Source organism: Patella vulgata, chromosome 4 (assembly GCF_932274485.2).
Source record: "Patella vulgata chromosome 4, xgPatVulg1.2, whole genome shotgun sequence".
NCBI lineage: Eukaryota > Metazoa > Mollusca > Gastropoda > Patellidae > Patella > Patella vulgata.
Window position 1 is genome coordinate 14941444 of NC_065882.2, and position 72089 is coordinate 15013532.

At 37.7% G+C, this 72089-nt stretch overlaps 1 protein-coding gene across 5 annotated transcripts; it reads left to right on the forward strand.

The window, feature by feature from the left end:
- Positions 1-2832: 2832 nt before the first annotated feature.
- On the forward strand, positions 2833-40025 carry LOC126818595 (neprilysin-4). 5 transcript variants are annotated; one of them, XM_050546079.2, is made up of 23 exons: positions 2833-2861; positions 20329-20438; positions 21866-22035; positions 22399-22431; positions 23403-23564; positions 23854-23937; positions 25032-25234; positions 26666-26845; positions 27498-27584; positions 28612-28751; positions 29172-29265; positions 30502-30630; positions 31809-31907; positions 32519-32596; positions 34169-34272; positions 34402-34460; positions 34952-35003; positions 35406-35473; positions 35719-35849; positions 36349-36414; positions 37333-37431; positions 38104-38180; positions 38729-40025. In XM_050546079.2, exons 2-23 carry the CDS (start codon positions 20356-20358, stop codon positions 38826-38828), a joined length of 2298 nt encoding a protein of 765 aa, XP_050402036.1. In that variant the 5' UTR covers positions 2833-2861; positions 20329-20355; the 3' UTR covers positions 38829-40025. The 5 variants fall into 5 exon arrangements, with proteins under 5 accessions (XP_050402036.1, XP_050402034.1, XP_050402038.1 ...); XM_050546077.2 differs by lacking the exon at positions 2833-2861 and adding an exon at positions 8394-8617; XM_050546081.1 differs by lacking the exon at positions 2833-2861 and adding an exon at positions 8732-8750.
- Positions 40026-72089: the final 32064 nt, after the last annotated feature.

Sequence of the window (72089 nt, forward strand, 5' to 3'; positions counted from 1 at the left end):
AAACAAGATTTGGTAACTAAAATCATTGAGTATTTTTAAAAAGCACCTTTCCAGTAACAACCTTTTGGATAATTTTATATATTCAGAGTATAAGTTTTATTGCTCTCGGCAAATATAAATTTGAGTGATCTTGCCTAGATGAATGAAATTAACCGCATAGTTGGAGAATTCAGTATTTAATCAAGAATTTAGTGTCTGTAATTTTGTTACTGGATTGACACATTTTGTTACAGGATTGACATTTGATAATATAAATGCTTAAACTGACTTTCCGTAATGATTGAGATAGTTGATAGTTACTACAGTAACAAACCACACTATGTGAAGTATCCTACAGCAACAATTACACGATGAAATAAGCCATAAACATTTAGGCCTTCTTTTCAGTAAGTCGTGTAACTGGGATATGCATATAGATTACCTTACGTCGAAAATAAGCAAACTGATAAATTATCTGCGAAGTTTTAAATACCGTCTAAAACGAAAAACATTAGAAACTATATATAAGTCATTCATTCTTCCAATTTTCGATTATGCAGATTGTGTATGGAATAACTGTTCTAAAGACAAATCAACCCAACTTGAAAAACTCCAACTCGACGCCTTGCGTACTATAACCGGTCTTCCACGTGGTACCTCTCATAATATACTTTATACGGAAACCGGAATATGCCAGCTTCAACTAAGACGCTATCAACATAAAATGATACTTTTCTACAAAATTTTAAATGGACTAGTTCCTAAATATCTAACCGATATAATCCCACCTCTTGTATCCGCCGACCAACCCTACCGTCTTCGTAACTCAAACCAAATTAAGCAAATAAACTGTAGAACATTACTATACCAGAATTCTTTTTTTCCTTCCTCTGTTAAACAGTGGAATGATCTAAGTCATCAAATAAAAAATTCCAAAACTATTTCTGAATTCAAAACTAAATTAAAATCAGGCATGCGCTTAATCGAAACAAATGCTCACTACTATATAGGCGAAAGACATCTACAGATAATACATTGTAAACTACGAAACTCAAAGAGCGACTTAAACCTTCATAAGTGTTTGATGCACATATCGGAAAATCCCTCATGTTTTTGTGGTCAAGGTGTCGAAGACTGTGAACATTATTTCTTACACTGTCCACTATACAATTCTCAGCGAAAAATCACAATAAATAAATTAGGTTTTGATCATAGGAATATTCAAACAATACTTTTTGGAAACACCGCTATTTCTTTTGATGAAAATTCTTTAATCGTTGAAATCGTACATAATTTTATCAAACTAACTAAACGCTTTAAAACTGCCTAGATCATTACTGAAATTCCCCACCCCCTCCAGTTAGCAGATGAACTCATAAAATTCATAAAACTTGATGAACTAATTTTGGGCCTCGGCATCGTCATCGTCTTATTGAATATCTATCGTTATAATCTACCTGTATATGTACTGTTTATTTCCTTTCTAAGGGATCTTTACCTTCTTTACCTTCTTTTCCTTCACCTTCTGCACTCTGTAAAATATGTTAATCAAATACATCCAGTCGTCCACTCCTGAATGATCACTATTTATGGAAGCGATTTTACATAAGCAGCAATGCTTGTTATTGTATCCATATATTGTATGTTAAATATATCTGTGATTCACTAAGAAATAAAATATTGTTTAAACCAATTACACAGTTATTATTCCATCATGTACAATTATAGGGGGGGGGGGGGGGGTGATTTTGTTACAGTAGCAACACTTAATGGCTACTGATTGGAACTTGATTCCATTTTTTTCTCAGACTTCCTTATCTCCCTGTATGGTACTACCTTCCACAAGCTTTTCGACTTAAAATAGTTTTTTTTGACTACATGAGTTCCACAAGATATTGGACACAGAAAAAAATTATATTTATTTCACATATTTCTTCTCAGAGCCCCTTATCCCTACATTCCACAAGATTTTAGACATTTTTACCACAAGAATTCAACATAATACTTTACTTAGAAAACAAAATGTTTCGAAAATTTCTTCTCGGACACCCATTCCACAAGACATTAACAGGGGTTGGATGGCCGAATGGTTCGCGCGTGCGCGTTGTATCATAAAGTCTATCGTTGAGTCAACTGGCGTGGCTTCGATTCCCCGGTTGTACGTTACAAGGAGTAGGGTTGCCTGTCCATCCTCGTAGGATTTCCCCGAGTCCTCCGGTTTGCCCCCACTGCTAAAAACCCCTACGAGCAAGCGAATTATTGAAATAAAATTGAACCATATGTTAGTCCCGAAATGACCTAGTTTGTTTCGAGTGGACGTTAAACCCCATTCCTCTCTCTCTACGCTCGTAAAAACAATACTAATACTCGGGTTCTACTACACTACGTTGGTGCCGAAAGTAAGATATTAAACACCACTTCATGTGTTAATGGTGACTGTAAGTGTTTTAGTTTTATTGGATAATTAATATTGGAGAAGGATGTCCGAGTACAAGTCTTTTACCCCGTATTGCGCATGTAACCATATGATATTATCATAATATGTATCTCAAAATGACCGACGTATTCCATTTAATGTTTACCGTGTACGTGGAAACAATCCTTCTACATAACATCATATTTCTTTTCTTTTCTTTCTATGCCCACCTACAGAAAATGGTTCCACATAAGTAACTTTCAATGTCGGTATATCCGTTTCTTTCTCTTACTGGTGTCCTATATTTGTCATTGCACTTATATTTTGCTACGAAAGCAACAAGGTCACATTGACCAATTTGACCGTACATTTTGTTTTACCTATCGGTATTGCGCCGCTTTGTCAAATTTATCCCGACAAAGAGATATAGGATAGGACACGAAAGACAGTCGTGCGGAACGAACTAGTAAGTACATTTATTTAGCAAACTGAAGCTTGGTAACTGCAAATATAGGCCTCCGTTTCACGTTTTTAAAAATACATGATTTTAATCTACCTTATGACTCAGTTGTACACAAATTGCACATTTATTGAGCAACGAGCGCTTGAGATACTAAGTTTAAGATAATATCTTTAAAGTTTAAGATAATATCTTTAAAGTTTAAGATAATATCTTTAAAGTTTAAGATAATATCTTTAAAGTTTAAGATAATATCTTTAAAGTTTAAGATAATATCTTTAAAGTTTAAGATAATATCTTTAAAGTTTAAGTTCGTTTAAATAAATATCTTAAACGTTTAAGTTAATATCTTTAAAGTTTAAGTTAATATCTTAAAAGTTTAAGTTAACATCTTAAAAGTTTAAGTTCGTTGAAGTTAATATCTGAGTTTATGTTAATATCTTTAAAGTTTAAGTTAATATCTTAACAATTTTAAGATCTTAATAGTTTAAGTTCGTTTAAGTTAATATCAGAGTTTATGTTAATATCTTAAAAGTTTAAGTTAATATCTTACAAGTTTAAGTTCGTTTAGGTTAATATCAGAGAGAGAGAGAGAGAGGAATGGGGTTTAACGTCCACTCGACACAAACTAAGTTTAAGATAATATCTTTAAAGTTTAAGATAATATCTTTAAAGTTTAATATAATATCTTTAAAGTTTAAGATAATATCTTTAAAGTTTAAGATAATATCTTTAAAGTTTAAGATAATATCTTTAAAGTTTAAGATAATATCCTTAAAGTTTAAGTTCGTTTAAATTAATATCTTTCAAGTTTAAGTTCGTTTAAATTAATATCTTAAAAGTTTAAGTTAATATCTTTAAAGTTTAAGTTAATATCTTAAAAGTTTAAGATAATATCTTTAAAGTTTAAGTTCGTTTAAATTAATATCTTACAAGTTTAAGTTAATATCTTTAAAGTTTAAGTTAATATCTTAAAAGTTTAAGTTAACATCTTGAAAGTTTAAGTTCGTTGAAGTTAATATCAGAGTTTATGTTAATATCTTTAAAGTTTAAGTTAATATCTTAACAATTTTAAGATCTTAATAGTTTAAGTTCGTTTAAGTTAATATCAGAGTTTATGTTAATATCTTAAAAGTTTAAGTTAATATCTTACAAGTTTAAGTTCGTTTAGGTTAATATCAGAGAGAGAGAGAGGAATGGGGTTTAACGTCCACTAGACACAAACTAGGTCATTTCGGGACTAACACATGGTTCGATTTCATTTCAATAATTCGCTTGCGCGTAGGGGTCTTTAGCAGTCGGAGGAAACCGGAGGACCCGGAGAAAACCCAGGAGGTTGGACAGGCGACCCTACTCCTTGTCACGTACAACCGGGGAATCGAAACCCCACCAGTTGACTCAATGACAGACCGTATGATACAGCGCGCGCGTGCTAACCATTCGGCCATCCACCCCCCCCCCCCCTAGGTTAATATCAGAGTTTATGTTAATATCTTTAAAGTTTAAGTTAATATCTTAGTTAAGTTTAAGTTAATATCTTAGTTAAGTTTAAGTTAATATCTTAGTTAAGTTTAAGTTAAGATCTTAATAGTTTAAGTTAATAACTTAAGACTTAAAGATACATTATGGGAGATAAGATAAAGAGATGGCAGTTCTCGCTATAATAGTTAAAAACTAGATAGTGTAAAGGTAATTTGCGGAAAATTACAGTCAAGTTGATCCACTATGAGCCGAGAAAGAGGCGTGTGAAATGTTTGCATAGTCTCGGTCATCATTACTAACATCATTAATATAAACAGCATAGTCTCGATTATCCGCTTTTATTGATTTAATTATCAATAGCCGTTAGCGGCATATAGGAATCTAATCCAGCCAACATCGAAGGCTGGCCTTGACATCGAGAGTTTATTATGGTCTGGATAAGTTAATTAATGTCTAATTGATAATTTAGATAACATTTCAGGCCTAACGAAAGACTTGTAATAAGCAGATTTTGCTCTTGCATAATGCATGTTTAAGTTAAAATCTTAAATGTTTATTTTAGAGATGCCTTCCCATGTACAAACTGTATGATGTGATGATTTGTTGAGCTAAAAACTAATTAATCTATCAAAAATTTGCTTCAAATCCCTGTCAAAACATTGTATTCCGGAGGAAGTACCCCAAGTGGTAAAACTCTATTTTTGGAAGCCATGTTTGTCACGTTACTTGATTGAGGGAGGGCCCATCTTAGAATGTGTTTGTCGTTACTTACTGTCCAATTAACGTACATATTGAAGCCTAAGTAAATTCTTTGATTATCCTCTGCCAAATTATTTTTCCGCCGTTTGATTGCAGGGTATGTTGTACGTTTAAACCCCTCAGTGTTCCCAAAACCACTTAACCATTCGATTAAGAAAAAATAACCGTTTCCTAAGTCAATCTGGCAGACAAGCCAGTATTTTTCTAGTAAGATTGGGCGTCTCTGCTTTCCATACATACCAAATTTGCCATACTTTTATTGGAAATAACTACCCTATAAATATTTCGCGAGAATGTATCTTTAATATCTTAAAAGTTTAAGTTAATATCTTAAAAGATTAAGTTCAAGTTGAAATTTGAAAATGTTAATAGTTTAAAAGCTCAAATTAATATCTTAAACGGTTTTATTTTAAGACATTAACTTGAAATTTCAAGATATTAGCTTGACTTTTCCAGATTTCAACATCTTGACTTATTAAGATGTCAACTTGACTTTTCAAGATGTCAACTTGACTTTTCAAGATGCCAACTTGACTTTTCAAGAAAAATTAGTTTTATCTAACTCTTTACCTTCAAGCAAAGGGTGATCCTCACATGTAAAATGTTTATTACAAATCAAGTTAGTGTCTTGGAAATTCATGATCATATCTTGAAGATTCACGTTAGTGTCTTTAAAAGTTAGTAACAGCTTGTAAATAATTCAATGGGGACCCATTTTGGGATTATCGTTTGTTTTAATATTACAACAAACCGCACCGCTACCCCCACCCACCCCCTCATCGACTCCATTCTCCTTCTTCCTAATATCTCCCCCACCTACACTCGCTGCGCTCTCTCGTCTTCCCTCCGTTTCAGTTCATCGTCCCTCTGGTTTCATTTACCAAATAATTCCTTGTAATAATATAGAGTTAACTAGAGTTTAAAATTTTCTCGTGTACCCTCAACCACCGCCCCAACACTTTGTTCTACTTCTCCAATCGTCTTCAGTCCATTACAAACTGATGATGACGATGATAATGTTAATGATGATGCTGCTGATGAATTATGTTGCTGCCGCAATGTAAATTTTGGGATCACTAGTTGGAGATCCGGATTCCCAGAAATAATTTTTCACATGTATTCGATTGTGTGCGAGTCATCGATTGTTCACATACAGACTGTAAGACTTCACTTAGATTGGTTTCAAAAATTAGAAGTTTAAGTGGCTAAATCACCAAAAAAAAAATCTTTCAGTGAGCTACTCCCGTGGTCAAAGGGGCCCCGTTCTCGGATATAGAATGTTGAATCCACCCAATTTATATTATTGATATACACTTATAACGTCCTCGGATGTGAGTGTGTATGTACTCGGTTGTTGGTGTTCACCATACACAAAGTCCCCAGTTGTCGGGATTACAACATAATGTGCGTCCTCGGTTGGTCACATTATTAATAACTTTTCTATCACGATAACGCACACCAATTATAAACGGTTATATTGTCTTTTTACCCATGTGTAAAAAAAGGTGTGGGGGGGGGGGGACAAAAACGTAGTTATTACAGGTTAAAGACAACAATGAGTGTCACGTCCACAAGTCCCCCATTGTACACATGCAGTCTGTATGACCTCAGTCAGATTGGTTTAGAAAATTAAAAGTTTTAAGTGGCTGAATCAATAAAAAATGTTCTTTCGTCGGCTGCTCCTGTGTTCAAAGGGGGCCTGTTCTCGGATACAGAGTGTAGAACCCACTCAATTCACATTATTGATATACACCTGTAACGTCCTGGGATGTGAGTGTGTGTGTCTACTCGGTTGTTGGTGTTCACCACACACAAAGTTCCAAGTTGTCTGTATTGAAACATAATATGCGTCCCCGGTTGATCACATTAATAAATGACAGTTTTATCGTGATATTGTGCCATACATCAATTTTAAACAGTCATATATTATATTTTTTCCTATGGTCAAAGGATGGGGGGGGGGGAGACATTTCCCCAATTATTTGCAAACTCCTGTGTGTCTGCATGTCTTCCGTAAAAAGTCAAATGCATAAAATATATAAATTGAGGTATAATTTATATCTTTTGATAATCGTTTGGGGTAATAGAGTTCAGACATAACGGTGCTTTTTAGTTACATGTAATATTTATCAAGACCTCGATTAGGAGGATCAAATCAAAATCCTCGATTTACACCATATACATGTATGTGTGGGTGTGTTTTTAGGGTTATTCGTAAAAAGTATGAAGTTAATAATGCAACAGATGATTATATCACAGCAAATATATGCACAAAAAAACTAATACAAACTTAGAAAACAAACTAGTTAAAACGTGAAGTGGATCTATGAAGTAAAGGTCTATCAAGTTATAATATAATGAAGTAATTCATTCCATATAGAAAGAGACTTGAACAATAAAACAAAGTTGAGCAAAAGTTAATGGTTTTGTAATCATTTAAAAAAAAATATATAAAAAAATCTCTTTTACTCGTTTCTATCATTTTTACATTTTTTTCTTGTGATGACGTAAATAAAATTAAACCCCAGATAATAATATAAAATAATCCGCCATTTGTTTTTTTTTTCTGAAGTCTTTCTTTTATTACGTGATTATACGACCCATAAAAATGAAAAAGGGGGCGTGACACATATAAACTGATAGTTCATGGGAGATTTTTTTTCAGTAAAACTGTTTTTAGTCATAATCTCTCCTTGTCATAAATTATAAAGATTTGTTTTGTTAATAAGATAATAAAACTGACAATACACAACGTGTAACATGACCATATTAAAGCAATATGTCCATTAAATTAAACTCCTGACCTCTCCCCGCGAGCGGTCTGACAGCTCCCTAAGCAACCCGACTTTTCCCAAAGCGACCCGATCTCTCCCCAACCGGCCCGCTCTCTTTCCAACTAACCGGACCTCTCCCAAATCAAGTTGATCTTTCCCCAACTGGACTGACTTCCCCGATACCGGACTGGGTTTTTTACCCAGTCGACCCGATCTCTCCCGAACCGGCCAGTCTTCTCCCCAACCGGACTGACTTCTCTCGAGTCGTCCAGACCTCTCCCCAATCAGACTGGTTTCTCCCTAACCGACCCGATCTCTTCCCCCGACAGGTCTGATCTCTCACCAACATTGACAACAAGTCTCACCTCTGACCTCACTACAACAGGCCTAAAATAGACAACATCTATGCTGACTATGACACCGTGAGGTTAAGTTTTACAGAGCGCGTGACTTTAACATGAATGTGTATTAAAACATGTATATTAAATAAGAGCAGCGTTGAAGGGGGGTTTATTATGGCGCTGTAGCTATGTTAGTTAGTGACATGACGACATGTCAGTGACATATATCAATATATAACTAGACCTACTTATTTCCTATAAAACACTGCGATATCAGCCCGAGGTAGAAGCGAACGTTAACCTCAGCCAGTGAACCAACCGTATAAAACACGGGGTCTTGAATATACGAGTTAACTTGATTAAGTTGGATTAAAACATCAAGTCGTTCGGATTTACAAATCTAAAAGTAAGAAAGTTTTTTTTATTATTATTTTTATCTCTGTGCGTCTTCAAACACGTGGTCTTGCGTCTACGAGCAATAGTTTTATAAATGTAAACCCTTAAGCTGCATCATGCTGTTGGATTAATTAGATATGCAGGTTCAATTTTTTTTAATTTAATGTAATACATATATTACTTTGGGTCTATAGTAGGTGTGTTAATTCCACAATAAACCCCTGGTATAGAAGCTACACGCGACTGTTTCTTACTTGCTAACTAATTCTTGTTAGCCGTGTCATTCTCTTGGATTAAAGTGAACAGTCGTTAAGATTTTTAAAGTAAGCCCATTTAATTCTTGTTTTAAATATTATACTTATGTTGTCTGATATTAGGGGGGTTGGATGGCTGAATGGTTAGCACGTGCGCGCTGTATCATAAAGTCTGTCATTGAGTCAACTGGAGTGGTTTCGATTCCCCGGTTTTCTTTGACAAGAAGTAGGGTCGCCTGTACAACCTCGTGGGTTTCTCCGGGTCCTCCGGTTTCCTCCCACTGCTAAAGACCCCTACGCGCAAGCGAATTATGGAAATAAAATTGAACCATATGTTAGTCCCAAAATGACCTAGTTTGTGTCGAGTGGACGTTAAACCCCATTTCTCTCTCTCTCTTGTCTGATATTGATATCAAAGGTTTATACTTTGCGAGTTGTCTCGAACCCTTTTATAACTGAAATGACAAGAAATAAAATGGGGTTTATGGGGTCTAGAAAAGTAGGATAAAGTAGGATTTTATTTAAAAAACCCATTTCATTCATTCGATCATACTTTTATACACCGGCCGAGCTATATTGAAGACGGGAATGAGCTATGAGAAGACACCACTACCTGACCTAATGTCAAGGGTTCTTTTACGTGCTCGCCAACGGATCACGGGATTTTAGATTTTCGCCCACCTCCCCCCAACGACTAGATGCTATACCCTGCCAAGATTATTTTATTTTAGCATAGTCAGTAATTTTTTGAATGAGAGTGGGCAACATGGAATATACATAAAATCTCACAATCGTCATTTGACTGATTTTCAATTCCTTGCAAACTACAATATTGTGGAAGTTTTTACATTTTTATGGTCGTGTTGACCAAATGTTTCGGCCGTTTTGGTTTCATGCTATTTCGTCTGTAACGCATATAAACAAGCCACTACCACACGTGCCTTGTTTATATGTGTCATGGACGACCAATTGAATATTTGTTATGTAATACGGATAGTGTGACATATTTACATAAATTATGAAAAGATTTGGGGCAAAAGAGAACTCTGGCCGTTTTGGTTTACGTGCGTTTTGACCATATCCCATTCATACCGAATGTCGAAAAATAGAAACATAATTCAATTATTGGCGATTGCTGTTATAATATAGAAGTCTAATGTAAAAGGGATCTGATAACAGTCTGACCTAAAAAGCTCTCTGTTATGCAGGCTGATATTTATTTAAGTCGTAATTAACTTATTCTCTAATTATGATTAAAATAGGATGTTTTGTAGATATATCAATCAACAGATTATGATCTATACAAAGTTTATTTAGCTTATTTACAGATCGACTTTAAAATGCTATCAAATGTGTATAAGAGAGAGAGAGAGAGAGAGACCGAGAGAGACCGAGAGAGACAGATGGGTTTAACGTCCACTCGACACAAACTAGGTCATTTCGGGACTAACATATGGTTTAATTCTATTTCAATAATTCGCTTGTAGGGGTCTTTAGCAGTGGGACGAAACCGGAGGAACGGGAGAAAACCCATAAGGTTGGACAGGCGACCCTACTCCTTGTCACATACAACCGGGGATACGAAACCACGCCAGTTGACTCAATGACAGGCCTTATGTGTATAAAGCTTCGTTTTCTGATACTGCTCCCTCCAACATAAAACGATTATTCACTCTCTACAAACAGCAAAGACCAAATCTTGGTTCGTCTACCGAGACTATTTTATTATCTTTGCTTGCTTATAGGAGATTCAGAGGAAAACTAATTAGCTACCAAGAACAATACAGACAGTGTCAGATTTAGATGAAAAGAGGTCCTAGGCTATTCCATTTATGAGGCCCCTCCCAATTCCCCAACCTCATGACTAGTGGAAGATGTCCGTCCATGTTGAAAGCCCCCGCCTCCTTTAGTTCTTGAGAAATGAAATGGGATTTAACGGCCTACTGTTCTGCTTGTTCTTGAGAACCTGGGATTCAACCTGCCAAGCTTCTGGGTAAGACGCTGGCTCACTAGCCTGGAGGTCGGGTGTTCGATCCCTGTATTGGCCGAGGAAGTTCATCCATATTTTCCGGCGTGGTCCCCCCCTTGTCAGTTATGCAGGACGGAGGGCCTGACAAGGACAGCTGTCTAGTCGTTCGGATGGGACGGAAAATGGAGGTCTAGTGTACACATTGGCGTGCACGTAAAAGATCCCTTGACAGTTGAAATTTGATAAAAGGGTAGGCCGTAGTGCCGCTGTTCGGGCAAAATTTCCCCCATAGCACACTGTATGGCGTATGCCCGTCTTCATTCTTCATTAGCCCAGTTCGGAGAAGAACAATAGACGTTAAACCCCATTTCATTTCATTTCATTTAATTTCCAAGACACCTAAGACTAAATAAATAAAAATCAATTAAAATTTGAAATACTTTTTTGATCACGTAATACACACGCCAAGGCTTAATGTGTTTTTTTGTTGTAAAGTTTGCAAATAACCTTATCACATGTTAACAGAACAAGACACCACCACTGTTGGTGTTTTTATTTTAAAACAAGGTTACTAGGTCACAAAAAATAAACTTTGAAATTGTGGAGATGCATTTTGGTCTGGGTATTGGGTTTATTTTCGTATTAAAACGTGCTTTAGACGAGTTTATAAGAAGATTAAGGCATGATGCGGACAATGCTATTAAAATAATCCAGCATTAAAAAACAAGCACTTGAAAAACCCAAGACAGTTATATTTAATGATGGCCGACGGTTTTTATTGTGGTGACATAATACTGAAAGGCAGATTTTAATGATGGCTTGAGTTTTCTAGTGTTTATTCTTTAAATCTTGTAACCTCTTTCCTATTAAACTTTGTGGGTTTAATATCTCTATATCAAGGGATATGGCGTTTACACGAACTAGAATAACTTGTCTTCATTTTAATGATATTAAACTTACATTATACAAGAGTTAAATCTGCCTATTGCAGGTCTTTCTTTACGCCTGAAAGATTTTTTAAATTATTTATTAGACATTAATTCAAGGAGCTAAATCGCTAATATTTAGGACCTAGAAATTGACCGTAATGGATCTCCTCAACCGAATGGCAATTTCTAGCGTCTGGTTATTCCAGTCTATTGCGCATGCTCTCCAGAGAAGATATGACGTCACCGTTTGACAGGAGTTGTGGAATATGTCTAGCCTCGTTCTTTCTGGTCAATTGTTACAAATTACGCTGAAACGCACTATGGTGTTCGATTCGGGTACCAATGGTAAAATTACTATGTTTATTTTGACTTAAATATTGAATATCAGAAGCATACCTTTTCCCGGTAAGATCACAACATCAATGTTGATTTGAATTGACAAATAATTCGCGTTTTCAACGTGTAAGACTTTGGATGATATTGAGTTAGAGACTTAGCTACTTTAACTGACCCAGGCCATAATAAACTCTCGATGACATCGGATTTCTCCGATATTAAATAGATTAGAACAGATCAGTCATATTTTGATTTAATTTAAAAATGGAGGAGCGAGAATTAGCTTCGAACAACCAGTACGGAGGTTGAAATTATTGCATACGTCTTGTCAAACCTTCAAAGGCTAATATCTATCTCGCAAAAGAGTAATTTGAATGAAATGTTCAAATTATTTATTTTGCATCATCTACTTTCGAACTATTATAGCAAGAATGACCAGCTCTTTATCTAAATCAGACACAATGTATCTTTAACTGTTGAATATGCTAATTAATTTAGAAATTATAATACTCAAAGGCAGATTTTAATTGTGGGTTGAATTGTCTATGTTGTGGCCTCTTCCCTATTAAACCTTGTGCGTTTAATATATGTTTAAAGAGACAATAAGTCTATACAATTATCTGCGATAGCACCCTAGAAGGAATCGGACGTTAAGCTCGAAAACAACAACAAAACAAATTATAATACTCAAAGGCAGATTTTAATTGTGGGTTGAATTGTCTATGTTGTGGCCTCTTCCCTATTAAACTTTGTGCGTTTAATATATGTTTAAAGAGGCAATGGGTCTATACAATTATCTGCGATAGCACCCTAGAAGGAAGCGGACGTTAAGCTCGAAAACAACAACAAGACAAGAGCCCAAACAAGCTAGGATAATTCGTCTTATTAATCAGTTTTTGATCATAATAATTTTGAATATGTTTAAATGTTGTGACCTCTTCCCTTGATTGTTCATATAGGTCACACTAGCTAAAATGCTGAATAGCGAGACTAGGTCATTTCGGCACTAACGTATAGTTCAATTTTATTTCAATAATTCGCTTGCGCGTAGGGGTCTTTAGCAGTGGGAGGAAACCCTACGCCTTGTCACGTGTAACAGGGAAATCGAAACCACGCCAGTTGACTCAATGACTGACCTTATGATACATGCGCACGTGTTCTAACCATTCGGCCACCCACCCCCCTGCTATGTATAAAAAAGAAGAAGAAAAAAAAGAAAAACGATATTGTGGTAGTCAGCTAATACAATAATTTGAGTTTTCAAACCTTGTATATCAAACCTTGACATAACATGTGGTAATCCCATTCAAAGACTGGGTGTAACAGGTTTTATAAATTAATATCAATATTTAAAAAGTTTCAAGATTCGCACGTCGATCATGGGTATATAAATAGATAATCCGTAGTTTTGTATTTATCTGTCATATCCCGTGACATGTCGAACACCTGCTGGATTGGCTGTCATGCTGTGTCAAGTTGTACCGATGTCGGAAAAACCAGTTTAAAGATGCATTATGTAAGATTTAGATAAAGAGAGAGAGAGAGAGAGAGAGAGAGAGAGAGAAATGGGGTTTAACGTCCACTCGACACAAACTAGGTCATTTCGGGACTAACATATGGTTTAATTTTATTTCAATAATTCGCTTGCGCATAGGGGTCTTTAGAAGTGGGAGGAAACCGGAGGACCCGGAGAAAACCCACGAGGTTGGACAGGCGACCCTACTTCTTTTCACGTACAAACGGGGATTCGAAACCACGCCAGTCGACTCAATGACAGACTTTATGATACAGCGCGTGCACGCTAACCATTCAGCCACCCCCAAGATTTAGATAAAGAGCTGGCCGTTCTTGCTTCAGTAGTTTTAACAACAGATAATGATAAATTAATATTGAAAATTTCATTCAAATTGCTTCATTCTAAGCGAAGTTATGAGTGCTGGAAGATGTAGCATTCATTCTTTATTATCGTAACAAGTCTCGATTGTCAATTTTATCGTTAAATCTTTTAATAGCTCAAGGTGTGTTGAAATCCATTTAAATCTCGGCCATCTAATGACACAGGGAGTTGATTATAGGCTTGTCATGTGAATAAATGTCTAAATGATAATTTATATTATATTATAACATTTGAAGCCCAAATAAAAAAACCTGCAATATACAGATTTAGCTCTTACATAATGCATCTTTAAAGTTACACTGAGCGGTAATTCAGACAGGGACCCTTCCATCAAAATGATAATTTTTAGATATATTATCATCAATTACAACTATATTCGCTCAACTTCAAAATCTGTACCCCTCCCCCCCCCCATCTGTATCTTCTATTATTTTCGAATGCGCTAAATCACATAGCAACCGTCTTTACATTAAAATCTTGAATATATATTAAACTTTCTAGTTTGATGTCAAGTGGATGACATGGCCTGTCTTTCAGTTGTTAACGGTGCAAATGTATCTCCTAGCTCCTTGAAACTGTCTCGATTGTCCTATTTTAATTTTAATTATCAAATGATGAACGTGTTTCAATCCATTCAAAATCATATCGATCCGAGAGATTTGATTAAAGATACATTATGGGAGATAAAATAACGAGTTAGCAGTTCTCACTATAATAGTTAAAAATTAGATAATGTAAAGGCAATTTGCTGAAAATTTCAAATTGATCCACTATGAACCGAGAATTAAGCGATTGAAATTTCCACCTAGCCTCGATCATCATTACTAAAGACGATACGATAAAACGCATAGTCTCGATTATCCATTTAATAATTAAATCTTGAAGGAAAGTTATGCAGTAAATCGTAACATAATCCACTAAATATCGCAGGCAAGCGGCGATGCCATCGAGAGTTGATTATGGTCTGGATAAGTTAATTAATGTCTAATTAATAAATTAGATAACATTTCAGTCCTAAAGAAAGACCTGCAATAGGCAGATTTAGCTCTTGCATTATGTATTTTTAAAGGGTTGTCATGTGAATAAATTAAATGTCTAATTAATAATTTATATAACATCACCAGTTCAACCCACCAAACCTATTATTATCTGACAATATGAATATATTTATGACCCGAAAAAAGGGAATCATCAGAGATCACCAGATCTGTCACTGAGTGGTACGCGGCAAGGAACAGGGTCGCTCGCCTAACCACTGCTGGGGAACTCAACTCGCAAGCGAATTATTGAAATAATAACAAACATATATGTTAGTCTTGACAGGATTAACCGACGCACCCCCTCGATATAAATGTTTCATCAGTCGTATAAATTTGTTTTTAACAGTTTTCAAGAAGTTTAACGACCGCTGACGGAAAATAAATTACTCGAAGTAGGTCAGTGTATATCGGTAATTATGAAAGTCTACGGTTATTTAAAACATGAATGAAAAGAGATTGAACGTCCTACATTTCAACACCGAATGGGCTAATGAAGACGGGCATACGCCATGCGGTGTGATATGAGTAACTTTTGCCCAGACAGCGGCGCTATGACCTACTACTCTTATTTCGAATTCCAACTGTCAAGGGTTCATTTACGTGCACGGTACCTCGGTTTTTCACGCCACCCGCACGACTATACGTTGTCTATTTTAAGCGGAATATTATATAAAATTTATGCTTCGTTACATTGCAGTTCATTTAGTTATAAGATCTAATAAAATTAGTTGACCGATAAGCTTTTCTGTGGTCAAGTTCTCCCAAGGCTTTTGTTTGGGGTTATATGCGTTCAAGTACATCTAGAATATTTTCTAGGGCTTTTGTGCGTCCCCGTTATTGATTCCTCGGGTCTTAAACTAGTTTGTTTACTTCAAGTGTTTATTTTACCGGCGTTGGCTTATAGGCTAACTGTTTATACAATATTAATATAATGGACGTCTAAACAAATATGGGAGTCGTGGTGGCTCGCTAACCTGGAGGTCTTGTGTTTGACCGAGAACGTTCATCGGGTTTTCCGGCGGGGTTCCCCCGTGTCAGTGGTGCAGGACGGAGGGCCTGGCAAGAGATAAATGAAATGAAATGAAATGGGGTTTAACGTCCTACTGTTTGGCTCCGAACTGGGCTAATGGAGACGGGCATATGCCATACAGTGTGCTATGAGGGAAATTTTGTCCGGACAACGGCACTACGGCCTACTCTTATATCGAATTCCAACTGCCAATGGATCTTTTACGTGCACGTCAATGTGTACACGGGACCTCGGTTTTTCGTCCCATCCGAACGACTAGACAGCTTTCCTTGAGAACCACGCCGGAAAATGTGGATGAACTTTCTCGGCCAATGCAGGGATCGAACACCCGACCTCCAGGTTAGTGGCAAGATATAACATATAGTCGTTCGGTGTTACAATGTCCGAGTTTCGATTGTAGTTTACAGATTCACGATCCACCCAATACCTCGATCAGACTAATCTAGACAACAACTAATTTAATAATAAATGATATTAAACAAATGAGTATAATTACGAATATAACTACAAATAATAAAATAATATTGTGACAAATGAGTACCCAACCCTTAGCAAGAGTATTAAACCCCCTCAAAAACAAAAACTTGAAGAGACCCCAAACAGATCCGGAACCGATAAAATTTCATGCGAGTGTCATGCGCCAGAAACCAAGTCAAACCTGGTACCGAGCCAAACCGATACACCTGCTGCCTGTGCGAGACTGAATGAAATACACATTTGACCAACAATGCTTTGTTTGTAGAGTTTAAACACTGGTCATCTATCTGATTACAGATTCATCCACACGTTTTTCATGCCAGAATTATAAACCACTCGACAACTATATACATACGATAGTCAGGTTTATTAATTACTATGTAAATATATAAATAGCCTATATATATATTTCTCATATATAGGCTATATACAAGATATCAGTATTCACATGCTTGTTTTTACTACACTGTGAAAATGATATTGAGAAATGAACCATTTATCATATTGACGTCATAAAAAAATGATAATGAAACGGGATTTAATAAAAGTTCTAATGAAAATTTGCATGCGCCATGCAATGGGGTAGGGGGTAAAATTTGCCTGGGCAACGGAGTTTCTAGCCGCAATATTGTAGTTACAATCGGTATACAATATCGCCATGATTTGTATTGAAATAATTCTTTAATCATAAAAATTAAAGAAACATTAAAATAGTCACCTAACAGTTTCTCACGGTGGTAATGCGTGTTAAGTTTTCGAAGCGATATTTTGTATGTACACAAGACACTCACGTAAAATCTCGAGTAGCTGTAGGATTGTTCAAAATCATAGACTTATGCGGTAAGGTTTCATTTTCATCCCAATGACAATTTTCAAGGAGTTTCCGCCGACTATTAGTTGAATTTACACTGTCAAATGTTCTTCTACCTGTACATCAACTTGAACACGAGACCACGGCCTCAGTGTCATCCCAACGATTAGACATCGTTCCTTGCTAGGCCTTCCGTCCTGCACCACTGACAAGGGGAAATCACTCTGAATTATCCTGAGGAACTTTCTCGGACAACACCGGGATTGAAATAGGGACCGCGGCTCCCCGTCAGATACAAGGTCGTTCTGTGAGATAAGTAGACCAATTAAATTGGAGTGCACGTTTTTTTTCACTGTGTAAGATCCCTTGTACTCTAAGCTCCGCCAGGTACAAGGCAAACCTGTAGGATTATAATTGTCAATATCATCAAAGCTGACAGAATCTCTGCACGCTCTTCAAGGACTTACGTTACTTACTGCAGACTGAGGATATAGCATACAGGGGGCGTCTCGTCCGTGGTAAATCTACTTTTTCTCTATTTTAAATTTTAAAAACAATTTCTCTTGTATGAAACATATAATTAAAATAATTTTGGTATTAATTTTTATATTTCACTCGAATGAAACTATATTTATAAAACTAATTTAAATAATTTTGTTGGTAAATTTAAATTTTAAATATAATTTCACTCGTATGAAACATATATTTTAATAATATAATCTACTTTTTCTGCTATTTTAAATTTTAAAAACAATTTCACTTGTATGAAATATATAATTAAATAATTTTGGTAATAATTTTAAATTTCACTCGAATGAAAACTATATTTTTAAAACTAATTTAAATAATTTTGTTGGTACGAGTCGTAAATTTAACTTTAAAATATAATTTCACTCGTATGAAACGTATATTTTAATAATAATTTTGTTAGTAATTTTATGAACAATTTAACAAAAAACAAAAAACAATTCAAATGTTCTTTGATTCCAATTTTTAAAACTAATTAAAAAGACTTGTTTGTTTAATAATTGCGTACTGATGTTACATGAATGAAATGATATGAAACAGGGTTTAACGTCCTACTGTTCTGCTCCATCCGGGCAAAGACAAGAATACACCATACTGTGAGCTATGAGGAAAATTATGCCCGGCTAGGGATGTTACGGCCTACTTTTATTCCAAAAAGGCAATCGTGTACACGGGACCTAATGCTAGGTTCCCACCGTCGTGCGACGCGTTACGATAGGATTGTGCCTATTGAGTCCACGATCTGGTACGTGCAGATACGTTAGGGTACGTCTCCAATCCCCATACGACCAACATGATTGCTACGACTGACAACAATATATGATGAGAACTGGGAGGATTAAAACCACGATTTCAATCGTAGCGCGAATCGTGATAGTGGGATACTAGCATTCGGTTTGCGTTCCACCCGAACAAGTGACCGCTTTTCCTTGCAAGACCATCTGTCACATTCGTCAGGTTTGTGTAGAAAAGTCGGACGTCAAACCCCATTTGATTTTATTTCACTTTTTTAATCTATTTGTGCACGATGCCTGCATTCTGCCGGCCTATTCACGGTAGTTTCGGGTGATCTTTTACTACTTTGTTTTTATTACGGGGAGTCACGGTGGCTCAGTAAATAAGACGCTGGCTCGCTAGCTTGGAGGTCTCGGGTTCACTCCCTGTGTTGACTGAAGAAGTTCCTCGGGGTTTTTAGGAGTGGTTTTCCCTAGTCAGTGGTACAGATCGGAGGGTAAGACAAGGACAGCTGTCTAGTCGTTCAGATGGGACGACAAACTGAGGTCCCGTGTACATATTGACGTGCATGTAAAAGAAAACTTGACAGTTGGAATTCCGTATAAGAGTACGACGTAGCATCGCTGCCTGGGCAAAATATCTCTCACTAGCCCAGTCGGTGAAGAAAAACAGGATGTTAAACCCTACTGCATTTCATTTCATTTTCCAACTTCATATTTAAAAACCGTGATATATTTTCCTTTTGTTTGTCACTCAAACTTACTGCTCTCTTACGCGGAAAGTGATTGGTTATTAAAGATACATTATGGGAGATTAGATAAAGAGCCGGCAGTTCTCACTATAATGGTTAAAAACTAAATAATGTAAAGGGGATTTGTTGAAAATTTCAGTCAAATTGATCCACTCTGAACCGAGATTTTAGCGATTGCATTTTAGGCCTAGTCGGTACGATAAAAAAACACAGTCTCGATTATCCACGTCATGATTAAATCATGAATGAAAGTTTAGCAGCAAATCGGATCCTAATCCAATAAATATCGCAGGCTAGCGTTTACATCGAGAGTTGATTATGGTCTGTATAAGTTAATCCATGTCTAATTAATAATTTAGATAACATTTCAGGCCTAAAAATAGACCTGCAATAGGCAGATTTAGTTCTTGCATAATGTATGTTTAAGGCGTTCGTTACCCATTCAGTCCAGCAATGCCTGTTTTCATGTTTCGAAAGAATAGGTAAAAGCTACAACTTGGGTTTGTGTTCTTGAAGACCACTTAGTTAGATATCGCCTCATTTACCGCTCCCATTACACAAGTAACCATAGCCATAGTACCGAAATGACCATTAAAACGTTCTATTCCTTTCTTCTTACTCTACCTAAATAGTCGGTATGGATATGCCCCACCCCCTCTCCCCCTCGTATAAGCAACTTCTCCCATTACAAAAATAACAATAGCCATAATTCCGAAATGACCATCAAAAAGTTCCATTCCTGTCTTCTAACCTACATAAATTTTCGGTAAGGATATAACACCCCTTCTCCTCTCCCGTATCGGCCTGATCTCCTCACGAACCAACCTTATTCCTTCCGGACTGGCCCGATCTCAGCAACAGGCCTACAATAGAATACTTACATGCCAATGTGCACAGATATAAGAAGCGAATATTCCGATTAACTTATGACTCTGAATTTACTATAAATATTTTTTTATTTAAGAAACAAGAAAAGGATATTTAAAGTAAAATGGCTTCTAAATATTCGCCAGAAAATGGCGGAAGTGTTACAGGAAGTAAAAATATTTTGGTAGCCTCACCAGAGACGATAAGGTATGTAATGGCTAAATCTATTTGTTAAGGTTAGCTTAATTTTTGTCAAGGTCGCTGAGATGTAAATAGGACACTTGCTTGTTGGCGAGATTGTAGGTTAGGGTAAACATTGGGGCTAGGACCAGGGTTAGGGTTAGGGTTGCGATTACCGCCATCACATGTAACTCAATAACTTTTGACTCGAACATCCACCAGGTCTCACCAAGGCCAGCTTTAGGAGCTGCAAGGCTTCGTTTTTAACGAACCCCAGGTTAATAGCCAGGACCTGTTTTAGTGAAATGATTTATTAAAGAATACCAGAAATCACTATGTTTTATTATCAAAAACTTACTTTCCTATTTAAATAACTAAAAACACACGAAAGTTATTTTAACCTGACAAGACAAGAGTGGTTTGCCTCCCTTGCGGGCAATTATGTTCAGTTAGTTTAAAACCACTCCTTTAGTGAAATGATTTCTTAAAAAATAACCAGATATAACTATTATTTATTATTACAATACTCGGTCCAGTGCCTACATTATTAGAATCTTCTGACGGCTATTTTATTTGACTATACTGTACTGGATTACGACCCTTGCGAGTAATTTATTCAGTTGGTTTAAAGCCGATCCAGGGTTTCATTCCACTACAAGTGTGACTAAGCAAGCCCAACCCTGAATGAGAGAGAGAGAGAGAGAGAGAGAGAGAAATGGGGTTTAATGTCCACTCGACACAAACTAGGTCATTTCGGGACTAACATGGTTTAATTTTATTTACATAATTCGCTTGCGCGTAGGGGTCTTTAGCAGTGGGAGGAAACCGGAGGACCCGGAGAAAACCCTCTACTCCTTGTCACGTACAACCGGGGATTCGAAACCACGCCAGTCGACTCAATGACAGACTTTATGATACAGCGCGCGCAGGCTAACCATTCAGCCATCCAACCCCCCTCCAACCCTGAATGAAGTTGAAAGCACCTTTTCGTAACGCCATTAGCCATTTGCAACAAGGACCACGACAACCGAATCATAAACTGAACCACTCTAGATGGCCAGTTTCGCATTTCTCAGTTGGTCTTTATACATACATGAACCGAATGAAAAACAACGAACTCGGTACCCATTGTCCAGGATTCTTTAATTAGATTGCCAGTAACATACAAAGACATGTAATATTAATGAGCGTAGAAGTAGCCGACAAACCCAAAGCCAGCTGGTCAACATAATTATGTCAACAGGTCTGACATTGTAATTATTTTTTTAATTTATAAAGAGGAAACACTGTGATGTCGTCGTTGTACACCCCCCCCCCCCCTCAAAGAAAAAAAAGAAGACAGGAACTTATCGTTCTGATACCACCGCCCCTTCCCCCCTTGGCGCCAGCGCTCTCAAAACGTCGACTAGAAGGACAGCAACAGAATAGATATTTGTAGATATTTCTAATTGTAGATTTGAAGAAGGTGGTTGGTGCAGTAGACGATCGACTCTAGAGAAATGGTTGATGTGTATCATATTTCTAGCTTGTGCCGCCATCATTGGTCTTGTTATAGCGTTTGTAATTAATACAAAACCTCAATCAACATCAACAACCCCGTCCTCAGCATCGTCATCAGCAGATGGTAAGCATATTTTATCTTCTATTGTTGCGTTTGGCGGAAAAACAGAGTAAGTTTACAATTCGGGCACAATGGGCAGAAATAAACTTAGGAGAACATACGAAATTCGATTTCTGGGTAGAAACTGAGCGCTTACTGCAAAACCAGTCTGTGTTATACTATTTGATCCATGGATCTGCAAGTTGTCAAACATCCATACTGTACCATATGTGAAATATTAATGATATAGGTGCAATACTTTTAAATTCTTCCACTTTAAATAGTGTACCCGTTTTATGCTGGGCCGCCAAATATAAGAGCAAAAGAATGGTCAGCATCTATCTGTAGTATGAAAACAGCGAACCATTTATATTTGTGTATTCTTAGGTGTGTGTTTGACGCCGGACTGTATACGTGTAGGTAAGTATATCCTTCTTAATTCTACCTATAAATTAAAGTGATATTATAGGGACCACTTTTAAATACATGTACTGAAAGCATTTGACTGATTCCGGCTCGTGATTTTCCGACTTGGTTTCCCTCCGTCAGAGGTGCATGACGAAGAGCCTGGCAAGGACAGCTGTCTAGTCGTTCGGGTGGGACGAACAACCCAGGTCCCGTGTACACATTGGCGTGCACGTAAAATGTCCTTGGCAGTTGGAATTCGATATAAGGGTAGACCTGGGCAAAGTTTCCGTCATAGCACACTGTATCGTGTATGTCAGTCTTCATTAGCCCAGTCGGAGCAGAACAATAGGACGTTAAACCCCATTTCATTCATTCATTCTGATTCTGATTCCCTTGTAGACTACAATATTGTGGAAGTTGAAGCTCCAAATGGAATGAATATCAGTCCAAAATTAGTTCAATTAAGTTGGTATAAACAAGATAGCGAGTTCTTTAAGTTTTGCGTAACCTTTTTTAAGAATTTGATTAATGACAAGAAATAATTCGGACATGAATAGTTTCATTTCCACCTGCATATCAAGAAAAAGCCCTATTTTCACTTTAAGCATCTTATTGAAAGACGTGAATAAATTGACACCCGGATAGAGTGATGGTTGAACATCCAGGTCGCTAACCGATCGTTCTTTAGTTTCTTAAGAAACTTTCCAGAAGAGCCAGTAATATTTGAGAGGTAAGTCCAGCGTTGGATAGGAATGGGTTAAGAAATTCATATCCTCACCTCCGTGGTTAAAGATGCAGTTGTTCCTTAATTGCGAGACACAGTGTCTAATGGAACCTAATCTGGACTCAGTACCATTAACGCAGGCTGCTACGATGAGCCGTCTCCGTTATGGATTTCAGTTTACAAGTGCGACTGCTAAATATGCCTGGTCACACATTCCTGATTATTACATTATGATTTAATAAATATTTCATATTAATAGCTACCCGGATAGTTGATGCTATAGACTCTACCATCAAGCCGTGTGACGATTTCTACAGTTATGCCTGTGGTAACTGGAAGAGGAAACATGTAATACCGGAAGACAAATCTAGTTATGGCAGTTTTACTCTCGTAAGCGAGGACGTACAGATTATTCTTAAAAGTAAGTGTGTTGTTTGACTTTGGTATGGCAATTCTTTCTAAAACACCCAATTTCACTTCGAATTTTGGTCTTCTTTATGACATATTATGCTAACTACAGGCCCATAGTGGCTGAATCAAACCCTGTCGTGGAATAAAGATACAGCAACGTGTGTTAAGCTTCTACTGAACCCGATAACAAAAAGAATAAATTTATTCAAAATCCGCTCTGAAATACGATATTGTTTAGACGTTTGCATTCCAAAGATCAATGAAACTCTGTTTAATCATTATGTAATTTATTTCTCTAGATTTATTGGAAATAACAATAGACCCATCCGATCTGGAATCTCTTCAAAAGGCAAAAATCTTGTATGCATCATGTTTAAATGAAAGTAAGTATGTTGATGTCTTAATCAATGGCATAGTTGAGTTTTATTTTAATAATCTTTATAAGGTTATACATATGTGCTAGTATCTAATGCGCCCACCGTGGGGGATCTTGGTACAAGACAGTAGACTATCCCGCCCGTTCAATGTACGTCATGCCACAAATTTGGCGTCAGTGGAGCTCTGATGGTCGTTTGAGGGACTTTGAATTCCGGGCATACTACAATATTATGTATCTCTAAATGGAATAATCCAAAATTGGAGCAATACCATACAGTATTTACAAAGATATGATGAATTTTTTAACATTGGGCATCGCCTGGAAACTGTATCATTTGGACTACATTGATGATCTGCTGTAAAACCTGTAGTTTCCATCTCAGGAATATTGGTGCAATGCAACATCTGATCACCGTAGATGCTGTTTATTGCTGTGTCAACATGTGTTCGTTGTTTGCCCATTTCCCGACTTGATTACGGTAACAGTGTTCTAACTGGAATAACAAATTAACAATTACAACGTTTACAAAGAATTCAAAACCACGCCGCTAGAATCGTCTGTAAAACTAAACCGCGTGAACACATTGCTCAAGTATTGACTTCATTACACTGGCTTTGGATATATGAGCGGATTAAATTCAAATTGCTGTGTCTGACATACAAAGCATTGAATGGGACAGCACCTTCATACCTACAACAGTTTATCCATCACCATTCTGCCTCTAGAACCCATTGATCAAATGACAAATTTCCAACTACAACTGAAAATCTTTTGGTGCGCGATCATTTAATTAAACAGCTGCAGTATACTGGAACAATCTTCCTATCCACCTCAAAAAATGCCCACCCTTATCTACATTTAAAACCTTATTGAAGACATATTTATTTAGTGTTTAGTTGTGCCTTGGTGTTGAACAGAACTGAATCACAAACGCTTTGAACAATGACATACTCTCTGTGTCGAATAACGCTCTCCAAATGACATTATTATTATTATCATTAAACACCCCAAAAAGTTTATAATCTAGATAATATGTTTGCAGTTGAGCAGGAGATCTTGGATGAATATTTTGATTATATAATTATTTATAATTTTCAGCAAGGTTAGAAGAATATGGTATACAACCATTATTGGATTTCTTACCGCGTGTTGGTGCCTGGCCAGTTATCTCCCCCAATTGGTCAGATAATGGCTACAGTCTGGAAAATCTTCTGGTTGGTTTAGCCAAATACAATAACTTCCCCATCATTGACATGGGGGTTTATGCAGATCAAAAGCAGTCAGATGTAAATATTTTATATGTAAGTATTTCAACAGAAGCCACTCTGTTAAAGGCCTAGAGTGAGGCACGGTAGCTTCCAGTGCCGGACTGGTAGGCCGAAGGCCCACCTGTCAGGTTATTGACCAAGGCCCACACAAGTCCGCGGCGTCACGAGTGCGCCAAAGGCGCGCCAACGTCCTTCGGGGAGGGGGGGGGGTGTCTCCCAGTTTCCAAGCATTTCAGACCAAAGCAGAAGAAGGCAAATTTTTGATTTCCTGATACAATTAGATAACAGAACGAACTAAGAGCACTATCATTAGATGAATTTGAGAATTTTCTTCAGTGTCATAAATAAAAAAATGAATTACACGGTTCTCGGAATAATGAGGAAAAACTCATAAAGTTCTTTCTTGCAGTACACTTCTTTTTTGTGTTGTTTGTCAGTCATTTTTTTCCTATTTTTTCTTTCTCCTGTCCTGTGTCCTGTCCTCTCCTTCCTTCTTTCTTTTCTTCCCCCCCCCTCTCCTTTCTTTCTCTTTTCTTTCCTTTTTTTTCTTTATAGGCTTAGGCCCACTTTTTTTAATGAGCTTAGGCCCACGGACAGGTGGACAGGTGGGCCCTGTCCGGCACTGGTAGCTTCGTGAGTAATTTTGCGGCGTGGGTTACCCTTGTCAGGGGTGCAGGGCAGGGTGTCGGTAAAGAACATCGTCAAGTCGTTCAATGGGGTAAGATATACCACTGTCCTGGCAAAAGTCCCTTGTATGGCTGTCATCGATAGCCCTGGCTGTGGCCCATCGGCGTTGTTAATCCTTGCTACATAGAAACGTAGTTTAGTAAATCGCACAGCAAACATAATTATTTGTTGAAATTTAACAAGATTTAGCAATTTTCTGAATAATGATCTACATTAGTCGTCTACCCTGACAAGTTGTTGTTGTCGTTTGTGGTGTTTAACTTTAGATTCAAAATTCTAACGTGCTATCGTCTAATTTCTAACTTCTATTCATGGAATTTCTAAATTAAGACAATTTATGATTCAATTTATTTATTTGTTCAGTGTCAATTTTAATTCTATTTCATCCGATTTCATTTATTAGGACGAAAAATGTCTTAATTTAGAAATTACATGAATAGAAATTACACGATAGCACGTTAGAATTTTGAATCTAATATACCGCCATGCTTCTCCTCCTAACTAGGATTCGAACCCGAAGAGAGAAATTGGGTTTAACTTTCACTCGACACAAACCAGGTCATTTCGTTACTAACATATGGTTCAACTTTATTCCACCTAGGGGCCTTTAGCTATGGGAGGAAAAATCCACGAGGTTGGACTGGTGACCCTAGTCGGACCCACTTGACTCAATGACAGACCTTATGATCTAACGGGCACGCGTTAGCCCCCTCCCCACCTCATGATTGAGATACTGAAATAAATAATTTCAATTATCCAATGATGTTCTCTGTACAGTTAGATCAACCAGGATTTGGAATGCCGGGTCAGAAGTACTATCTTAAAGGACGAAATGATACAATGGTCAAGGCGTATGAAGATTTGGCATCAAAAGTAGCCGTGCTGCTAGGTGCTAACGAGACGACAGCTAAGCAAGATATGATGGATATGGTGGATTTTGAATGGAAACTTGCAAATGTAGGTTACAATATCTTAATTCAAACGTACTTCTCGATCTGTTCCAGTAAATCTAATCTGTAGGTTTTAATATCCTTATTTAATTGTGAAAAGGACCTGTGCTACTCGTCCCATCCTTGTAAATCTAATCTTTAAAGGAACTAAATCTCTATTCTTTGGCAACTAGAAATGGACACAAATGGGTTACAACGCACATAGTAATGTAATATGGATGTATATGAACTGATTAACATTCAATCTCTGTTTAGTTTCAAATTTGATGTGAAGCTTTGGTAACGGAGAGTAAAACCATTTTGATTTTCAGCATTCTAAGACTTTCGATTCCAGATATGTATTATGCGTCCGTGAAAGTGTGTCAACATATAGCGATCAGATGTATTGGAGGCATACATAGTCAATGTCGTGTCCAGGAATTTGAGCTGTGGGGGTTCAAGGTGGAAACAATATCAAGTTTGACGTTAAGACGTGGGGCGGGGGGTACTCGCGAATTTAATAAAATCAGTAGCTTTGAGACAATTTTCCGTTCAGCGAGGTGAGCCAAAAACGGTGTTATTTCGGATAAACTGCTTTTATGCAATATTTCATATTTCATGATTTTAACGATTTTAAACATCATTGCTCATATTATTGGTTATCTTTCATTATTTTGTAGATAAGCGTACCATCAGAACAAAGAAGAGATTCTGAGAAACTTTATAACAAAATGACTATAGAGGATTTTATGAGCAACTACACACATGTAAGTAAATGACACGTCAGTTTGGGTGGGGTGGGAGTTAATGTGTGTTATATGGAAGTAATCACAATACTTATAGCCTGGGCTTTAGACGGTGTTCAGGGGTGTTGGGATAGCCTAGTGGTCTAGAGTGCCGCGCTTCGACCTCTAGCTGGCCGGTCACCTCTGGCTTGCGGCTGTGGTTTCGATACCTACGTATGTTGCTTGGTGAGGGGCGCCTTCTCACCTGGTTTCCTCCCACAGGAAAGACCCCTGCGCGTGGAAGCGGACGTTAAACACTAAGAACAAAACAACGACGGTGTTCACTGTAATTTCACTTTCAAGTAATTACATCACCTAGACTACTGACTTCTTTTGAACCTGATTACAATCAAAAGCTTTAAAGCCCATGTACGTCACTAACAGACGGCATCGATGCCAGTAATATGTATACATTAGTATTTACTGTACTTTAAATCCACTCGACAAATGACTGCTTCTGAATCGGGATAGAATCAAAACATATAAGTGAATAATTGAGCCGCATTCGAACCTACTTTATATCCAGATATTTTGAGTAGATATTAATTATGCAGAATATTAATGATATTTTGAGTAGATATCAATTATGCAGAATATTAATGATATTTTGATTAAATATTAAACATCCTTAAAATGTGTCCACAAATTAATTGGAAACTAAAATGGAATCCAACTTTCTGCCTTCTAGACCAAACGAGCTAATGCGGTGTGTTATGGGGTAAATTTTTCCCGGACAGAGGCGCTTTCGCCTACTTTAATCGAATTCCAACTGTAAAGGCTTCTTTTACGTGCACCCCAACGTGAACATGCGACTGCGGTTTTACGTACCATTCGAACGACCAGGTGCTGTCCCTCTGTCCTGCAGCATAGACAAGGGGAAACCACTCTAAATAATACTCATGAATATTCTTAGCCAACACCGGGATCGAATTCGAGACCTCCTGGTTAGTGAGCCAGCGCCTTATTGTTATATATATTAAATGTGATGCCATTTCTTGTTTTGTTTTAGTTCGATTGGTTAACCTACATACAAGGAATCATGTCTCAACCTACCATCAATATCAATATAACACAAGATGAACCAGTCATCAACTACTCGCCACCATATTTTGATAAACTATTTGCTGTACTGGGAGAAACATCGCCCAGGTATTTATCTTACTTTGTTTTGTATTTCAATAATTTGTTTGAGCACAGGGGAGGTAATAAAGGACCCAAGTTGGCAGCCATACTGATCGATGTGATATTGTTTGACGTTCTACATTTCGGTACCAACCGGACAGCCGTGCAATGTGCTATGAGGGCAGTTTGCCTTGATCGTGGCTCTTCTGTCAGGGGATCTTTAAATATGCTGCCAATGGCATACACGGGTCATGGGATTTCGTCTCATCCGAACGACTAGATGCTTGTCCTGGCTAGGCCCAATCGTCCTACACCATTGATGATCCAATGTTCTTTCTCAGCCAACATTAGGTCATTTCACCGGACCAGTCTTTATGCAATGTCTATTTTGGAATTATCTTAAGTGCTGTACTTGTGGCTAATTCATTATTTTGTTTTAAATTTTAGAACCGTGACAAATTATGCAATATGGAGAATAGTTAAAAACAGAATAACTTCCCTGACCAAACAGTTCAGAGATTTATTATTACAGTACGGAAAAGTAAGTCACTCAATCAGGGGTGTGGTTACCAAAGATCTTTGCATGTGGAACGAAATCCGATTTGGACATAAAAAAAACAATATTTGTATCGCTGTGTATGAAAGTTTAGAGCCATTTATAGAATATCAGAGCCATTGATTACCGCTAGCTATGTATGCCGCTGTTTACAATATACTAGAGTCGATTTGTAGCAGTATATGTCAAAGACACTGGTTGAGTAAGATGAAGTAATGAAATGAAATCGGGTTTAACGTCCTACTGTTCTGCTCCTAAACTGGGCTAATGAAGACGGGCAAACGCCATGCAGTGTGCTATGAGGGAAATTTTGCCCGGACAACGCAGCTGCGGCCTACTCTTATAACGAATTCCAACTGCCAAGGGTTCGTTTACATGCACGCCAATGTGTACACGGGACCTCGATTTTTTGTCCCATCCAAACGACTATACGTTAACCCTTGCCATTGCCTCTGTCTTACACCACTAAAGTTCTGGAGCACGAAACCTCCAGGTTAGCGAACCAGTGTTATACTCACAACGCCACCGTGGCGCAATAAAGTACTGAAGATAAAAGTTCAAAACATGAAAGTCACAGTCATTACCATACTTCATATAGTGACCGTAAGTTGACAAAGTGCTTTTACAACTGGGGTAATGTTTTGATATGACAATTGCGCACTATTAGCGTGGAAAACTGCATTGGCACAAATGATTCTCTTCCATTTGAGAGAGGTGGCATGACATGACGCAAAACGCGTCGATGCATCACTTCACTTGGCCCCTGACCTATACGCTATAATCCAGTTGTACCTGGTTCACTGAAAATCGTTCGTCATGATCCACTTAGTTTAATTTTTAACTGCTATTGAAAATTCATATTTGTTGTGCTTTCATATCTTTAGTCTGTGTGTGAATGTGTGTGCGTGTGTGTGTGTGTGTATGTGTGTGTGTCGGGGGGGGGGGCAAATGGTCTGTCATTGAGTCAAGTAGCGTGGTTCCGATTCCGTGACAAGTAGTAGGGTCCTCTCACTTCCAAAGACCCCCACGCGCAAGCGAATTATTGAAGTAAAATTGTACCATGTATTAGTCCCGAAATGACCTAGTTTGTAACAAGTGGACGTTAAATTCTAAGCCCTTGTTTCGTCTCCTTCACTCAGTAGAATTGAATGTATTAAGTATTTTTGTTCCAGCAAGCATTATTGTTTGTGTGTCTTAGATTATTCCACTGTTTTTATCCAGGTATTATCCGGTACATCATCTGTTCCAGCCAGATGGAAGACATGTGTATCCTATACTGGTAGATCGTTAGGTAAAGCTGTTGGACGAGGTTTTATCAAAGAGGCTTTTGATGAAGAAGCTAAAGCAGACGTAAATAGTTTTTTTTATATTATTTCAGTATACTTGGTTTGGGTTTCTGCTCTACCCGGGTTAATGAAGCAGTGTGCTGTGGGGAAAATTGACCCCGGAATTCCAATTGCCAAGGTTTCGTCTACGTATACACCAACGTGCACACAAGACCTCGGTTTTTGGTCCATCCGAACAACTAGGTGATGTTCTTTGGAGCCCAACCAATTGGGGTTGCTTTGACCATATCTCCGTTTATATCGTCGGTAGTGGTTGCCTAATTATGGTAAATTGCCAATTCATATTTTCTTAGCATATATATAGTGATGATCAGCGGCTTTAAACTGGCGACTGATTGTAACAAAGTACTCTATAACTTTCATCAAATTAAACGATCATTAGGTGCTTAGAACTTTATGACCTCAGCTCGTTTTTGATAATACATGTATATGATATTGACTTTTCAACACTGTATAAACTTCTGTTAAGGCACGGACAGGCTATGATCTAATTACGTATGATCTGTGTACAAGCTCCACATGACTTCAAAGGAATAAGCACTGGTCAGTAATCATACCATGATCTGATAATGACTTCAAAGGAAATACGCAGTGCAATTAGGGCTATATATCGAGACGCAGATACGATACGGGGGAGAGCAGAGGAGAGACGCAGACGAAAGACCGGCGTATGGACTCACCGAGGTCAGCCGCTGCCTTGGCAGAGGGGTGGAATGGTAGATTTAATGTAGTTATGCACCATCCCGATGTGTCCATGTCGTAGTCTAGTTCCTGTATAGTTTAAGTTCCCGTATTGTTGTTGTATGTATGTAACTGTAACTGTTTTACATGTATATACCTGATGTAAATAAATCATATTATTTACTAAACTGATCTATGTTATCACTAAGATAATGTTACAGTATACCAATCTTATAGAATTCAAAATATGATACTGGAATTGAAATGAAATGGGGTTTAACGCCCTACTGTTCTATAAGTTTGCCAGGGAAAGTCTGCCTGGACAGACGGCCTACTCTTATGATTATATCGAATTCCAAATGCCAAGGGACCTTTTACGTGCACGCAAGTGTGTACACGGTGCCTTGGGTTTTTTTTCATCCGGACCCACCTTTTGAGAAAGCTCGTCGTGATTTTCCGGCGTGGTGTTTCAGATGTTGACAATGTATTCATGTGTTTCAGATGTTGATGATGATCAGTAATCTACAAAAATCATTTAATAATTTACTGCAAACTAACGACTGGATGGATGAGACTACTAGAACAAGCGCCAAGGAAAAGGTAATTTACCTATAAACTATAATGAACTAATTTGTGGCATTTCTCATTTAGTTCCAAACTGATTATTTATTCATCATTTTGCAATCTGATTAAAATTCAGATTTATATTTCGTTTCGTATTTTTTTATACTTTCCATGACCTACACTACATGAAGATCTGATCAGCTTTTTTGGGACATCACGTCAAAAGCGCACCGTAATAGACCGTTTCATTGGCTAATCCCTCACATGTAGTAAAGACAAGTAAAACGAAATTTTGAACTATAAAAAACGAAACGAAATAGGATCTGTGTTTTAATCATATTTCATTAATTTTAGTACCAAACTAGTTATTTTTTTAGCATTTTTTTTACCGAATTTAATTAGCATGTTTGTACCGAACCAGTTATTTCTTCACCATTTTAGTACCGAATTATGTTTTTAGCACCGGACTAATTATTAATTTAGAATTTAGTACCGAATTAATTATTTATTTAGAATTTTTGCACCGAACTAATCAAGTTCCGAAGCCACGATGCATAGGGCTGAAACTTGCAAACTCCAAACTCCTATTGTTTGACACGAAAAACCTTCCATTATTATTATCTTGTGCTATTTGTCTTATATTTCAGTCTGATGTTATTGGAAATAAAATAGGTTACGAGGAGCGCATTCTAAATGATACATATTTGAATAGTTTATATGAGAATGTAAGTAAATGCTAACTGATGCATGCCCAATCTGTTTCACAGAGAATTACGAGTCTTCTCTAATATCTCTGTAAAAGACGACTGCCTTTAACACGTGCCGTCACAGCACGCGGCGTCAATCATTGGCTGAATGGCGCGCGCATTGTTTACATAAGACGTTACTGCTTCGGGCAGCATGCTGCCTTTTAGTCATTTTAATACCCATTTACACTAAATAGGAAATAATTTGTACCTACAAATACGTCAAACGTCTTTATTTATTTTTCTAATACATCAAAAAAATGTTTTAGAATTTAATTTGTCGGTGGAAAAAAGTTAATATTTGAGACTCATTGATGTCATCCTTATCAGTGATTGTAGCGGCCTAACGAATATTCACTTCTGATCAGTGTGATACATGCCCCTTAAGAATGTAAGTAATATCAAAAAACCTTAAAAAATGTGTAATCAAGAATTAACCAAATATACAGATGCTGGTGAATCCAACATCTGGGGTTTCGTCTAGTGTTCTGTTAAAAGTAAGAAATGAAATGAAAAGGGGTTTAACGTCTAAATTATCTGCACCAACCCGTGATCTTTAACGTGCCACCATTGGTATAGACGTGAACACGATAGTTCGGACCGTTCGAACGACGAGATACGCAATGTCTTTGCAATGCCCACCCACTCGTGCACCCCGGACAAGGTGAAATAAGGCTAGTATTGAAAATATAAAATACACGTCCGGTACCACGTTTATTGATAGAAGGGAGTACATTATATATGTAGCTATCGCGGCTGTTGTATTTTATTGATAGGCGGGGATACATTATACATGTCGTTATCACTGCTGTTGTATTTTATTGATATGAAAGGGTATATTACAGTTGTTGTGGCTGTTCTATTTTATAGATATGAACGGTATATTACAGTTGTGGCTGTTTTATTTTATAGACAAGAAGGGGTATATTACAGTTGTGGCTGTTCTATTTTATTGATAGGAAGGGGTATATTACAGTTGTTGTGACTGTTCTATTTTATCGATAGGAAGGGGTATATTACAGTTGTGGCTGTTGTATTTTATTGATAGGAGGGGGTATCTTATACATGCAGCTTTTGTGGCGGTTCTGTTTTATTGAATGGAAGAGATATGTTATACGAATAGCTGTTGTATTTTATTGATGGGGTGGGGTGAGGGTATTATAGCTATTGTGGCTGTTGTATTTTATTGATAGTAGAGGGTACATCATTATACATGTAGCTATTGTGGGAGGAGTATATTATAGCTATTGTGCCTGTTGTATTATACTGATAGGAGGTGAAACATCATTATAAATAGCTGTTGTGGGAGGGGATATATTATAGCTATTGTGGGAGGAGGTATTATAGCTATTGTGGCTGTTGTACTATCCTGATAGGAGGGGGTACATCATTATAAATAGCTGTTGTGGGAGGGCATATTATAGCTATTGTGGTTGTTGTATTATACTGATAGGAGTTGATAAATAGCTGTTGTGGGAGTGGGTATATTATAGCTATTGTGGCTGTGATTGACATTACATTGTTTAACATCGATTTATATATCTTCAACAGTATACGTATAACGAAGAAGAATATTTCGGGAATATTGTCGGTAATATACAAGAATCAGCAGCCTACAATAAGAGGCAACTACGACTTCCGGTGGATAAAACCAAGTAAGTCTATGCCTACTTGCCACTATCCCATTGGATAAACGTTTTTTTTTTATGACATTCATTCAACACAGCTTTATTTTCCTGTAATTCCGATGAAAGGATTATGTTCTCTTTTTTTGTTTTTTTTAGATGGCACATCTCCCCTGCCACAGTTAACGCTTACTACTCGGGAAACAATAATGAGATAGGTAAGTAAGCATTGGAACTCTATCGTTATAGTTTTATTTAAACATACATTATGCAAGAGCTAAATCTGCCTATTGCAGGTATTTCTTTAGGCCTGAAATGTTATCTAAATTATTAATTAGACATTAATTAACTTATCCAACCCATAATCAACTCTCGATGTCATCGCTAGCCTGCGATAATTACTGGATTGAAATTCAATCTGCTGCTTAGTAAGGATGATCGAGGCTAGGCCCCTAAAATTCAATCGTTAAATTCTCGCTTCAGAGTGAATAAATTTGACTGAAATTTTCAGAAAATTCCCTTTACATTTTCTGGTTTTTAACTATTATGGTGAGAACTGCCAGCTCTGTATCTAATCTCCCATAATGTATCTTTAACAATTGAAAGAAATTCCACACTTTTAAAAAATCGACGGACAACATTCATGGACTCAGGGGAAATAATTTAGTCAATTTATGTCACCTGATTCAGTTTTTTTTTATGATTTTAGTGTTTCCGGCAGGAATTCTACAGCCGCCATTTTATCACAAGAACTTTCCCCAGTAAGTACTTCTAAGGAACTGGATACTGTGGTTTCGTTTTCTTAATTTAATGTTACAGATGCCGTCGCACAATGGTATTTATAGGGCAGTCATTTCCAATAAAAGTATGACAGAGTTGGTATATATAGATACCCAATCTTACTAAAACAAATACCAGATTCCCTGAAAGACACTCATGCGGCGCACACAGGACAAAAATGTAAGGGGATCACTAACTGTTAACCTGTCTGCTCAACTGATGTAAGGAGCGCTTCGTATGTGTTGGTCCAATGGCTAGATGTTGTAAGGACATTTTGAATATGTTTTTAGTCTAAATATATCATAAAATCACACAGTTTTCACATGTTATCATGGATTAAAACGTGACAAATTAAATATTATCTGAGTGTTGTATTTTTACAGATCTATCAACTATGGGGGTATTGGTGTTGTTATAGGGCATGAAATAACGCATGGTTTTGATGATCAAGGTAACATATTTATTACTCTGTAACTAACGCAGTCTTTTGTGAAATTATAAGAAATGGATCGCCAACTTGTACACGGTACCTCTATTTGTAAAGGAAGGGCAAAAACATATTTGCCCACAAATAATTATTTTCTGCTACATTCCCGCATATTGTTATGCATATATATATGTCTATAATTATTTTGCCCCTATCTTCCAGTCATTTGTTATATAGATCTATAATTCACACATATATTTGCAAACCAGGTCGACAGTATGACAAAAGTGGTAATTTACGACAATGGTGGACAGATGACGTCATAACAAAGTTTAAGAACAAGGCCCAATGCGTCATTGATCAATATGGCGGCTTTACTGTTCCAGAGGCCGGCATCCAGGTGAGAAATTATGCAGAAACATTTGCCATAAAATATATATTCAGGTCTGTCCCGTTCTTAGTTAAAAACATGTTGCTTTCACGACATCGGTTATGTAAATTAAATAAAATTGGGTTTAACGTCCTACTATTCTGCATCAACCAAGGGTTCCTTTACGTGAACGACCTTTGCTTTTCGTTTCATCGGTCCTCAGAAGGGGGGAGGGGCGGAAATCCAATGAAACTCTCATGGCCATAAACATAATCGATCCCGGGACCTTCTGGCTATTGAGTTAGTCTTTGGAACCACCACTAAGCTATATAACCATAACTATCTATATGTATATTTTAAAGATAGATGGCATTATTAATATTTTATGTTTTAAGATAATAAAAGCAATCAATTTATATTTTATAGATAGATAGATAGATAATATTCATATTTTATGTTTTAAGATAAAAAATACCACTATATATATTTTAAGATAAATAATATCATTATCAATCTTAAATATTTTAAGATAAATGGTATTAATACCCAGGGTGAGAATATAGCAGATAATGGTGGATTAAAACAAAGCTTTCAGGTATTCTAGTAATCTTCTTATAAACACGCCCTTACATCATATCTAGTAGCTGCTGCATGTGTACGAGGCAGGTCATGCAAACTCTATGTAAAACTCTTGATATCAGTTTTGATTTATTGGGGATTTTCCTTAACACTTTTCGTGATTCAGTTTGCTATTTTACATTTTCTACGAAGATCGAACAATTTGTTCCCAGGTTGATTTTTAATTTGTTGGCATGTTTATTAATAGCGTCGTACACGAATACAGGTGTGTCTACTCTTTTATGGAACAAAACTCCAGGATGATCTAGTAAAGACAGTGCTTGCATTAAAATCATTACAATTTTGCATTCTTTAGACACACCATAATATTTTAAATATATCCTGATAATATTTTAAATATATGGTGATTGTATTTTAAATATATGGTGATTATATGTTAAATATATGGTGATTATATTTTAAATATATCGTGATTATGTTTTAAAAAATATTGTGATTATATTTTAAACATATCGTGATTATGTTTTAAATAATATCTTGATTATATTTTAAATATATCGTGATTATATTTTAAATATGTCGTGATTATATTTTAAATATATCGCGAATATATCTTGATTATATTCTAAATATATCATGATTATATGTTAAATATATCGTGATTATATTGCACTCACATCGTGATTATATACTGTATTTCTACTCACATCGTGATTGTATTTTGTAGTTCTATGCATATCGCGATTCTATTTTGTATTCTAGGCATATCGTGACTATATCTTGTATTCTATGCATATCGCGATTCTATTGTGTATTCTAGGCATATCGTGACTATTTTTTCCATTTAGGCATATCGTGATTATAGTTTATATTCTAGGCATATCATAATTATAGTTTGTATTATTGACATGTCATGATTTATTTTATATTCTAGGCATATCGTAATTGGGTAAAACAGAGAGGAAAAGAAGAAATGGTTTTACCGGGATTAGATTTTACGCCAAATCAACTTTTCTTTATCAATTTTGCTCAGGTAGGAATCTAAAAAAATTAAACAACTCTGGTTACCTAAAGTGTTTGAGAAGCTAGCAATACAAACCCAGCAATTAACCTCTGATGTCTAAAGCTCCAGTATTCTGAAATCAGCCACATCTGTAGACTTTCGGATCATACGCATTCAAAAAGCGCATTGGTGTAACCATCGTTGGATTGGTGCTCTTTTTAGAGAATCAACGTCCACAAGACTGCGGTTTGCAATGGATTTAAAATCTCTGAAATGACGATCAGCATCTTGGTTTAAATTGTATTGTCATAATACTCATTTATTGGTTATCTTTACCGAGTCCTATCCTGATGAAAGCGCATAGTTGTCAATACTGAGAAAGATATCGCGATATTAATAATATCGTGATCGTTTAGATTATTTTAACCCTGAAAAGGCAAATTTTGCTGAGTTTTGAATTGATTCAACACGCCAGGTTGTGTGTGGTCATTTCGTTTTAATTAAATGCACACGTTCGCCTAAAGATAAATGGCGATTATGAAGCATAATGGATTATAGGATTAATAGGTTTATTCTTTAACAAGGTAGGACTGTGTATAGATTCCATATGTTTTAAGGCTTTATTTTGACATATTTGAAACATGTGATTTAAAAAAAAATGCAACTATAGCTTTAATATAATATAATATTTTTATATACCAGATATGGTGTAGCAACATGAGAAAGGAGAGTGCTATAAATAGAATTTTAACAGGTGTTCACAGTCCCAACAGATTCAGGTTAGTTTCAAAATTAAAGCAAAAGCATTATGTGGCATAAAAGTATTACTAGCTTATTATATTATTCAATAAGTCTACACGTATTTCACCTATCCAGCATTAATTGGGTATTACTTGTGGGAAAGCGGCGGGGGTAATCAAGTTCACCCAAATATAATGGGGGAGTAATCAATTAAAGCAAGAGCATTATGTGGCATAAAATTATTACGAACCTTATTGAAGTATTCAATAAGTCTACACGAATTTCACTTGTCCAGCATTAAATGGGTATTACTTATGGGAAAGGGGAAGGGGGGTAATCATGTTCACCCAAATATAATGGTGGAGTAATCAATTAAAGCAAGAACATTATGTGGCATAAAATTAAATGGGTATTACTTGTGGGAAAGGGGGAGGGGTAATCATGTTTACCCATGTATAATGAGGGAGTAATCAATTTAATTAAGTTATAAGAAATTGTGACCCACCCTTCCCTTTAGGAAATCCTGCACATACTGTAAGTGCTACTGATCCGGTAAAGTAACATTTGCCCATTTATTATATTTCAGAGTTATAGGAACATTACGAAATTCTGTGGAGTTTGCTGAAGCTTTTAGTTGTCCGGCTAGCAGTTTCATGAATCCAGAGAAAAAATGTAAAGTCTGGTGAAATCACAATTTCTATCCTAACTACTCACCACGATCTCCTTTAAATAAATATATAATTTTGTATTACTATTTTGTCTCGGTAGAAGCTGACGTGCCACTAGGTGGATTTCGTTCAGTTACTTATTTTGTATGTCCTTTTCAAGTTATTGTTAGCAATTGGCTTAGTTCAAAATAAAATATCGAATTGTGTTATTCTGATAATATAATGTTATATAATGCACTAAGATGTAATACTTTACATGTACAAGTAATATGTAATAGTACATTTTGTAACATTATACTGTGGTGTAATAGGGTATAATGTAATAAAAGTTGCATGTAATAGTACATTTTGCAACGTAATGTTATACAATGGTAAGGCACTTTCTGTTTGGAATTTAGAGGGGACCTTTTGCCCATTTAACCACGCTTGAATCATAAGAACAACTCGACGCAGCAGCTTGGTACTGCTAGATGTTGAATGTAATGTAAGTGGAATTAATAGTACATTTTGTAACGTAATACTGTAGCATAATAATACAATATTACATGATGTATTAAGATGGTTAGATCTATTTGATAAGGCCAACTACAAGTTTGGTCAAAGGTCAATAGATGTAAACAGGGCTAATCCCTACCCCAACACTGGCCCTAATGATTATCCTAACCCTAACCTACAATCTCGTCAACAATCACGTGCCCTAACCTTAGTTACATCTCAACGACCTTGAGATCGTTGAGCTGGCCTTAACCAATAGATTTAGTCGTATTAAGATGTAATATTTTGAGATAAACACTTCCTGTTTCGAAAGAACCATAACAACCCGACGCCACAAGTAAGTGGCATTAATAGTACATTTTGTAGCGTAATAATATAATGTTATATACACTAACTATTTCAAATTCATCAATGTTTTAATCATTAGTACAACTCGACACAGCATGTCAATAGTAATACTCTAATAATATTATGTTATATAATGTCCTAAGATGTAATAATGTATAAGTGACATGTAATAGTACATTTTGTAACGTAGCATAATAATATTTATATAATACTATGATAAATACTGAGTGATAATATATTTGTAACGTGATTCAAAATGTAATTACATGTATGTAATGTAATAATACATTGTATGGAGTTCATATAATTTAACACAAAACTCATTTTATAATGTAAATACTCTTATTGTATTATTAAATATATTATTTCATATATTAACTATTTTATATAATGGAAACGCCCTGGCAAAACCCAAGTATTCAAAGCAATACTCTAGCATGTTCCACAAAGCCCAAAATTTCTAGTCTAGGAGAGATCACCACCGGATCTTTTTCATGGAATATCAGCGATCACCTCGTCCCGTGCCTGGTAATACTCCATATGTACACAATTAAGGCCTTCTTTTCACTAACGAGAAACAGTAGCTATCCAAAGAGGCCACGTAATGTCCACGCAGCACACCCTTTAATTGGTGGACTATATTTCCGGGGGGGGGGGGGCGAATGGTTAGCACGTGCGCGCTGTATCATAAAGCCTGCCATTGAGTCAAGTGGCGTGGTTTCGAATCCCCGGTAGTACTTGACAAGGAGTAGGGTCGCCTTTCCAACCTCGTGGGTTTTCTCCGGGTCCTCCGGTTTCCTCCCACTGCTGAAGACCCCTACGCGCAAGCGAATTATTGAAATAAAATTAAACCATATGTAAGTCCCGAAATGACATAGTTGTGTCGAGTGGACGTTAAACCCCATTTCTTTCTCTCTATATGTCAAGGCGTAAACTGGGTTTGGCTGCCGGACTACTAATTAAAAGCAATTAATGAAGAAGAACCGCGCCCTGCACAAGCCCAGAAGACAATCTCGCGGACAAGACGTCCTACTGTTCTGCTCCTAACCTGGGCTAATGAAGACGGGCATACGCCATACAGTGTGCTATGAGGGAAATTTTGCCCGGACAGCGGCACTACGGCCTACTCTTATATCGAATTCCAACTGCCAAGGGATCTTTTACGTGCACGCCAATGTGTACACGGGACCTCGGTTTTTCGTCCCATCCGAACGACTAGACAGCTTTCCTTGTCAGCCCCTCCGTCCTGCATCACTGACAAGGGAGAACCAAGCCGGAAAATCTGGATGAACTTTCTCGGCCAATGCAGGGATCGAACACCCGACCTCCAGGCTAGCGAGCTAGCGTCTTACCCACTTAGCCACGTGATCCCCGATCTACCATAAGCCATGATCTCGAACAGACATTGAAAGTAATACATTTTTATTCAGTCTGCTTACACTGATATGTTTACAGACGCTCCTGGCTTATGATAGACTATTTGTGGGAAATATAAAACTAATATTTTGTACACGGTAAACAGTCTATTTGCTGATTACACCATTTTGCCTATACCGTTCTTTAAGGACTTCGAGTTTTGTCTAATGGTTTGGATTGTTCGTACTTGGTTTTATTTTATTAAAGTCACTGACGCCTGTTGGTGGTCATTTTGTTGCTGGTTTGTAAATCGTCGTTTTGCATCTGTAGCTTGAAGATAAAGATTGGCGGGCCTATAATTTGATTGTGACAAAAAAAGCTCTACTATACTCGACAACAAAATTCCTTTTAGTACGAGTCTTATCTGATCAGGTTGGTTAACAATGCTAAGATAAGGTATTGAAAACATGTCACAGGTTAATATTAATCTAAATATGGTTCATATGACTGCTTGAACAATGGTGCAATGCTTTAAGTAAGACAGAATAGACCCCCCCCCCCCAATACTGTCCCTTTTCTGACTTAATAAACACACAAAATCCATTACATATAGACCGACCAATACTTCAAAAGGGGCTTTAGTGGTCCTTGGGTAAAGTGGTCATTTTAACCACTGACCAGGAGTTCTTTAAAAATAATAGATTTGGTTGGGGTAGGGTTAGCTTATTGGTTCTTGTTCTTTCATGCTGAAAAAAGTTAAAAACAATTTACTACCATCTAAAAGATTAATGGATGACCAGTACATATTTTTGTCCCAAACTTCTAAATTTGCATATATGATAGTAATGTTTATAGTTGCTATGGAAATCACAAATAAATATTATATCCCATTTTGAAGATCGCCCAAGAACCGGTTCTATATTGTTGATAAAATTACCCTTCCAACCATACCAAATAACCCTAATGGACTTAAACAGCTAGCCTATTAGGAGGTATCATAATTCATCTGTGTAAAACAAAGCACCGTTGTTAGTTGTTTTTTTTTTTTGCAACGAATCCATTGTTGATGAACCCGGTGTATCTTAATAATATTAAAGAATAAAATACAACCAACACACGGTTAATAATTTATTCGTTTAACTATATCTACGCCGTGTTTGCAGTATTATCCATGGGCGAAGCTGATGTGGCGCTACGGCGATGTCTAACAAACCGTCGGCATGGTTATTTTGCATAAAGTCGTTTTTAGAGACCGTAACGGTCTAAAATCTAAAAGCGCCTTACGTCGCCTTGCGAAACGAGAGTTAAGGGATTAAAACGCGGGGCAGATTTCATAACTGAAGTATTACTTTAACAAGAGCATCGCTAATTGTATAACGTTGCAATCAATATACGTCGTGCACCAACATCAATAGTTGCCGTCCTTAGGTATAAGGAAACACTATACCAAGTTCCAAGATTAGATAATTCATTCAGAATTGTGGCCTTCGGGCGCTAAAGGTAAAAACTGGGAGCGGCTCTGCCCCTGGGGATCGGGGCATTCACCTAAATCACCAGTTGACGCCCTTAAGAATTGCGGACTGTAAGTGACACACAGACACACAAAAAATTGGCGTGGCTCTGCCCCTGGTGGTTGGGCATTCACCACCAACAATAGGGATGTTCCTTAGGATATAAGGAATAATTATGCAAAATGTCAAGTTGAAACGTTAAGATATGCGGCCTGTAGATGACACAAATAAATACAAGAAATGGACGTGGCTCTGCCACTTGGGGTCGGGCATGCACCAAAAACAATAGGGATCATTCTTAGGGTATAAGGAATTCATATGAAAATTTTTCAAGACGATCGATCAGGAATTGTGACCTGTAGGCGACACACAAAAAGAAAATGGGCGTGGCTCTGTCCGTGGGGTTGGGCATGCACCCCAAACGATAGGGATGTTCCTTAGGGTACAAAGAATAAGTATACAAACTTTCAAGATGATACGTTAAGAAATGCGGCCAGTAGACGACAAACAAATACAAGAAATGGGCGTGGATCTGCCTCTGGGGGTCGGACATGCACCAAAAACAATAGGGATCATCATTAGGGTATAAGAAATAAGTATGTAAAGTTTCAAGATGATCACTTTAGAATTGTGGCCTGTAGGCGACACACAGAGACAGGGGCGACGGCAATATACGTCCACATTATGGACGTATAAAAACTAAATACAACTCGCTCATGCCCTCGTCAGACCGGGTGGCGTCCTTACTGCGGTGCTGCGACCGTACGGCGACCAGAAAGTGAACACAACACGAGAAAATGTCTCAAAAAATTACAAACTTGAAAAAAGTCGCGTTCCTTCCGCGACCTGTGCGATTATACCGCTTTCTCACTGTGTGCTCGTCACGACCTTCCTACGCTTATGGCGTTTCTATTGACATGGCAACGGCGATCATCGGCGAACCCGCGGCGCTCTAACCACGCTCATGGGGTTCTTACCACACGTGCGTTTCTACCATGTGATCACGGTGACTATATAAGCTGGTAAATTTTTTGAAATTTCATGATGACGACATACACACTGACGTATGACTTTTGAATCGCCTGTGGTTTTTTTTTTACAGCAAGTCGTATATGGAAATCATAGGAGAGTAATGCAAGCTTAGCAACCGCGCCTTTGTCGTATTAAGAACTTCATAAACGCAGTGGGAACCCCATAAGATCGCCATAGGCGCACTGGGAGCGCCATGAAGATGTGGTAAAATCATCGTAACGCTTGGTGGGGTCGTGGCAGCCACGCGAGAGTCGTGGTGAAGACGCCATGAAGTCGCGGATGCAAATGTTACATTGTCACAGCGTCTTTGCCACGTGTGTACTGCGTGTGTACTGCGTTCATGGAGATGTTACAACGCTTGTCTCGGTTCCCTCGCGATCCCACCACATTCTCACAGCATTCCCGGTCAGATCGCAGAACCTCGGCGTTTGTTGTGAACATGTTTAAAACAAACGCCGCAACTCAGCGATAAGTATTGGCGACCATGGAGACCACGGCACGATATCTGGCGTTTACACCATTCTTATGGCGATCTTGAAACCATTTTCCGTCGCCGTAGCAGCGCAGTAAGGACGCCATCCCTGTCGGACGGGGGTATCAGTGAGTTTTTTTTCAAAGCTAGCCTTACATTGTTGCTAATGGGCTTATGAAGAGAACGGCTGGCCCTGTCCATGTATATGATTAGGATCGAAAAACGACGATAAAATATGTGTATTAACAGACACACCTACTAAATTAGAATTAGTTATTTTAAAAGGAAGGTAATAACATGAACTTGGATAAAAATCATATTACTGATCGATCGATAATTCTTGAATCGAAGTTTGTCTCGTCGAAGTGGCACGACACGGGGAGAACGCTAGATCGAAGACGGTCTAGCACAAATGACGTCATGTGTGGATTGTGGGTTAGGGTAAGTTTTAGGGCTAGGTTAAGGGTTAGGGTTAGCGCTAGCCCTGTTTACATCTCGAGACCACGACGAAATCTGCATCCCTGCGTTCTCCACGACACGGAGACATCCATTTTGAAAATGAAGTCAAACTTTCAGCCAATCAGACGCCGAATAAAAAATTCGCGAGCTGCTTACATTCCAGGAATTCACAGAGCTCCAATCAAATCACTGGAGCTTCGATTTATATCGCAATTCAAAACACCATATGACATTACCTGGTTGTGCAATCCATTTATAGAATTGGCGGAAGGAGCTTCGTCTGGATCACACGAGTTTCTTTTTGTTGCTACTTTTGGTTCAAAATATCACACATCAACAGTGTGTCCTGTTATCAATGGAAAATTTATTTGCTATATTTTGTATACTTGCCTTTGTGGAGAGCAGGGGTGTCCTGTACCGCAAGGTGTATTTAGATGGTTCTGTCATTATGGATTATAGTTTTTCTCTAAATGGCGTTTCCCTCAACCGCTGTGGAATGCTGTGTACTTCGACTCCTGGGTGTAAATTGTTTCACTTTGATTCCAAATCCTGTTATTTCCTAAATTCTCCAGCTGCGTCTTCACTAAATATTACAACATTTTATGGACCCGACAACTGGGCAGGTAAGAGCTACTCTTAATTGGGATAAATCTGTCTGGACGATTTAGGTATTCGTGTCATCATATAAATTGGCTTCTATTCAATCGGATTAAAAACAGGACTACAAATAAATTCTCGCGGAAGACAAAATGGCGGCGGGCATATTACATAGCGAGTAGCATAGATCGATAAAATTTCAATTCAATTGTAAATATTGAAAGGAATTGAACTATTATTGGACTGATATTTCTATTGTAGATTCTATAGCGCCCAATTTACACTCAGCCTTTAACGGAAAAGCATAAGGATAGTGTGGCTAGTGGTTTAACGCGTGCGCGTGAAACCAAAAGGTCTGACATTGAGTCAAGACGCGTGGTTTCGATTCCTCGCTTGTATGTGACAAGGAGCAGGGTCTAGCCTCTCCAGCCTCGTGGGTTTTGTCCGTGTCCTCCGACTGCTAAAGATCCCTACGCGCAAGCGAAGTATTGAAATAAAATTGAACCATATGTTAGTTCCGAAATCACCGAGTTTGTGTCGAATGGGCGTTAAAACGGCTCTCTCCTTTGTTCGTGTAATTTTCTTATAGGGCTTCATTGAATGTAACTATTATTTTTATTTTCTACAATAAATATAGAAATCTGTGATATTGAAGGATATCCTTTATTTGGTGGAAAGTTTTGTATGAGATTTTTCAATGTTTGGAAAAACTGGGGAGATGCGCGGGCCAAGTGTATACAACAAGGGGGCCAACTCCTCACTATGAAGTCAGACGATTACTTTCTAAAAAAGGAGGTGTTAACGAAAACAGATGGAGGTTAGTATGTTTCCATAGGTACGGGATCATTAGATTACCCACTATGCCGGAATTAATGACCCCACAAGCATATTTTATGGTGTGTACTTTACTGCTGCTATCTGATCGATGGGCAATCTGATTAAAATACAGATCTATATTTCGTTTTTTTTTATACTTTCGATGACCTACACTACATGAACATCTGACCAGTTGTACTGGGAGGTCGCGTCAGGGGTTGTACACGCGGCTTTTGACCCTATGACGCCAGACATTGATTAATCAATCAGCGTTGACGTTTCTAGTGGTTTAAGCACAGTTCCATGCCGAGGACGCCAAGAACTCGCCGTAACAAACCGTTTCATTGGCTAATTCCTCACATCAACTAAAACGCCTGTTATATAACAGGATTTTGAACTATAAATAAAGACACGAAATAGGATCTGTGTTTTAATCAGATTGGCCGATGGGTTCATTGTGTGGAATACAGTGTATCGAGAACGTTTGATAGTTGTCCAAGCCCAACCATAATTATTTTGTTGTAAAAAACACCAACAGAGAGTGTCGGATTTACACATATGGAAAGGTGGGCTAATTAGTGAAAGAATTCAGACCAAAACCAAACCTCAATATAAGTACCCGGCACAGGCTTCATCATGCACAAATTCGGGCCTTGTCGGACGAAAATCCGTCTTGCGCCTGTCATTTTGTACTGCGCCGATTTGTTTTTATATCAGGTTTTTTGTTGATATTTTTAGAACGTGGGGCTTAAAGTTGACAAAGTCCGTTTTCCATGTGCACGTTACGCCGTACATGTAATACGGACCTCAGTCAGGTATTGGTTCATTGTGTCAGGTATTAACAAAAAAATATAACGAGGGAGTCTAAAAGGGCATTTTACAGTTCCCGACTCCGACCCACTATATCATTCCGTTTGTTTTCACCGACACTCATTAGTTTGTTCCCTTTTTGATCTATTAACCTTACAAATTTGGCAACAAAATGGCGATTATTTGTGGTAGTTGGTCCGTTATATATGGGGCTCTGGGTACAAATAATACCGTTATTACCTGACCTGATATAGACCCATACCACGCAGGGCCTATTTTAACGTGCCTACAGGCACGGGTGTGCCTCTGGATAAAAAAATCCGTGCTTTGAAAAAATGTTATGTAGCCTTGTGAATCCGTGCTTTGAAAAAATGTTATGTAGCCTTGTGAATCCGAGATGATTGTATGGGGAAACTGAGCTATCATAATGATCATCGACCACTTTCAATTTCTTTTTCAAAAGTTTTCTATTGTTGACGTATTCCCACAACCACCTAAAGCACGACAATGACATGGCAGAACATCGTCGGGTGCAGGTGAAGGTTCGTTCAATCTGATTAAATACAGATCTATATTTCGTTTCGTTTTTTTTATACTTTCGATGGTCTACACTACATGGGGATCTGACCGGCTGTAGCGATAGGTCGCGTCAGAGGTCACACGAGCGTCTTTTGACCCTATGACGTCAGAAATTTGATTAACCAATCATCCTTGATGTTACTAGTGGATTACACACAGTTCCGGGCAAAACACACAGACCGTGTCATTGGCCAATTCCTCACACCATTCAGATTACGTCAATGATAACAACTCTTCCAGATCCTAGTGTAGTAAAGACAAGTAAAACGAAATTTTGAACTATAAAAACGAAACGAAATAGGATCTGTGTTTTAGTCAGATTGGTTCGTTTGCCTTTGTATCGACTTTGAATGTTTCTTTGGGCTGCTGATGAGAAGCACCAAGTCCAAAGCATCGGAAACCGTGCTTCGCCAATAAACCCTTTAAATAGGCTCTGGTACCATGTACATAATTTACGGGCTGAAAAACAATGTTTTTACTATTTTATAGAACTGTTTCTATCTGTAATTTAGGGAATCAATATTGGATGGACGGTAATGATCTGCATACAGAAGGTGTCTGGAAGTGGAGTGATGGATCGAAAATAGAGATCAACCAATGGTTACCCAATGAACCCGATAACAAAAACAATGTTGAACACTGTATTTATTTTAACAGTGCTAATAGACACATGTTTAATGATGGTAACTGTGATGTTGGTCTGCAGTTTGTCTGTGAAAAACTGAAATTGTAGAATGTTGCCATAGTACGAACAATTACCAATTATTCATTTTAAACATAACTAGACATGACCCTTCTTCATTGTCCCGATTACTTCAGAAAAGTAGAGCGTTAAAGGACAATATTGGTGCCAGTCATTATCACATATATATGGTGGCTGATTGGTATCATGTCGTAATGTCGTGATGTCGCCTTTCATAATGCGACAACCCGACATCACGACATTTTTACCCGACATTACGACACTAAAAATGTCGTGATGTCGGGTAAAAATGTCGTGGTGTCGGGTTGTCGTGATGTCGGGTTGTCGAGTTGTCGACTTCCATGATCAATGTTATAAGCGGCCACGATGATATTCATAACAAAAAACTGGCAATTAAGAAAATGGTTGATCAAGTGGAAGTAGATTCACACTCACCATAGGCGTACGAGGCGGGGGGGGGGGGCGGGAGGGCACCGCCTCCCCCCCCCCCCAATATTTTCATGAAAATGTCGGGATTTGAATATTTTTAATGATATGGAAGCGGAAAGAAAGCAGTCAAGTCAATGATGAACACGTACGCCATCTGAATAGAACTAGCACGTACACATGGCCTTTCTCATTCTTGACTGTGTTCATGTATACCGGCATCTAACTCCATGCACCGGACGAGCCCAGTGATAGAAGTGATCTGAAAAGCAGTATAAACTCTCTGTTTATGCCTACCCTGATAAGAAAATGTGAAGTCTCATAAAATGAAAAATGTGGCAAAAGTAAATCGTTCGACTTGTTCTTTGTTTTCGTAGTAATAGAGCTTGTATTTTAAAGATGACTTTTACCAGTTTTTATGCTGCAACTGACATAATTTACTACCCACTCCAAATTACTAGAAAGTATTCGAAATGCTGTAGCACTATCGTCGTTGCGACATTGTTTTTAAATTTATAGACAAGGAATAGGGAAATAAGATGCCTTTATATTTCATTAATTAATATCTTTGGCAAGTTAGTAATTTCGAACATATTCACATATATAGTGTGCACTAAATCAACTTAGTCTGTAATTGACATATTGTTATATAAAAAATAGTTATTAACCATAACATGTGTCTATAAAATACCCCGAGATTTCACGTGAGTGGAATTATTCTAATTGCATCATTTAGCTTAAAGTAACCAATCATATCGTTAATCACACAAGTTCAGGGCCATGATCACACTTGATTGTGCGTGATATTCATATGGTTATAAGAGAAACCGGGGAACTTTGTAAGGCAGACTTCTATTAGGTTCCAGAGGGCTTACATCTGAGTTCCTAGACAGCCGCGAGGCTGGCTAGGGTAGAGAAATGGTTTTAACTAGTATTGTTATCTATTATGCTTGTATACCTGTATTCAGCTATATATATATAAAATGTAGAAGCAAACTGTCGCATTGTTATTCCTGGTAAGACAACGTCTTAAGAAACTGTAAGAAGTAAATACACAACGTGAAGCAGAAGTAAAGACTCGCGGCTGTCTAGGGTAGAGAAATGGTTTTAACTAGTATTGTTATCTATTATGCTTGTATACCTGTATTCAGCTATATATATATAAAATGTAGAAGCAAACTGTCGCATTGTTATTCCTGGTAAGACAACGTCTTAAGAAACTGTAAGAAGTAAATACACAACGTGAAGCAAAAGTAAAGACAGCTAGAAAAAAATTCTAGACGATCACAAGGCTACAGAAATATGTAGTAAGAAAAGATGCATGGGTCGTATGTAGGATGTGGCGACCGGTTTTCTCGGCCGATCTCCACGTCAGACAAAAGACTCATGGTGCTACATATTCCTGGAAATCGTGTCTACGGCCGTCTGGTTTTCAAAATTTTATAGGGGAGGCCCCCCCAGACCCCCCGTCGGACGCTTAGCGCCTCCGGCGCCCGCAGCCTCATAAGAAATATATTTGTCGGGAAAATATGCTGGCCCCCCAAACAAGTTCGGCCTCACAGTGCAGTTTGAGTTGCATTCGTATCCATTTGTATACGTCCACATTCATAATGTGAACCGTCTTCATTAGCTCAGTCGGAGCAGAACAGTAGGACGTTAAACCCCATTTCATTTCATAATGTGAACATATTATGAAGCCGCCCTTGTCTGTGTGTCTGTCATTGAGTCAAGCGGTGTGGTTTCCAGCCCAAGCTTGTACATGACAAAGAGTAGGGTCGTCTGTCTAACCTCGTGGGTTTTCCCCGGGTCCCCCGGTTTCCTCCGACTGCTGAAGACCCCTACGCGCGAGCGAATTATTGAAATAAAATTGAACCATATGTTCGTCCCGAAATGACCTAGTTTGTGTCGAGTGGACGTTAAACCTCTCTCTCTATCTGTCTCTCTCTCTCATGATCAAACTCAGAATTAGCTAGAATCAAGGTTATTGTGTCCCAAAACATCGACCAATCAAATTGCTTATCTCTGCTTAGCCTTAGGAAAATCATAAATAAACAACAAGATTATGAACATGTTAACGATTGTATACAGAGTCAGTTAAGCCTCATTAAATAAATGTGTTTTAAGTTGTTTTTTAAACGAATATAGAGATGTACAACATGGTCAAGATATAACGCGACAACCCGACATTACGACATGATACCAATCAGCCACCATACATATATGATAGAGCTAGTTAAACACATTCCAAATATAATTTTAACACAGAGATCATTGCTCCGATAGCTGAGTAATACAGGTTTCCTGAATCGGAAAGCAATAAAGACATGTTGCTTTGTGTAAGATATCCTATTGTTTGAAACCATAAAGTGTGAATGAAAACGTCTGAATTTTTTAGTAATGAATAATAGCAACCAGTGCGTAACAATTAATTTTTATTAAGCCACCCTGACATTTAATTGCACGATTGTTTCGTTCCCGCTACGGCGCGCACTTCGGCGTGTCAATGATTAAGAGTGTATCCGCGAGAAGACCATGCAAAAATCGCAAAAAGTGCTAAGATGGGGGGTCGGAAGTTTTTGATCAAACTTATGGTATGACACCCCCTAGGGGCAAGAGTTAACATGCTGAAGTGGTTACAGGCTGATGTCGCTCTAAAGAACTGTACAGGAATTAATTCATTTTATGGGTAAAATAGCGGGTTTCACATGTGTATTTATCACCTTTTTTAAGCACAGACTGCATTCTATGGTGGAATAGCAACCTTCTAATTTTGACCCTGTCTGATAAAGCGGGTGGTCAACTTCTACCCCAGCACTAATTTGAAAAAAAAAAATCAGTACATACTAATTTTGTGTGGACTTGTTTTAGGGTACCATATTCACATTGTCCTTATAGTGCAGAAAAAGATACACTGTAACTTTTTCTTTCATGGTCGCAAGTAGAATTTCTTTGGATGGTTTTGAAGTGCTAAGCACATAGTATCCATAGGTGTAAAAAAAATGACCGGAATGCAACATACTTAAAATAGACAGCTTATTGAAAAGTGCTAAAAATAAGCTTTTCTGATACATTTTTTCAAATTTAATTAGAGAAATAAAATTTTTGACTTTTATACGTTTTCATCATATCCATAGTCATTATTTGTACCATGTTGTACTCTATATAAGTGTGTATTTGTATTTATTGTATATTTGGTATTGTCGCATTGTCCCTTTAACATATTTGTTGTATTGTCTCTTTAAGATTTCATTTTCAAACAAGTTACCGAAAATGGCTACAAAATGTTTAATTTCAGAGCATGTTTCCACTATTCATTTTGGGACACATCCACTGATTTCTACAATACAGAAATGTGGAAGCTTAAATATTAACGGCAACGAAGCCTAATTGCGTCGAAGTGGGTGACATTGAACAGTGTAGTATGGTAGCTACAGCTCTCGGGCACCGTCAGCTGCACCTTCAGGGCCGGATTTAGAATAAGAGAGGCCGTAGGCAAACCCCCTGAACAGGGCCAACGACATGGACCTTGGGGCCCTGGGACAAGCAACTCGTTGAGAGGGTGGGTCGGGGGAAGTCATGGGGTTGGTGGTTTGAATCTCACTTTTAGGTGAATTTTCATTTTCGTTGGATTATTTTATTTAAAATAATGTCTATTTGAGAGTAATGGATATGTTTGTTAAGATTAAGCACGTTGAAACTCCAATGGAAGGTCGTGGACAACTGCAGAAGTCAATTCCCGTCGACGCCAGATGAGCCATGAACGATTACAGGCCTTTGAAAGTATTTTTTTTTCAAGATATTTTTATAAAACAGATACTAATGTATCTTAGGGCTGGTAGTAAACACCATATGAATGAAAAGGAAAATAAATTGTTAGTTTTTTTTTATCTATACGGTTAATTATCTCCAAAATAGGGAAATTACAGATTAATTTCATGGGTTATTGTTTCCTTTATCTAGTTTTTGTCAAGTCGATTCCGGTCATTTTTATTTTTTGTGTCAAATGTTGGGAGGTTGCTTGTTCACGTGAGCATAAATTTTTTAAACCCACCCCATGAAAGAAGTAGCTATAGGGCGTCAAACTTTGGGTGACGAAAAATGTGGAATTTAGACAGGCTTTGATATCCAGTCCGTATACAGATCTCGATCACCAGAATCGTCTGACGTTAATATTGTGGTAACAGTCATCGATAAATTGTGTGAGTTTGGTCTTTCTGCTACGTATAGTAAAGGTGTAAGGACTTGCCAAAGTTGTTATTTGAGAAAAGACAGATTTTGGCAATTTCACCATATGAAAAATGTTTTTTTCAATTTTCTCATACGGGAATTGAAAGATTTATCTAATATTGCACATTTATGTGTTTTGGGACTATCCCAACTTATAAACCAAATTTGGTCAAAATCTGTGATTGAAGCCTTAGCACCTTCTGCATGGTTTTCTCGCAAGCACGCTCTTAAAGTCTCCGGGAACGAGCGTGAGGAGTGTGTGAAGGGTGTGGGCATGCATGCCATGTGCATGCCACTTGCGTGAATCATGCGTGATCACTCTGCGAATACTGACGACGGTGCGTATCAATGCGTGCCATAAAGCATCCACTACAAGCGACAGACATTTATAAACTATGCGTAAACAAGTTGCGCCATTGCGTCTCAATGCGGCCCATTCTTACCGCGCATTGTGTAAAAATGAAATGAAATGGGGTTTAACGTCCTACTGTTCTGCTCCTAGACTGGGCTAATGAAGACGGGCATACGCCATACAGTGTGCTATGAGGGAAATCTTGCCCGGGCAGCGGCACTATCGCCTACTCTTATATCGAATTCCAACTGCCAGGGGATCTTTTACGTGCATTCCAATATATACGTCATCCGAAGGACTAGACAGCTGTCCTTGCCAGGCCCTCCGTTCTGCACCACTGACAAGGGGAAACCACGTCGGAAAATCCAGATGAACTTTCTCGGCCATTGCAGGGATCGAACACCCGACCTCCAGGCTAGTGAGCCAGCGTCTTAACCTCCTAGCCACCGTGCATTGTGTAGACAGTGTGTAACTTATCCGTGTACAATGCGCGAACAGGGTGCACACACGGATACTACCGAAATGTCACGCCGTGCCACGTGGCATTGTGGGGACAAAAATCGTGCAAGTGTTATCGTGGCATTAGTATTACATAATTTATATAGCGTGGATTCCGAAAATGAAATAAATAAAGTGATGTAAATAAAACTATGATGCATAAAATTATTCCAAAATAAATTGTTTATAAAAATATGGAACCTCTATAAAATTATAAAACAAAGATAAATTATGTAAAAGCTTGTAAGAATAAGCGAGTTTTAAGGAGTGATTTAAAATGGACACGCGGAAAGGACATACACACATTGCTGGTAATAATTAAAATCAAATCAAGTGAACTATTTCAGTCAACTTTTAGGAGCGCCCGATGACCCTTATGCAGCAGCTAATCTGTCTTGCATTGGGTATTTTATACCAAGTCGAGCCTTTGTTCATTATATATTTGTTTCTTGTGATATTCGGGTTAGAGCACTGTTTTTTGTTTCGAGCATTTTCGGCATTTGGATGATCATCATCGCCAAGCACAGCAAGAACGCATGTTTGGTCACATTGTCGATCCTCTGTATTGTTCACATCTTGTCCCACCATTTTTACTAACATCCTTAATTCAGGTGAAAGTGCCCGGGCAAAATTTTTCTCATAGCACACTGTATGGCGTATGCCCGTCTTCATTAGCCCAGTACAGGAGCAGAACAGTACTAGGGCGTTGAACCCCATTTCATTTTTACACAATGCGCGGTAAGAATGGGCCGCATTGAGGCGCAACTTGTTTACGCATAGTTTATGTCTGTCGCTTGTAGTGGATGGCTATATGGCACGCAATTATACGCACCGTCGTCAGGGTTCGCAGAGTGGTCACGCATGATTCACGCAAGTGGCATGCACATGACACGATCATTGATATGTGCCGAATTTTTGAAAATTTCAAACTTCTCTTTACCACATGGCACGCATGCCCACGCCCTTCACACACTCGTTCCCGGAGACTTTAATTGTTGACACGCCGAAGTGCGCGCCGTTACGGGATAGAAACAATCGTGCAATTAAATGTCAGGGTGGCTTAAAGTAGCTAAGTCTCTAACTCAGTATCATCAGAAATCTTCGACATTGAAAACACGAATTATTTGTCAATTCAAATCAACATTGGTCTTGTGATCTTATAGGGAAAAGATGGGCTTCTGATATCCAATATTCAAGACAAAATCGTGTACCATAATGCGTTTCAGCACTATTTGAAACAAGAGACTCAAAGAACGAGGCTAGTGTAGTACTACCAGTTGTTCAATCTTCAAGATTCAATCTTCACGCTGTGTTTTCTTCCGTGACGAAGTTACAACTACAGTTCAGGTTCTTTTCTTAAAATACTTTATTTCTACAAACTGGAAGTGTTACAATTCTTCCTAGTCTCAAATAACTAAATGACTGGTATGGCCGGCGGAGTGAGCTCTGCCGAATGCTATTTCCCCACCCTATTTTATAGGTGCCTATTCCTTTGTTTGAGGTGTTAATCTAAAGACTGATAACAACTAAGTTCTAAATATGGAAAGGACATGCACCCCAAACTGAACAGCGCCAGGGATTGTTACCTTATTTGGTCAACAAATATGATATATGTTTTTATAACAAAGAAAAATGTGAATGACCAACATGCTCATTAATCTAAAGGTCAGTTAACGTATCAAAATACCAGGCATATATCTTCCATATTTGCGGTAATGAAGTTAGAATCAACAATATGAAAGATAACGCTATTGTTCTAGACCCCATGTCTGGTTATTGTCACAATATTTATAACCAATTTGAATTTGCGTTTCAGAATTAACTTATACCATAGCTAATATTTTGACAATGGAGAATAATTAATCAAAATCCTAATATTATATTACATAGATGTTTCAAAGCACAAATTCTTTCCCTCCATATTACTACACTAGACGTATTCCCGAAGTCATGTCAAATGGTGACGCTATATTCTTATCTGGAGAGCATGCGCGATAAATACCATCGGTGTAGACTAGAATAACCAGACGCTAAAGATTGTCATTTAATTGAGACTTTGGCGCATTTCGCCAAACATAACTGATTAGAAATTACAGTAAAACAGAAACGATTGAATGTAACTCAGTTTATATACATTCATATTATATGCGTTGCGACCCATTTGTGTCAATTTCTAGATCCCAAATATTAGCGGTTTAGCTCCTTTAATAAAAAAAATTATTTGTTACGCACTGGTTGCTATTATTCATTACTAAAAAATTCAGACGTTTTGATTCACACTTGATGGTTTCAAACAATAGGATATCTTACACAAAGCAAAATATCTTTATTAGCCCGATCGGATCAAAACATAGGACGTTAATCCTATTTCATTCCATTTTACACAAAGCAAATCATCAGACGGAAAATTCAATTTTCAGTCATAGGATACATAATTAATCACCCATGTACTTCATAGCACTGTATTTACTTTTATGTGGTGCTTATTAAGTTACAACCCATTAATCACAAACTTTAACTGTTTAGTTAGTCTGAGAGAATTGGCAGTGTGTACTTGCCTTCTTACTATTAGTATGTATGTATTAGTAAGTTAAATGGTCCCCCCCCCCCCTTTATCACCCCATTTATTAAAATATGTTTCCAACCTATGCCCTTTTTCTGGACTGTTTAATTTATTAGGTTATTAACTTCATTTGTCATTTCTTTTTGAGCGTTCACATACTATTAGTATGTATGTAATAGTAAGTTAAATGGTCCCCCCCCCCCTTTATTGCAATATGTTTCCAACCTATGGCTTTTTCTGGACTGTTTAACTTATTAGGCTATTAACTTCATTTGTCATTTCTTTTTTGAGCTTTCACACTCTAAATTTTTTTCATTGTCATAACCACATGCTCATCTACCATACATATTATCACCTATCTTGTTTATTTAGCCTTCTGTTAATGGACTATGCAATGCCTACATTAATTTATTATAAGTGTTATCCATATCTTAGTAAATGGTTTCATCCCTATTACCTCGTTGAAACAACATAACAGCATCCAACGGCCCCCTTTGATGGTCTTCATAATTAGCTAAATGTTTTCCATTTGTTGTTGATTGTCTAATTAACTACCCTACTTATCTTATGTTTAATTTGTTTAATCCTTTATCTTTATTGTTATTGTTATTTTATCTTATTATATGGTTTCACCATGTCCACTCTTATATATTCATCTGAAGTTTATGAAATGTCTGCGATATCACCTCGGTGGAAGCGGACGTAAAATACAACTAACCATCATCATCATGAAATGTCATTGTGCTTGATAACGATAAGAGGATACTTGTCGAAACGTCGTGCTTTTAGAATAAACCAGTGATTGTTTCCCATAAAAATTGTGTTCTATTAATAGCTTAAAGGTTAATTATAGTGTATATTTATTACCGAAGATAATCACTTCTACACGTAAAATAGAGGTCATGTGGTAATACTAATGCTTGATCCCGTATAAATTGTCTTATAAGTTTGAATGTTTCTAGGGGCCTATCTATACAGGTTTTGTCTGGTAGGGGCCATTCTTTACTCTTTGAGATGAAGCTTTCTATCGAAGGTCAATCATATGCTGTATTGTCTTATCATCAATGCTATAACATCATTGATAACGATCAGTGAAATCTTATCGAAACGTCGCGTGTCTAGTGATTATTATTCACAGAACTGTGTTGTGTGATTAACCCAGTGTATCTTTATATTATCCAAGCATAACATAAAACAAACGCGTGAAGCTACAGGACTATAAATAATTGAAAGATTCATTCTAAACAATAGAAATGTTTCACTATATATATGCAAGGTCTGGCTCATTCTTAACAATAGTTTTTCGTCTCACATGAATATACTACGTATCTATTGTTAATTAACCCATACTTGAAATTTCCTCCAGTATAATAAAATTGATTTTAGAATTAGATTTTCTACTTGGGTGTATGATGCTCGAGATAACTTTTGAATAAAAACCGGACAGAAAAAGTACGTTTCTGTTACGGTCGATTCTCATGAATATTAGAGAGAGAAATGGGGTTTAACGGGCACTTGAACCAACTAGCTAGGTCATTTCGGGACTAACATGTGGTTCAATTTTATTTCGATAATTCGCTTGCGCGTGGGTCTTAGGCAGTGGGAGGAAACCAGATGACCCGGAGAAATCTCCATGAATATTAGGAAGGTCAAAACTTGGTCATGTGGCATTTTTCAGAGAGATACCGACCTTCGTCAACCGTCATACAAGCGTATACTCGGTAATATTTTGATAAAATTTTCGTATTTTTTTTTCTTTTTAAAAAGTTTTTAATTCAATAGAAACTTAGAAAAACGGACGCCCGCCTTATATATTATCATTCAAGGGAACGATATAATATCTGTCACCCAGAACCTCCTAGTCCTAGTCTTCAGCGTACGGAGGGTCTTGGTCGGTCAACGTTTGCTTAAAAGTTCGATTGCCCATGAGTAACAGGGAGTCGAGTAAGAGTTGCGCCCCTTCCCGAAATAAATCACATAATTCATGCATTATAAACAAACATGAATCGTGACGACGAATTAGGATTAATGAAAAATACAAAAACAAACCCAGATGGTCCATAAAAAAATAAGAGCGTTTTATATTGAACAGACAATGCAAATAGATTTTCTGAAATGACAATTCTTAAATTGATTTCATGAGCGTCGACATCTTGTTTTAGAGCAAGTTACCTCCCTTAGATTTTGTTCATGATAATGTAAAAGACTGGATAATCTAGCCAAAGACCTAGTTATTCTTAAATGTTGACAACCCATCCAGATTAATATTCGTAGAATATTTGACTAAATGATAGAAATTGGGAACGGGGTAATAGCAACGGAAGGTCAACTCTAGGTAGATCAAGGGCAAACAACTGCGTTTTTGTATTCGAACCACAAATTTTTTTTTTTACATTAAGTGTCATTATATTTATATTGTCTGACTTAGTTTTTGAGATATTTGACCCGTCATCTACCCATTTCGCTTTGACCTTTACGTACCTTACCATGGCATGGTCAACAAATGTAGTCTATGAAACAACTGAAACAAGCCAACAGTGAGGCTGATGTTCCCCGCCGAAATCCTAATAGATGACACAAATTAATTAATTGCACATTTATCTTTTCCGAATGTATCGAGCAATCAAACTGATTATCTATACTTAGTCTAGCATTAAATGTTCACGATCAACCTTAGTCAAGATTTTGAAGTACCTGGTTGTGAAACTATACACTATGTTTCATCACTCTCCATCAGCATCTAAGTTATCTTGTCCCAACGCATCGACCAATGGAATTGCTGAGCGTCAACGGGAAATGTTAATCATTAACTCAGCCAAAATATTTACCTAATGAACATCTACATCAAGTTTAAACATTATATCTCAATTAAAAGAAGAGTTGTTATGTTGATGAATCTATACACAGCGTTTGATCGCTCCCACCAATTAGAACCAAAATTATCGTGTTCCATAGTCTCAACCAAGCCAATTGCTTATCTCATAGAAAATGCGCATGATCACACTCTGTCAAGGCATCCACCTAATAGACACCTACACCAAGTTTGAACATTCTACCTCAATTGTGTTCCAAAGTATCGACCAATTAGATTGAAGTCTCTACTTTGCCTAAGCAGAAAATGCCCAACACTATCACTCAATTAGAATCAAAGTTGTCTAGCTCCAAAGTCTCGATCAATTCCATGGCTTATCGCTCTGCATACCCTGAGCCGAAAATGCTCATTATCGAACATTGTCAGGGTATTGATGTGACAAAAATGTACACCAAGTTTCATCAATCTCACTTATTTAGAATCAAGGCATCTATATTTCGTTTCGTTTTTATACTTTCGATGGACTACACTACATGAAGATCTGACCGGTTGTAGCGATAGGTCACGTCAGAGGTCATACGAGAGGCTTCGACCCTATGAGGTCAGACATTTGATTAACCAATCAGCATTGATGTTACTAGTGGATTACCCACAGTTCCTTGCAAAACACGCCTAAAGCTCGCCGTAACACACCATTCAGAACACGTCAATGATAACAACTCTGCCAGATCCTAGTGTAGTAAAACGAAATAGGATCTTTGTTTTAATCAGATTGGGCATTGACCTAATAAACACTTACACCAGGTTTGAACAACCCATTTTAATAGTCCCCTGCTTTCTTCGAAAGGCGGTGGACAAATAAATCAAATGATAAAACTCAATGTGTGTCCATATACCAGATTGTGTATAGATTTCGGAGCTCTGCTATATTTACATGTTTGGTTATGAATCGTTTTATCAACTTTTTAGAAGTGACCTTGACCGAAAATGACATCAACCCTATTTTAACTATTTTAAGAGCCTGTTGCACAAAAACTATACAGCCCATAATCTGATTCGATTGAACTGCAAGTTTCATGGATTATTTACCTTTTATAGTTTCTGAGATATTAGCTTCTGTCAGGTTTTTATTTTGTCTTGTTTTGTTCTTTTTAAATAAAAACAACGTATTTTAGGGCCTCCAATTCACGATCTTCAAAACCTTTTTGCCGTTTTAATGTTCAACATGTTTTCGCATTGGGTCATGGTTTGTGTTTCTATCCCATGGGTGTACCTGACAAGGGACAGGGTCACCCGATGGACCTAGTTTCTTTTTTGTGTGTCAATGAGGGAAGACATGGAGGCAGACCATCATTAAATTATGTGCTAAAATATAGAATTTATAAGGAAACCAATAAATACTATGTGCTGATAATTCGAGAAGGCACCAATTTTAAATGTAATTTATTAAAGATGTCCCTTTTATTCACGTAATTCATTAAATATTCGCTTATTATTTCGCTAATGAAATAATAATTATTAATTACAGTTTTTCGACCAAAATTAATTTCAGAGTATTCTCCTTAGATATATGGGCAGAAGAACAGCAACAAAAAAACCCCCCACACATTCGTGATAGAAGACACGTCTTTAATAAATTGCATTTAAAATAGACGCCTTCTGGTATTATCAGCAGAGCGTATTTCGTTTCGTTGTAAATTCTGAGACAATTCTATATTTTAACGCAGAATAAAAAATACGTGGGATATAAAGTAATCTCGATGATCAAGTCGTATTATTCCTATTTTTTGCCGTTCGCCATTCGTCGATTCTGGGAAAATCACAGACACCGCATTCAGCCTAACGAAAATTCGAGGAAAAGTTGAAGCCGGGCAGAGACAGCATTATCATAGAAGTCATTGGGAAAGAGCTGAAAAAACTGTACTATGATTCGACAATTTCAAGAAATCTACTCACAGCTGAGTTAGTGACCGTGGTATTCCCACGACAATAAAATAAACCAACCAAATATCCAGAGTTTATTTACAGTTACATAAACTGATGTATTTATAGTAATAAACAAAATCGTTTGTTTGTATTGCTGCATTTCCAAATAAAATTCACAAATGGATGAAATGTTTTTACTATAACACTGCCACTTTCACAATTTCAGTTCAACATCAACCTTGGTCGAACTGAATGACAAAACATGGTTATCCACTCTATATAATCTATGTTATCTGAATTTAAATAACTATCGGGTTCTGGGGCCTCATTGGTAGTGTACGTTCTATCTTCAAATAACAATTCCAACACAGCATATTATGTTTTGTCGCGGGCCGCCATTTTTAATCTGACTTGACCAGCCCAACCGACCTCGAAAGGTGGGTTAACCATGGTCGCAACTATGGTCTAACCATTTCATGTTCGGGTGCGCATTGTCGAGATCATTGTTGAACATTTGGACGAGCCGGAGGCGGCCCAGACAGAGGATGAGGGGCTTAAATTTTATGGAAGCCTATTGCGGCCATTTCATAATTTCGCGAGAATTCGAATGCGAGGTAACAATGCGAGAATCCAATGATCTCACCTTCGACTTCTCGCTATTGTAAATCCACGACATCTCGCTCACTCACTTTTGACTATGGCTCAGCTTCTCGCCTCGGAAGTGCAATTTATGCGCATGTCTACTGATTCTCTCTATAACTATTCAAAATGTGTGAAAACAATATAATTTCATTTAAAATGATATTAGAATATATATTTTTATAGGTCTGTGTTTTCTATCAAACTAACCGAATAAAGTGTTTCGTACATCAATCGGTTTGTTCACCCAGTCGTTAACTTTTGAGGGTTGCGACGAGTCTTAACGGTTCGTCTTACATTTTACATGCTTATTAGGCATTGCGGTATACAACCAAAAATTGGGCCCCACTCTGTCCCTGGGGTCGGGCATGCAATAGGGATCATCCTTAGGGTGTAAGGAATGAGACGATCCGTTAAGACTCGTTCGCAACCCTCAAAAGTGAACGACGGGATGGACAAACCGACCGAGAAATCGAGATTGTGACGCAGCGAGGGCACGAGAACGCCAGAAGTCGGAAAATACTCAAAGGCGAGAAGTCGAGAGCGAAATCCTCTATGCGTTAGGGCTCGACGAGGGAAGTTAAAGGGTGACAATTACAGGTATGTCGTTAAGTTTTATCCATTTTAATTAAAAATTGAAGTAATAGCGAATAATTTACGCGTCGGGAGTCTCACCTGGAACAGTCAGTACCTAGCTAGGCCAGGGGTTCCCACAACTTATTTTGAGCGACCCTAAAGTGGTTCGGCGCGCGGCCACCGATCCACAGCCGGCGCCCTGGTAGGGCGGAGACTATGGGGCCCTCCCACTAAATATTTTAAAAATTGACTACCGGAAACGCGTTTTGCAATCATTTCCGAAGAAGAACCTACAGAAAGGCAATCATAAACTCGCCCCGCAGCCGCTAACGGTCAACTGTCCTACCTACCCTTACTCATCGAATTCACAAACAGACATTGAAACACAAAAATATTCGTTAGCCCATGCAACTCTGCATTTAAAGTATCAAGCGACCACATTTGGTCTATTTTAATCCAGTAACACTTTGTAAATTATATTCGTAGTTTAATCTTGATGAATTTTGTGAATGATACGCCTAAGTTTAGTCTCTGTAAATTATCTTTAAATCCTGGTGAATGTTAAAACACTTAATTAACATACATTATGCAAGAGCTAAATCTGTCTATTGCAGGTCTTTCTTTAGGCCTGAAATGTTATCTAAATTATTAATTAGACATTAATTAACTTATCCAGACCATAATCAACTCTAGATGGCATCGCTAGCCTGCGATCTTAAGTGGATTGTGAGCCGATTTACTGCATAACTTAACTTCTCGATTAAATGGATAATCGAGACTATGCTGTTTATCGTACTGACTTTAGTAATGATGACCGAGGCTAGGCAGAAATTTCATTCGCTTAGTTCTCGGTTCATAGTGGATCAATTTGAATGAAATTTTCAGCAAATTGCCTTTACCATATCTAGTTTTTAATTATTATAGTGAGAACTGTCAACTCGTTATCGAATCTCCCATAATGTATCTTTAATTTGCGAGTCGGTGAATCCTAGAAATTATGTGGATCTGTGACGACATATCTGTTAGCCCGGCGGTTTGATGACATTAAAGGGGCAGTCTGGGGTTAGATGCCAAATTCAACTGTCACTTGAATAATGGAATTTTGCATAAATTAATTAGTTGTGATGTTTATTGGGATAAGGGGATATTATAAAGCTGAAAAGAACCCGAGGCCACTTTGTGACAGAATTAAATATAAAAGTAGGTGTGCACGTAAACGGACCCTTGACAGTTGGAGTTCGATATAAGCACACTTCATGGCGCATACCGGTCTTTGTAAGCCCTAGTTCTGCCCAGTCGGAGCTGAAAGGTAGGATGTTACACCCTACTTCGTTTTATTTCATTTCAATGAAAGACAATGCCATGACGTTGGATAGAACACACATCACTACGCTCGATAGCCATAGCAAAGATACTTCATCCATGGTTAGATGATTGGCTTACATTCCTAGAATGGGCAGTGCTTCGGCCAAATCACTGTTGCTTTAGATTTGTTGCTCAGTTCAAAACAACAGATATCAGAACCAGGTCGGTTGTGCGATCCCTTCATAAAATTCGCGGCGCTTCGTCCGGATAGCACGAGTTTCTATTTGTTGCTCGGTTTGGTTGGAAACACCATATGCCAACACAGTGTTATGTTTTTCCTGTTATCGATGGAAAATTTCTTTGCTGTAGTTTGTATACTCGCCTTTGTGGAAAGCAGGGATGTCCTGTACCGCAAGGTGAATTTAGATGGTTCTGTCATTATGGGTTATAGTTTTTCTCAAAATGGCGTTTCCCTCAACCGCTGTGTACTTCGACTCCTGGGTGTAAATTATTTCACTTTGATTCCAAATCCCGTTATTTCCTAAATTCTACAGCTGCGTCTTCACTAAATATTACGACATTTTATGGACTCGACAATTGGGCAGGTAAGAGCTACTTTTAATTGGGATATATCTGGTGTAACGATTCAGGTATTAGGGAGGGTCATCAGATAAAGGTGTAGATTTAAGGAGCCACGGTGGGACGAAAATACGATGTACCGTGTATACGTTAAAGAAAAATGGATAGTCGGAATTCGAAATAAGAATAGGCCTGTTCAAAATCCCCCTCATAGCATACATGTTCCTCTGTATTTTCAAGCGTGGATTCCCTGTCAGTGGTGTAGGACGGAGTGCCTGAAGTATATTGAATTGCTTTTAATAATTCGCTTGTACACTGGGGTCGTTTAATGTGTGTGTGTGTGGGGGGGGGGGGTACCGGAGTCCTCGGGCAAAACCGAAAGATTATTGTGTGATGATTAATTACTGCCATCAAATTTATGACGTATTTACCCCCCCCCCCCCCGGTCTTCAAGGGACATCCTAGGTACACACTGTTCGATGAGATATTTTAATTATTCCTAGTCAACAGCGGTGGTTCATTCATCTTTAGACCGGGAGCCCAGGGGGTCAACCTAGCTGAAAAGTGTACCAATTTTCTCCTATATGGTATCAATGTATGTATATCTGGTATCATCAGAATGTAAGTCTGCCGGGTTTCTGGTGGTGGGTGTGGTAATCCACGCCCTAAATGCCATGATCCCCAACTAGGCTGGATTAGCTCAAAAGTGTACCACACTAAAATCTTACTGCAGTGTACCGTACATCTTCAGGTATTGCAAAACACTCTGACAGACAGTGCCGACTAATCTATCCTAGTTGTGGGTCGTGTTATTTTGGGCGTGTCTGTTAGGGACATCACACCGCACAAACTGTCTGGCAGTGGTCATTCATGATTCCTGTGGTGGTACTGAACAACTCCAAAGCTGTTTTAGGTGGTACAGATTTGAGCTAATCTAGCCTAGCTTTGGTCTGGAAATTAGATAACTCTTGTCAGGGATACTCCATCACTACAAATAAAATAAAACCAAGTACGAACAAACAAATGTCTGGCAATTACATAGCTCTGTCAGGGGTACCCCACCACTAGAAATGTCTGTCAGAGTGTTTTTGTAATACCTGAAGATGTACGGTACATTGCTGTGCGATTTTCATGTGGTACACTTTTGAGCTAATCTAGACTAGTTGCTGGGCATGGCATTTTGGGCGTGGAATACCACACCCACCACCAGAAACCCGGCAGACTTACATTCTGATGATACCAGATATACATACATTGATACCATATACGAGAAAATTGGAAAACTTTTCAGCTAGGTTAACCCCCTGGGCTACTGGTCTGCTTCATAGCGTTTCGAGTTAAAATATCCTTTCTCAAATGTACTGCTGCTGCGCAGATGATTTCTAAATATCTATTAATGTCAACTTTCTCCGCCGACATCGTCGTTTGATCCAGCAGTTATACAGCTCTGTTAGCCTCTGCTACTCTTTTAAGGGAGTGTTGCCCCCCACCCTATCTCGTTTGTTAATCAATAAGGTGATCATGGTTTATATTAAATATTCACCTTATTTTAGGCATTGAAATCCAGCTATCCCCACATATATCGTCTTATCAAAACCCACAGTCGAAATTACGTAAAAAGCTTCCCTAGAAAAACTGAGTCTCATGAATACTCCGCTCTGGTGTCGACACTCCATTTCAGCCACTGGATTATACGAATTCTGTAATAGACCACGAAGCTTATTTTATGTTATTTAGTAGTAACGATAGGCCATTTGCATTTTTCTTTCAAATATCAAATTTATCAAGGCTGAATCCACGCTAAAATGTACTCTGATTATTTAATTAAAAAAAAATAAAAATACAAAGGCTAGATAATGCCCCGACTTGGATTCAATCGGATTTCAAACTTCCTATTATTATAATTTTAGGACAACAAAATAGCGGCGGATGTAGCATAGGTCGTTGAATTTTCAATTCCACATATCTTTGTAAATACGGAGCAGAACCATTTGTGGACAGCTATTCCTATTATATCAGAGATTCATATTTCACAATATTGAAAGACAGAGAAATGGCGTTTAACGTCCACTCAACACAAACTAGGTCATTTCGGAACTAACATATGGTTCAACTTTATTTCAATAATTCGCTTGCGCGTAGGGGTCCTTATCAGTGGGAGGAAAACAGAGAACCCGGAGAAAATCCATGAGTTTGGACAGACGACCCTACTCTTTGTCACGTACAACCGGGGAATCGAAACCACGCCAGTTGACTCATCACAATATTGTAGTGCTAATTCTTATAGTGCTAAAATGGCGCATCGGAATTGAATATGATTATGGAGTATTTAATTCATATATAATAATACTTACTTTCAGAAATTAATGGTCATAATTATTACATGGAAGATAAAGGTTTTTTTTTAGTTTTTTTTCCACAAAAATGTAGAAAACTGTGATGTTGAAGACTATCCGTTATTTGGTGGAAAGTTTTGTATGCGATTTTTCAATGATTTTAAAAACTGGAATGCTGCAAAGACAGTTTGTACAGAAGAAGGGGGCCAACTCCTCACTATGAAGTCAGATGATTTTTTTCTGAAAAAAGAGGTGTTGGCGAAAATAGATCAAGGTTAGTGTGTTTCGAGAGTGTCTGGCAAGGGACAACCGTTCGAATAGTCGGACAAACCGAGGCCCCGGTACACATTGGCGTGCACGTAAGAAAACCACTGATAGTAGGAATTTTGAAAAGTAAAACAGTTAAGTTCATGAAAGAATTCTCAAATAACGATTTTGTAATTCATAGAACTGTTTCTATCTGTAATTTAGGGCACCGATATTGGATGAACGGTAATAATCTAAATACAGACGATGTCTGGAAGTGGAGTGATGGATCTAAAATAGAAATCAACCAATGGTCACCCAATAAACCAACTCCCAAGGGCTTTTTTGGTAGCTGCATGTCCTTTAACAGCAATAATGATCATTTGTTTGGTGATGACGTCTGTTTTCTTGCTATGTGGTTTGTCTGTGAAAAAATGAAATTGTAGAATGTCGTCATTGCACGAGGAATTATCAACAATAATTTATATTAACCATAGCTGAACATTTTTGCCCGTCTTCATCGGCCCGGGGAGTGGTGTGTGTGTGTGTGTGTGTGTGGGGGGGGGGTTGTAAGTGTCGGAATGGTTAATAATGTTAGCCCCAAAATGACCTAGTTGGTATGGGTTGGACATTACCCCCCCCCCCCCGTCTTACTTACTCCCGTTAGCCAACCTGCTTCAGAAGTAGGACGTTAAATCCCATTTCAGTTCACTAGACACGTTATCTATTGCGCATTAGTATAGCTTTTCACTACAACATGTCTGTACGCAGCGCCCACAGCCCAAGACCTAGAGTTCCGTTACTTAAACAAACATTATTCAAGAGCTAAATCTGCTTATTGTGGGTCTGTCTTTGTTTAGGCCTCAAAGGTTATCTAAATTATTAATTAGACATTAATTAACTTATCCAGACCATAATCAACTCTGCGATATTTACTGGATTAGGATCCGATTTGCTGCTCAACTTTCATTCATGATTTAATCATGAAATGGATAATGTTTTTTTATCGTACCGACTTTAGTAATGATGATCGAGGCTAGTCCGAAAATTCAATCGCTAAATTCTCGATTCAGAGTGGATGAATTTGAAATTTTCAGCAAATTCCGTTTACATTATCTAGTTTTTAACTATTATATGGAGAACTGCCAGCTCTTTATGTAATCTCCCATAAGGCATCTTTAAATTGCGACTTTATTTATCTGTGGGCCTATTTAGTATTCTGTGCTTAATAAGTATATTAATATGGATGAATAAGCATACTTAATATGTATGAATGAGTGCCTCATGAAACTAAAATACAGAGCTATGGAGTACATGGGTGATTAATTATGTATTCTGGTAGATGGATTAATAAAATGACTAGTCGTGTATGAATGAATATGGACCCCCTACCCTCATTAGTTTATTTGCTTTATGTAAAATGAAATGCAATGGAGTTTAACGCCCTATTTTTCTGCTTCGAAGAAATGAAGGCGTGTTGCTTTGTGTAAACAAGCCAACAGTGAGGCTGATGTCCCCCGCCGAAATAGGAAAATAATTAGAGGACACATATAAATTTATCACAAATAAGCGGAACGGACAGACAGACAAACAGACAGACGGACGAACCCATTTTAATAGTTCCCTGCTTTCTTCGAAAGGCGGGGGACAATCAAAGTAGGAGAGTTATTGTTTTCCAAAGTCTCGACCAATCAAATTGCGTATCGCTCTGCTTACCCTGAGCAGAAAATGCTCATTATCAAACTTAGTCAAGGTATTACTGTAATGAAACTATACACCAAGTTTCATCAATCTCACTTAATTAGAACTAAAGTTATCGTGTCCCAAAGCATCAACCAATCAAATTGCTTATCTCTGCTTACCCTAAGCGGAAAATGCTCATCTTCGAACTCCATCAAGGCATTGACCTAATCAACACATACACCAAGTTTGAACATTCTAGCTCAATTAGGAAGAGAGTTATCGTGCCCCAAAGTATCAACCAATCAAATTGCTTATCTCTGCTTACCCTAAGCGGAAAATGCTCATCTTCGAACTCCATCAAAGCATTGACCTAATAAACACATACACCAAGTTTGAACATTCTAGCTCAATTAAAAGTTATCGTGTCCCAAAGCATCAACCAATCAAATTGCTTATCTCTGCTTACCCTAAGCGGAAAATGCTCATCTTCGAACTCCATCAAGGCATTGACCTAATCAACACATACACCAAGTTTGAACATTCTAGCCCAATTAGGAAGAGAGTTATCGTGTCCCAAAGCATCAACCAATCAAATTGCTTATCTCTGCTTACCCTAAGCGGAAAATGCTCATCTTCGAACTCCATCAAGGCATTGACCTAATAAACACATACACCAAGTTTGAACATTCTAGCTCAATTAGGAAGAGAGTTATTGTGTCCCAAAAAGTGTGACGGACGGACAGATAGACAGACGGACGAACCCATTTTAATAGTCCCCTGCTTTCTTCGAAAGGCGGGGGACAAATATCTTATTGTTGGCAATCATAAAGGGTGAATCAAAACCTTTTAATTATTAGGGAGTAATAAATAATATAAATAATTGCAAATGGTGTATAACAAATTGAAACGCAGGAAGGGACATAACTCTCACACTATTTCTGTCAACGTTTGGGAGCGTTTGGCGGAATTATGCAGCCTAATTATTCATTATAAATTTCTTTGGTGCGACTCTTCCTATATTTAATCTTATTCAGTTTCCGAGCTTTTTCGGAATTTCAATCCTCATCAACTTCAAACACATCAAGTACGCATGTTTGGTCAGGGTTGCGATCATCTGTAATCTCGTTCCAACATCCTTTACTTACATCCATGGTTAAAACGATTCCGCAAATGCTGCTAATCACGTGTACCCGTTGTAGTTAATTATGTAAAGTTTTGCACAGGGTGGCAGATCTTCTAAAGATTGGGCATCCCAGAAGTAAAAGTGTAAAGCCTAAAAAAATGCTATTCCCAATGACTTTAAATTCATGCTAACTATTCAAGTTAATAATTGTAGTGAGATTGGTAGAATGTTTGCTCTTTAAATTAATAATAGCATTATATTAATATTGTGTCTTTAGCTGGTTATTTGTCCCATATTCATAGACAAGGTATATACATATCACGCAGTCAAATGAATGAGTGATGGGTTGACACATAAAGAGATTTATAATTTGATAAAGATAGCTGCTTCTGTGTGAAAACAAAATATCACGTGATCACTAATGATAGGAAAATACCTACTGTCCTTTTATGTATAATTCTCACGTCATTAAGCATGAGAGTCAATCATTATAATTAATTACTGTAGTAGAGTATGCGTCACACGTCGACTGTGGGGAGTTTTATGTGTTTGTGCTTTCTACATCTAACCAGCGACACATATTACATTTTTCGCGAAGGCAACTCTTGGTGTAGACCTCGTGGGGCCTATCTGCTGTCGGATGCCCAGACATGACATGCTATAATAGACCAATACATGATGCAATATTGTTCTGGTTAAGATTTCCAAAGTTGTTCATAGACGATGTGAATGTTTGAAGAATAGTAAAAACAAGTCTCGATTGATTATCAATTTTGAAATTAAATTGTGATCGTGTTTCCATCCATTCAAAATACGAACATTTGAAGATCCAATGGCCTAGAAGGTCGGTTACGTGAATAAATGTCTAAATAATAGTTTATATAGTATTTGAAGCAAAGATGAAGACCTGCAATAGGCAGATTTATCTCTTACATAATGCACCTCTATGATTTCTGTTAGATATATATCTATACTTATTCATGTAAAATAGATTTCATGTGGTATCACTAATGTCCGTCAAACGTTTTGGAACACAATATCTCTCCTGATTTGGGTAGAATGTTAGTGTAGGCGTTCATTATGCGAATCCCTTGATGCAGTTCGAAGAGGAGCATTTTCTGCTTATGGTAAGCAGAGATAAGCAATTTGATTGGTTGATGATTTCGGACACGATAACTTTAGTTCTAATTAAGTGAGAGTAACGAAATTTGGTGTATAGTTTCATCGCATCAATGCCTTGACTAAGTTCGATAATGGGCATTTTCTGGTTAGGCAAAGTAGAGACTTTAATTTGATTGGTCGAGACTTTGGAACACAATTCTAAATGAGGTAGAGTGTTCAAACTTGTTGTAGATGTTTATTAAGCGAATGCCTTGACAGAGTTAGCCTCCCCACCCATTATGACGTTGTACAGTCCAGTACACGATTCCTTGTAGCTCGAAACGCGCCTTCTCTTTGCCATGTTGTTTAGCGTCTCCTGTAAATAACCGAAAAATTCGAGCCTGCTTCCAGGTGGCTTGAATCCTTTGGTCCACATTTTGGCCGGCCTGCCCCCCCTCCTTTATCAGTCTGAGCACTTGTTCTGAGCGACCTGAAAGATCAAATCAGGGAAAATAATAAATGAAATGACATGATAAGACATGTGGTTTAAGTTCCTACTTTTCTGCACAATCCAGGCTAAATCGGACAGCGACGCTACATTCGATTAAGAGTTTGGAAGACGGTAACTTTGGTTTTAAATGGGTGAGGGTGACGTTAATCCGAATATAGATTCGTTACGGCAATACCTTGACCAAGTTGATTGGTCAAGATTTTTAGAAAATAACAACTTGGCTTTTAATCGACCTGGGGAACCATGGTGGCTAGGTGGTTAAGACGCTGGCTCACTAGCCTGGAGGTCGGGTGTTCGATTCCTGCATTGGCCGAGAACGTCCATCTGGATTTTCCGACGTGGTTTCCCCCTTGTCAGTGGTGCAGAACGGAGGGCCTGACAAGGACAGCTGTCTAGTCCTTCGGATGAGACGAAAAATCAAGGTCCCTTGTATACATTGGAATGCACGTAAAAGATCTCTTGGCAGTTGGAATTCGATATAAGAGTAGGCGGTAGTGCCGCTGCCCGGGCAAAATTTCCCTCATAGCACACTGTATGACGTATGCCCGTCTTCATTAGCCCAGTATAGGAGCAGAACAGTAGGACGTTAAACCCCATTTCATTTAATCGAGCTAGAATGTTTAAACTTGATGTAGATTTTCAATAGTTGAATGTCTTGACTGACTTCAATGATAAACATTTGAAAACGACAAATGTGCAATTATTTAATATGTGTTATCTATTTGTTTGGGGATTTCGACGGGGGACATCAGTCTCACTGTTGGCTTTTTAAAAAATATTTCTCAAATATCTATTTTATATTTCTTAAATATTTTGTATTTACATTTCTGAAATAAACCTTTTACGTAACTTGTATTCCATATTTTGTGTCATGTGTTATCAACCAGTAGATTGAAGTTTCGACAAGGTTAAATAATGAAATAATTGTCGAGCGAAACCAACTAAAGAATAGTTGTGAATAGTAGTTGTAAAGTTTAACGAATTTTGACAAACATGTGTTGCAGTAAAACATGGTTAGATCATTTTGATAAGGCCAACTTCACGTTTGGTAAAAGGTCATGAGATGTAAACAGGGCTAGCTCTAATCCCAACCGACTGCACGCAATTTGTATCGAGTGGTCATTAATCCCCATTTTTCTATCAACTACTATAAAGTATATGAATTCTTTGGGGTTTTTTTTCATCATCAAGACGACTA

Coding starts and splice junctions, on each gene's coding strand:
- LOC126818595 (XM_050546079.2), top strand. CDS start 20,356: ATGGCTTCTAAATATTCGCCAGAAAATGGCGGAAGTGTTACAGGAAGT. Junction 29,266..30,501: donor TATTATTACAGTACGGAAAA/GTAAGTCACTCA, acceptor GTTTTTATCCAG/GTATTATCCGGTACATCATC. Junction 35,850..36,348: donor TTCCAGAGGCCGGCATCCAG/GTGAGAAATTAT, acceptor AAATATTTTAAG/ATAAATGGTATTAATACCCA.